Source organism: Notolabrus celidotus, chromosome 10 (genome assembly GCF_009762535.1).
Source record: "Notolabrus celidotus isolate fNotCel1 chromosome 10, fNotCel1.pri, whole genome shotgun sequence".
In the NCBI taxonomy this organism is placed as follows: Eukaryota; Metazoa; Chordata; class Actinopteri; order Labriformes; family Labridae; genus Notolabrus; species Notolabrus celidotus.
In genome coordinates, this window is record NC_048281.1 from 13,786,310 (window position 1) to 13,858,398 (window position 72,089).

General features: G+C 39.7%; 4 protein-coding genes and 1 long non-coding RNA gene across 5 annotated transcripts; 2 read left to right on the top strand and 3 right to left on the bottom strand.

Moving 5' to 3' along the window:
- Positions 1-9,633: 9,633 nt before the first annotated feature.
- LOC117820293 (glutamate-rich protein 6) lies at positions 9,634-19,398 on the bottom strand. Its single transcript, XM_034694017.1, is given in 11 exon segments — positions 9,634-9,873; positions 10,080-10,313; positions 13,526-13,676; positions 13,803-13,855; positions 13,857-13,876; positions 13,983-14,143; positions 14,255-14,332; positions 14,595-14,703; positions 16,657-16,802; positions 19,198-19,272; positions 19,274-19,398. Coding segments are annotated over 11 exon segments (1,392 nt in total).
- Positions 16,745-24,780, top strand: ednrbb (endothelin receptor type Bb). The gene is made up of 9 exons (XM_034693301.1): positions 16,745-16,807; positions 19,294-20,031; positions 20,166-20,632; positions 20,789-20,901; positions 21,089-21,293; positions 21,507-21,647; positions 21,744-21,877; positions 22,904-23,012; positions 23,865-24,780. The coding sequence occupies exons 3-9, from the start codon at positions 20,216-20,218 to the stop codon at positions 24,033-24,035; spliced, it is 1,290 nt and encodes a 429-aa protein (XP_034549192.1). The 5' UTR covers positions 16,745-16,807; positions 19,294-20,031; positions 20,166-20,215; the 3' UTR covers positions 24,036-24,780.
- A 720-nt stretch (positions 24,781-25,500) lies between these two features.
- Positions 25,501-35,969, top strand: LOC117819826. The gene is made up of 3 exons (XR_004632639.1): positions 25,501-25,561; positions 35,436-35,492; positions 35,861-35,969. It is a non-coding gene; the product is annotated as an uncharacterized LOC117819826 (long non-coding RNA).
- cnmd (chondromodulin) lies at positions 32,860-36,226 on the bottom strand. Its single transcript, XM_034693302.1, has 7 exons — positions 36,155-36,226; positions 35,837-35,980; positions 35,151-35,291; positions 34,882-34,995; positions 34,606-34,759; positions 33,968-34,164; positions 32,860-33,476 (listed from the first exon to the last, which is right to left on the bottom strand). Exons 1-7 carry the CDS (start codon positions 36,224-36,226, stop codon positions 33,222-33,224), a joined length of 1,077 nt encoding a protein of 358 aa, XP_034549193.1. The 3' UTR covers positions 32,860-33,221.
- A 1,040-nt stretch (positions 36,227-37,266) lies between these two features.
- Positions 37,267-41,154, bottom strand: si:ch211-199f5.1 (protocadherin-8). The gene is made up of 3 exons (XM_034694144.1): positions 38,391-41,154; positions 38,087-38,285; positions 37,267-37,940 (listed from the first exon to the last, which is right to left on the bottom strand). The coding sequence occupies exons 1-3, from the start codon at positions 40,845-40,847 to the stop codon at positions 37,627-37,629; spliced, it is 2,970 nt and encodes a 989-aa protein (XP_034550035.1). The 5' UTR covers positions 40,848-41,154; the 3' UTR covers positions 37,267-37,626.
- Between the last annotated feature and the right edge of the window lie 30,935 nt (positions 41,155-72,089).

Here is a 72,089-nt window from a genome sequence, read left to right on the forward strand (position 1 = left end):
GAGATTGGGTCTACTCTTCACAAGTCTTGTATTTCTGCTTTTGGCTACAAATGAATATTGATATCACAGTCACTGTCAATTTTCCCCCTTACACTTGGCCGTAAACAGTGCTCGCTGGAGGTGAAACCGATGCAGATGTGCTCCTGGGAGTGAGTGTAAATGTTGGGGTTCAAGCTCAGTGTCAGGCAGTAAGGCAGTGCTTTATGATAATGCTTTCTGACTGTCCGACAGAGACGTTTCTTTATATCAGTAGCTTCCTCCCCATGGAGTCAGATTCACCTTTCAAAGGGAAGCAGCTTGAGAACAAAAAGGCCCTCTGAGGTTTTACGGAAGAGAGCTACATTTCTACCTGCTGCTCTTTCAGTTCATAATTAAAGTGGCAGCGCTTCAACAGGAGGTAAAGACATTGAAATAGATTTATAATAACAACCTGATTAAAATGTTACCATAGTAATATGCTATTAAATTAGATATTGAGAATAATTTAGTAGCTGATTGTACAAAATAGAGCTATTGTTGTGATAACAGTGCTCTACTCCCTTGGTGGTGCCTCATTGTAAGGCTTCAGAGGTTTGTTCTCAAAGACACCACACCAGACCAATTAGCTGATTGTGCAGCACAAACAAGAGAATCAAGCCTTCCTGATGGATTTATTATCTCTACTTACAGATGCAACATAAAAATACACAATTTGTCAGTGCATGGCTCGATTTAGTACCTTTGAAGTCCAGGTAGTATTTTTTATTCAGTAGTGTTGCATCAGGCATTGGCTGTACAATGCAATCCTGTAGTCAATCAGCTGTCATCCAACACTGATTTCACTTTAATTAATGTATTTAAACACATCTGCATATGAGCACAACTGGTAATCCTCCATCAATCCAACAACTTCACTCTAGCTTGTCTTGCTCCAAGTTTCTAGTTGGGCTGTAAACAACAGAATGCAAGGACATGGAAGTCTTGGCCTATCTAACTGTTGTCTACACCTGAAGCCCTGAAAAGTTGGCGATCACTCCCAGAGGCTATGTCATCATCATCATCAACATCAGAGAACAGCCAATGGGATCCCAGATTGGATATTTTTAAAGGTGAGGACAAAACATCAGCCCTTTATATGTCTTTAAATCATTGATAAATGTCACCTTGGATGATAGCAAAATTGCTCATGTCCAATTGGAACAATCACAACCATGCCTTTTAAAATGTTTTATTATTTTTTCCACACGTTGATGTAATTTTTTGATAAAATAGGTCTAAGAAGAATGTTCTACAGTTCAAAAATCAGAAAATTAAAAGATGTCACTTCAACAAGAGGAACACAATGGCAGCATTTACTCCTTAAGAAGAAAATACATTCGTCCCATGTACAGAGGCTTTAGTCCACGTCGCAGCGGTTGCAGGTTCGACTCCCAGCCTGCACCACTTGCTGTGTCCCCCCCTCCGCTCTCTGCTCCCCGCGTTTCCTGTCTCTCCTCAGCTGTCCTGTCTATTAAATATATTTAAAGTATAGATAAATAAAACATCCTCCTATGTGGTTGAAGCATCGTCTGAAAGTCAGACATGTTGCCGGGCAGACGCTTGTTTTTCCTGCCCTGTAATACAGTTTTAGATGTAAGGGCATGCAAAGATAAGTAAATGTGTAATCTCCCGGAGTTGCTCCTATCTGTCTGTGTTGGACGGTAAGTGTGTGTGTGTGTGTAGCCTGCTTTAGGCGTCTGACGATCTGAGCCCTTTTTCAAATTTCAAACCTTTCAACCTGCGGTGTATCATGGAAAATGAAGCATCAGAGATTCAATGGCATAGAAATTTAATTTGAAAAACCATTTAATGGTGGAAGGCAATAATGGACCGAGAGCAGTTCTGACCTTTGATCTTTTTTTGCCTTGCTGGGCCTCCATCAGTCACGCTTTCTGCGGCGATAACTGCTGCAGCCTTCAGCGAAATCTGTGATAACTTCCATGACTTCTCACAGCAGAAAAGCTGACACAAAGAAAGAAAGGGGGAGAGACGAGTCCTTGTAGAAATGCTGCCAAACTCTAACTTCTGACTTTTGGCTAATTTGCATTTAACATTTTCAGTATTTATTATTGATATCATTCGTTGTTGCTACAAGTTGCTTTTCAAGTTGCTCAATGAGTCATATTTTGACTTGAGTATCTTAATCAAATCGCACTATACATTGTCCCTCATGAGTCGCTGGCTTTTGGTCATGACCCAAAATATTGCACACATTGAAAATTTAAGAGGGAAGTCTGAAACGCAACTCAGTCATTAAAACTTGACCACTTGGAGAAATAAATCTCTCTACCAAATTTCTCTGAAAAAGCAGCCTGTAGTTGTTGAGATATTTCACTTTGAATCACAAATTTCAACCCATCATGGAACTATAAAGGGAGGTCAGAGGACCACCAGTGTTACTAGGCTTCATCCTCTGGAGACCATGAATGTCTGTATGAAAATTTCATGGCAGTCGTCCAAGAGTTGTTGACGCATTTCACTCAAAACCAAAGTGGTCGACTAACAAACTCTGCTGTCCCCTGAGCTGCTAATGTGCCAAAACACTAAATCAAAGATTAAAAGAATGACCTACATAAAATTCCTACCTGAAAATGTCGCCCCCTTAAATTTAGATAGTCTTTATTGTAAAACAATTAAATGCAATAAAATAAGTGACATTTCATTTCCCACATTAAGTATTCAGCAGTGGTTAAATGTCATTGGAGGTGTTAGCTAGCTTATAATTCAACGTAAATGGCTAATTCCCTTTTAACTCCAGGCTGTGCACATTAAAGTGAATGTAACTCTCCCTCTCAGCAAACAGCAAAACAATGAGCGAAATCCCACGTGATTTCACTTCACACTGTCTTAATTCAACATGAGCGTGTCACCGTATCAGCAGCAGTGTTACACTCACTCCCTCACCTCTTCCGGGTCATCGCTGTTGGCTATCTGATCATTGGTCACTGGGGGTTTCTTCAGCTGCTGGCAGTGCTCAAAGCAAATGTTCCACACATCATGCAGCCACTGCTTTGATGAGCCTGATCCACACGGGGCTGGGATCTTAAATTGTCGTTGGAGTATATGCTTAAAAAAACTTTATTTCTATAAAAAGACAAATATATAGCAGGAAAAAAAATCCAATTAATGAGGTATTCAAAGAGTTTTTTTTTTATCTTGCAGCAGCAGCAGCAGCAGCAGCGGCAGCAGCAGCAGCAAAGACAGGCAAGTTTTGAAAAGAGACAACACACACTAATTGCAAATTCTATAAGTAGATACACATTATTTATAGAAAATAGGAGCAGGAGCAGCTTAAAAGTGGCATTTGCTTCCATACCTTGTCCAGATTAGTTAAAGACTCTTCAGTTTCTCCTTGGGCTGCGGCTGTTCTGGGAGTTTCCTTGCTGTGTGAATCCAACACTTCATTATCTGGGGATATCTCCAACTCAGACTTCATGTTTTTAGGAACGCTCCAAGGAGAAAAAACAAAGACTCTTCATAATTTATTAAATTCTTTGAGGTCTTTAACTCGTGCTTCATGAATAAATCAAACCCCATGTCCCTGGATACCGTGTCATATCATCTCTCACAAGATAAAACCCACTCTGTGACAAGGATAGACAAGGCTATGAAAAGTTAAATTCACTTCTTTCCCGATTGTCAAATTATCTCTAAAACACACACAAAAAACTCCTATATGCTAATCTCAAATGTTCAACATTTGTCTGAGGTCTCTTTACAAAGTGCATTTTCAAATGTTAGTTTAATGTCATAAAAACAAATGCAGTCTACTTCAGAGAGTTCCACCCCTACTCCAAATGTCACAGCAAGGCTTTTATTTTGTCAAGGACATCATGACTGCAGTTGAGTGACAGGGATTTTACATCTACCACTCTGCTTTGAGAGCATCTTGTTACCAACCATCTTCTGGGTATTTACCCAACCTTAACACACTCATCTGCTCATATTTCAACCTCAAATGCTCTTGAGAAGCTTCTAATGTTTCATGGTTTGGGTATTAATAGTCTACGAATGCAAAATAAATGAATTATTAACAATTAACTCAGATATTCCCACCCATTCACCAACCAAGGTCAGACGTTCATTATTAGCATGAAATCTGAAAGAACTGTACCTTGGCTGCTCCCTCTCTCATGTTTCTCATCAGCATATGTGCCATCTTGGATTGAGGTTATGACTTTAGCACCACATTTGCATATTGTCACATATTTACATGAGATTGCACTGAAACCAGTCACTTGTTAAGAGTGCAGTGAGCCCAAATGTGAAGTACAATCAAACTGGAAAGCCCTGCAGTAAGTACGACCTGTTATGATTCAGGACAATGTTCACTTTTGAAGATAGGACTCTATTCAATTCATGCGAGAGCTTGAATTCTCGATCGTTTAAAAATCTGTCATTTATCTTTACATGTAAAGAGATAGTTTGTTTGTTTTTGTTTTTTTTAAAGTGGGGTTGTATGGGGCACTTTTTTTAATAGCAGTAATAGACAGTAACAAAGTAAATGTACCTAAGTAATTTTTTTGAGTATCTTTACTTTACTTGAGTATTACTTTTGGGGGGAACTTATTACTTTTACTCCACTACATTTAAAACACAAATATCAAACTTTTGACTTCACTACATTTCTATCAATGCTCTATTTACTCACTACTTTTGCTTTGAAGTCAGCTCATGAATTTTCTTTTCTGTTCTGAAATCAGATCCTAAAGACCGTAAACTTTTCGTGTACTTGTGTTTGGTTTGTCTAAATGGTGTAGCCGTATCTCGGTTGAGCGTATCAAATGCAGATCAAACGTTATTCAGATCAGTCCGTTCATTTAGTCGTGGTGATGATTGCTATGACTGAGAAGGATGATGATTCTCTACCTGAGCACCACGGCCATATTTTAAGCCCATGTTTGAGGTTTTTGAAATAAAGAATGATTCATATCGTTGTAAATCTCCATGCTGAGATCACACAAACTTCATCACAGCCTACAAAAAATCAACATCTAACCTGAGAAAGCATGTTGAGGTCTGTAGATAACAAACTTATTTTATTCCACATGAACATTTTAAACCAACTTGTCTGTGCTTGCAGTTTCTTAGTTGTCGTTTTTATTTCAAGGTATAATTTTTAGATATGAAATCATTTTTTCCAGATAAACAGAACGTAGCAGAATGTACACCCATGCATTCTTGACTGAACTCATGCTTTGTGAAAATGTGTTTTGAGATATTTTTAAAAGTACTTTGAATACTTAAGAACTTTTAAAAGCAGGTACTCCAGGACTTTAACTCAATTCATAATTTGATGGAACAACTTTCATTTGTATTGGACTGATGTTTGACCAGGAGGATCTATACTTTAACTTAAGTAATGAAGCCGTGTGGTTTGTCCACCACTGATAGTAAGTATTACCTACGGGGTAGAACTGGCATGGATGGATGGCTAGGCAATCAACCACTGCAGACAGGATCAATTTCTCCATGTAATTTAGCTGATTTTAAGAGAGTCAAACCAAAGCACTAATGTTGGTGTTAGTGTACGCTATATTTAGACAATTTTCAACGCTACTTCCTGGACATCCCCCATACAACTCCATAAAAAAAAGATATATTTAAATAATAGACAGCCCTATAGAAAGTTAATACTTTTTATTATTTAAAAAATGAGACTTGCAATGTTTTAGTTTTCTGTCTTGTACCTCCATTAGTTGCTACTTTTTCTAGGCTGCATAAACATTACACAGAAGTAACAGCATGAACAAAGAAGAAACCAGACAGGGTGTTGAAGCAGCAGAGGAACTTAAAGCAGGTTAGAATAAGTTAATACTGTTTCCCTGTAATGCATGCAATGAAAGTTTCTATAATTTTTACTTGTATACTGAAGATACGCTAATAGAAAGAAGAGTATTTGGAAGTTATGGAAAACTGTGGAGCTGTACTTACTGTTTGTAATATTAAGACTAGCCATTATTTTTGGCATCTGCTTCCTAACATCTGTTTGCCCACAAGCCCAGAATTTGGTTTTGGACGTCAGCTGATGTGCCTGGCAAGTCAAAAGAGTTTAGATCTCCATATTTTTTATATCCTGGATTCATTATGAGACTGAGGTGAGTGAAGACAACTCAGATTCAAATCATAAAAACAAAAATAAATCAACCAGACGGCAAAAAAATTGTCTAATAAGCGCAGCAAGCACAGTAGAATAACAAAAATATTGGCAGATACTCAGTACAAAGATTGTTCAGATTCTGCCTCCTTATTTTGACGATGTCCTCTCCTCAGAACTTTTAACCATCGCCATTTTATTCTTGGCAGAACACTGGTCTCATTTTATAATACGTTTTGTGTTTCTGTGTTTTAAATGGTCGGTTTTTCCTTCATGGCATGCTTTGCATGTTAAAAAATCATATTGATTTAACCAACTTTGCAAACTTTGTGTTTGGGGAAATGCTGTATTTAATTATGCTTTTGCCATAAAGCAAATCTGACTTCAAGAGAAAGTACAAGAAAAATAGGGAATGAAAAAATCCATATCTCTGCAGCGTGTTTCTTGAGCTCAATAATTAAGAGCTCTCAGAATCGCTAATTAACAGTCCTCCAGTGGGCCTTATATAGAAACTAGATAATAGAAATCAATCATAACACAAGCCTGCAATTGGCTATAACACCAGAGTAGTAATAGGAGATAAAAATAATGTTGGCATCAGCTACAAGTAAATGGAAAATGCTTTGATGTGAAGATCAGGCCGATCTTTGTGCTTGTTTTCAGTGCACACACACTGTAGGTACCTTTTAACACAGCATGAATATGGTGATAGAAAACACTGTGATGTACTCAGTGATGTATCTGTTTACTTTAACAAGAGAAGAAGCTATCGTGGTTTATTAATCACAAATACCCCGGGGTTTCATTTTGACATGGCGTGTATCACAAAAACATAAGCAGTGCAGCCTTTGTCATACGTTATCACTCTCTTCCTGTCAGCCTTTACGTCTTCTTGTTCATCTTCTAAAAAATAGCAGTGATTTGAAACTTGCTGAAAGTTACGACGGGAATATGAAAAGGAGCTTCCATAAATGTAGAGGGATAGCAGCCATTAAACTGTGCTTTACACTTCAGAATATATACATACAAAATCTTTACACTAGAAGGCGTTGTTCTATAATGCATGCTATGGTGTACTGCCAAATATGTTCTGTTCTGTTTACATCCTAAATACATTAGAGATAATAAACTGCACCTGAACATCCAATAAAAACAATATCTGATCTCAAGCCATGTCACTCAAGGGACCTAAAGACAGGTTTGCTTTCTTCCAGTGAAAACATCACTAATGCGTTTCATGATTGCATTATGTTTGGTATTGGGGCAGATGTCTGACTGAGACTTACTTATGTTACAATATAGAAACATTACATGCAGGACCTAGAGTGGCAAACATGAATGAGTGGTGGGATATGATGGATGATAAAGAGAGAAATGAGGGGGCACTATATAAATATCTCTGTGCATATTGGTTTTGTGTTGCTCCAGGCCTGTTTGTGGTCTTGTAAAGTAGAAGACATATGTAACAACCTGTGTTTTTCCAATGAATAAAAACCTCTGGAAAACCAAGTCAAGTAAGGGACAATGTAGATAATAACAATCCCTTCAGGACGAGAAAAGACCCCTCTGCTTCATGTCAGGGTCCTGCTCACCCTGTCAGGATCCTTTTGCATAATCATCCGTTCACCATACATTTTCCCACCTACTGTATATCTTAGTTACAGTCAAGTTAAATATTAGGCTGCTTACTAATCATAAATCACATTAAACTGAAGGTAATGTTAGACAAGGTTCTGCAGGACCTCTGCTACTTCTCTGAGCTTTGCATTTGACACACCTTTGAATGTAGATGAGGTCAATCTCACAACTTTAAAACATTGTTAGTATTATCACAGTGGCAGAGATGGTTGGGCCCAGTTGTCATTTCCCAACTCTCAAGACCAACCGGAAATGGAAACAACATTTTTTTACCATTATGTTTTCCAATTTTGAATGTTAATGGAAACTAATGTTTTTGCCACAGTGTTAACAAGCTGTGGTGAAATCATAGACTGTATAAATAATGGACGTAGTATCCGTGACGTCACCCATCTGTTCCTGAGCCTTTCTATGTGTTCCCGTCCGTGAGTCAAGTCAGTCATGTCCTTATTTGGGCAGAAAATTGTAATCTTAATATCTTCTGAACTGTTGCGTTAGAAAAAAATTCACCCCCCGTACAGTGTGTGCAGATAGAGAAATTAGCTACGTAGGGCCAAGCCATTTTTTGAACCAGGCTGTAAACATGTTTATTTCTTCTGCAAAGATCGTCTTTTTTGAATTGGTGTCTATGTGATTTCCGGTGTTTCTGCAGCCAGCAATTCTCGATGAATTGCAGTTTATAAAACTTCTGCATGGGCTTCATAGTATGAGACCGGAGGTTGCCGCTAAGGTGAATGTACCAGACTTCTTTCTAACAAATGATTTGATGTGTCCTCTTTGATCTGACTGTCCCTGGCTTTGCTTTTGCTATAGAGAAAAAAATACTGTTATGATATTAAGACCAAGCGGCAACCTCCGGTCTCAAAATATGAAGCCCATGCGGAAGTGTTATAGACTGCAATACATCGAGAATCCGCTTGAGGCTGGCTGCAAAAACACCAGAAACCACATAGATATGAATGGGAAAAAGACTATCTTTACAGCATTAATAAACATTTTTACAGCCTGGTTCAAAAAACGGCTTGGCTCTACAAAGCTAATTTCTCTATCTGCACACACTGAACGGAGGGTGAATATTTTTCTAACATGACGGTTCAGAAGATATTAAGATTTCGAGTTTTTGCCCAAATAAGGACATGACTGACTTGACTCCCAGTCGGGAACACATAGCTGTTGGCTAGGAGGCTCAAACTCCGCCTCTATACGCCACATTATGCCTGGTTGAGTTCCGCATTTCCAATATGGCTGCTGCCGTCGATCAGCTCCAAAACAACGCTCAGGAACAGATGGGTGACGTCACGGATACTACGTCCATATTTTATACAGTCTATGATTAAGACCAATCAGAATTAAGTATTGACGTAACACAGCTGAATCTCGTCTCCTGACACGTTTTAGGTCCTGCTGTTGAGAGAGATGTTTACTTGGATTTCACAAGATTTTAGTTATCACTCAAAACTCTGGTACTAAAGTTTCCTTTCACAAAAACAACATATTTGGCAATGAATCAATCACAGCAGATATTTTGAGAGGTGTCAAGATGTCCTGAAAAATACATGTATTCCCTGTGATCTTTTAAGTACACTCTACACAGCTGAAACTCTGACAACCTTGGCTTCTTCCGTGAAATTATTTATTTTCTTTCTAAATTTGATGCCAGCGGGGCATTAAAAGTATAAACTGATATTAATGTTTACTGGAATGTCTGCACAGCCAAAACAATTGACCCAACCCCCCATAAATTTCCTGTAAAGCTCAAGCCTTTTACAGTCTGATACTAACAGTGAATGACTATAAGCAGCAAATACTGAAGAGGCTTTAAATAATATAAGGCTGTAAACTGTAACACAGCTATAAATGATACCAGCTTCTGCCAATTCTCAATTTCTCTTTAAATTTAGATGGGTTTTTATCTTTTCTGGTGACTTCTACTTTTCCATTTGTCTGCTAAGCCCAGCAATGAAACTGTAATGTGGTTTAATGTGGCTCAGATTTGCAGGGTGGTGGGACATGCAGGTCTGCATCTGGCTGAGCAGAGAGTAAATCTTTGAGCTCTTCATTTGGATATATCTCTTCAGAGCGTCTTGGCCTGGCTTGTCATGGCTCTCTGGATAAATGAGCTGCATTAAAAGAAAAAAACATCTTCCTTAAAAAAAAAAAAATCCATTCTTTTTGAGCACGTATTGCAAATCATTAATCACTGTTGTAATTTTCTGCACACAGTTTGATATTGAGGTAACTATTTTGTATGCATTAAAGAGAGAAACTAAGTAAGTAGTTAGTAAATCACTGCATGCACATCCACAGTGCATTTATCATTACAAACCTTCAGCTTTGATCCAACTGTGAAGTGTAGTGTGTTTTGCTGATATGCAAAGGTGATGTACCTGCAGCCTTCAGAGTGTATGCACACACTGATGTGAAGGCCCAGGGCAAAGATTACAGGCTTGAATGGAAGGTCATGCACATGTAGGTCAAAATACAAGCACTTCCAACGCCTCCTTAAAGTTCCTGTATCACTGAAGCAGAGACATCCAACAGGCTTCAGATTTAACCAATAGTCACACCACAGATATTAACTACACACACTTACACTACTGACCTTAAGCTTGAGAGCAGCAGGTCAATCAAAAAGAAGCGCAAAGTAAAGATATAAATCTGTGAATGACTGTTAGAAAAAATATAGATTTGATTAAAAAATGTGAATAATGATTATCCACTTGACAGAGTGAATTTATGAACAAATTGAGATTTTGAGAAATACTTCATCACCCCTTAGAGAACATTTCTATGAGTGCATTGATGACATTATAAAAATCTGTCAGTTTCATGCATTATGCAGCTAGCAGCAGTGTTAATTTTGGCAGCTATTTTAGATTTAGTCTTAGTCTTTACATGAAAATGCTAGTGAGTTTTAGTCACATTTTAGTCTTTTTGGCTCTTTGTAGTTTTAGTCGACGAAAACTCTAAACATTTAAGTCTAGTTTCAGTCACATTTCAGTCTTTGATTGAGAAACATTGTTGATGGGACCACTATGCCTATATTTTGATTCTCTGGATTCAAATAAAAATGCAATGAACACAAAATACAGGGCTGAATGTACCTGCAGTGACAGGCGCACTGGACAGACGGTCAGTTCACGGCACTCTGAAATCAATCAATCAATCAATCAAGCTTTATTTATATAGCACCTTTCATACAAATAAAATGCAACCCAAAGTGCTTTACAGCGATTGAAAACAAGAAAGAAGCAGAAATGAAACAATGCCAAGACATATTAGGGGAAGATAATAATAATGATAATAATAAAACTAATAAGAATACAAATTAAAAACAAGAACAACATAAAAGAAAAGAAAAGAAAATAGAGACCAATGCACACCAAAATAAAATATGTGTAATTAAAATAAGTTAAAGCATCAAAATTAAGAATAAAATTAGTTAAAATAAATAGATTTAAAAGGTAAGGATAAGAGTTGAAAAATAAAACTAAGGCTAAAAATATCAATAAAACTGAGTAGATAAATAAAATTAAATAAATGAATGAATAAATACATAAAAATAGAAAAAGATAACAGTTAAAATTACTAAAATAATAAAGCAACATTTAAATCAATATTACAGTAAAAGGTAGGTAATAAAATTCTTAAACCCTACATAAAAGCCAGACTGAATAAATATGTTTTTAGTTTACGTTTAAAAGTCTCAATATCTCTATCAGCTCCTCTCAGATCCTCCGGCAGGCTGTTCCATAGTTTGGGAGCGTAGTGGCTGAAAGCAGCGTCACCAAATGTTTTAGTTCTGCTCTTAGGAACAGCTAAAAGAGAGGAGCCGGAGGATCTGAGAGACCTACCTGGTTTATATACTAAAAGCATCTCTGAGATGTAGTCTGGTGCAAGGCCATGCAGCGCCTTAAAAACTAGTAAAATAATTTTAAAATCAATACGAAAAGCAACAGGCAGCCAATGTAAAGATTTTAAAATAGGCGTAATGTGTGCTCTCCTTCTGGTCCTCGTTAAAACTCTAGCTGCTGCATTTTGTATTAACTGCAGTGAAATGCATCCTCATCTTTGATCACAAGGAGTTGATCAAAATGAACTAAACATGTCTGATGTTTCACCAAACTGGAATAAACCAAGCTGCAGATGCAGGGCTTTTTATGGATATAGCAGCAAAAACGGAAAACGTTAAATATTAAAGAGGCCGGTTGTGTCTTTGTCACTAACGCATTTCAGGGGGTAAAAATCATCAATGAAACTGGGGCGAGGAGAGCTGGTTCACACAGCACACCTGCTGCCATAGACATAATAAAGAGTAGACACTGCATCGACCACTACTACCTATGGGCACTGATGAGCCGGGGGGCAGCCATCTTGGTCCAGTCACCCGCTCCAATCAGTGTAATCTGTTTGGCAGGCGCAATTATGTGTCAGCGCATTTAATCAATCATAACTCGTTGAATACTAAACTGATTTTCATGAGTTTTTTGTTTTTTTCTGCAAACGTCATACATGTAGGTATGATACAGGACACATGGTTCGGCGTATTTTAATATTCATAGTGGGCTTAACAGTAATACAATATTCTGACATGTGATATATGTGATGTATTTTGCCGCACAGTGCTCTGGCATCTGCTTCAGTTTACGTTTACAGGTAGGATCATGGGTAGGCTGGCCGGACCAAGATGGCAGCCGTTTTTCTTGCGCCCCAGCAGCCAATGCGGCATCTACTCTTTATATGTCTATGCCTGCTGCAGGTATAGACCAAGCTAACACTGAGCCCCTCAAATAATAACTCAGCCTGTCACAGGAACGCATCGCTAGTATTTTCAAAGATTAGACGCGCAGTGAGGGAAAATATGGCGGTCTGTCAGTAACGTTTTTTGTCTAGTTAACAAAAACAAAACATACGTTCTCCAGAGTTTTTATTATCAGTGATGCACTTTAGCTCGTCAAAGTCTTGTTTTCGTCATTAAAAAATTGGTCGTTGACGAACATATATCGTCATAATTTTTGTTAACGAAATTAACACTGGCCAGCAGCAGCTAAAGACTAGAAACTCAAAACAGCAAGCTTGTGTGAAGTTGGCTAAATACACCTAGAAATGCCTTCACAGCACACCAATAGGTAAGGGATAATCTAAAGTGAGTGGATGGTTTTGTGAAATAGAATCCTGACAAGGTGGACAAGACCCCAATGCCAAGCTCGCAAATTAAACGGTTAGCAACAAAAGATATAAATAAGTTGATACAAAGGGTTGATTTAATGATTTATTATACAGCTAAAACGATAGTTACTCATATTCAAAGGTTGGTAGTGCTTCCATTGGTCTAAAGAACATTAAAGTTAACATTTACATTTACGTTAAAGTCTCTGTCTGAGACTTTGTCTAGCTTTCTGAGACCTCCGCTGTTTTTATGGCAGCCACTGCTGGTTAACAGAAAGTCTTGCATGTAACAATTTTTTGTGGTGATAACACAAACAAAATAAAAATACTGTCATGTGACCTTCAAGATGAAGCTAAAGTGACTATCTTCAATTGTACCATACAAATACTAAGCTAAGCTAACCAACTGCAAGCCATAACTTTAAAGGAGCTGAGCAGATGCTAGAGTGGTAATTATGTTCTCATCCAACTCTCTTGAACAAATTGAATAAAAAATGCTTCCCAAAATGTGAAGCTATTCCTTCAAGTAAAATTTAGCACTCCAGAAGATTTTGGTTTAAATTATTATAATTAACAGATGTTTGGGAGCAAGGATTATCATATCATTTCACTGGGATGGTAGCATGTGCACTGGCCTTTATTTGTGGAAAAGCCTTTGAAGTTGGGCGCTATGTCCTTGTCCTCAAGGATTATGTAAGTGAAGTCAGCCGCTTCTGCAGAGGATAATATAATGGCTGCTTTCCCAGAGGGATAACTTTGTCTATTAAGGATCATTAACACTGTACAAACCGTTTATCAAAGGGAACAAATGCGCACCCTCTCATTAAGTCCTATGACCTAGTCCTTGATCCTCCACTTTGTGCACGGCTTAAAAGGATTCAAAACATTACCCATTCCATCAGGACACAAGGTGAGAAAACATTCCCCACTTTTTGTAGAACTTCTTAATTGCTTCTTTTTGCAGTGAAATGTCGTTATTTACAACATTTCTGATGAACGGAGTGATGATAGAACACTGATTTAGGAGAGACTACCGCAACAGGAATGTCTTTATGAAAACTCAGCTTCAAACGTACCTTTGGCTCACCATCTGTCTCTTCCTGTAGTGTAAACATGTCAGGAGTGTTTTTGATGTCTATCTCAGGGATGTGGGTCTTATCACTGATGTAAGGAATCTCTTTTGACAGCCTTTAGAGCGTTTTATGTTTGATCTCAATACGCCTTGAACAGGCAGAGGAGAAAATCCATTTATTGATATTTTGTCAATAAGAAAGATAAAAGACTGCACTTGTTATATCTTCAGCATTTTTACTTATCTGTCTAGACTAGTGCCCAAGGTTTAATCATATTTTTAAGTCCCCATCCAAGATGTCTATTTTAGGTTTTCTCTTGAGTTGTAAATGTCTCAACCTTTATTCGACATTGAACAAGTTATTATCTGCAGACATTGAAAAAGTACACTTGAAAGGTACGTAAAGAACACATTTTTAAGGCCCCTCACCTTTCCTGCTCCAGCAAACATAAAGAAAATAGACACATTTTATAGAACACAATGTCGGACAATATTTTCAACAGATTCAGTACAGTTACATGAGCTGTAAGTCCACAGCAGCCTTGAACAAAAACACGTATAAAATGAATGCAGACAGGTCAGGACCTGCACGTTACTCACCCTTTTCTTGCTTCCTCCGTCGCAGTTTCCCTCTCTTCCTCACTCGTGACGGGTGCATGAGAGTTCACATCAATCTTTCCATCTAACTCCTTCTGCGTCAGGTTTTCAGCTCTCCCAGTTGTTTAGTTTGCCCACAGCAAGATCTGAATCAAAGAAAAATTCCCCCACGACACATTTCTTTATTTCCCCTTTTTTACTAACACTGCTTCCCTCATTAAAAATTGACGTTATTTTGTCTGATCATTATGTATTCTAACACATTCATTTTCAGTGTATGACAGAGCTGCTGGCAATAGTCATACAAAGCAAGATTCACAACACATTTTGATTCAACCTGTAACCTACAGTGCAGGGATAGAAAAATCTGATTCACTATCACCTCTCCACCTCTGATATTATAGCCTCCCCACACTGATATTACTTTTGGAAAATGAAAAAGGCCATCACTGTCGTTTCCAGGTACTATGAGTAATATAGAGATACAGCACTAGGTCTCGGATGCATTTCTAACATTAGGAGTTTGTTTTGGCTCGGGTTGGTATGCTATGAGACAAGGTGGACCTGCACACAGTATATTGTGTTTTATCTTCTCAATCTCAGTCCTCTGGTGTGAAAATAACAGCCCTGCAAAGGTTATTGGATGTAAGATGTATAACGTTAACATAGAACTAACATGCAGAGCTCACAGTACTCTTGCAAAATTAGTTTACAATTTGTTCATACAAGATTTTAAAGTTTTAGAGATTTTTTTAGATTCAGGTACAGTGATACTACACATATTTTACTTTAATGAAAGTAGCAGAAGCATGATTTCTAATTTACTACAGTACAAGAAACCTTCATAATCATTTTAAAATATGTGCAGAAATTACTTTCAGTGGATCATGATAATTGAAACACTGATTTTAAGGACCTATTTGATTTTTCAGCTAGTACAGGTGGAGCTAATACCATTTTAGCTTCACCTGTACTAGCTAATCTTGCAAGGTAAGCCTTAGTCTTTACTTCTTCTCTTGATTATACATAGTTATTTGAATCTAAAACACAGTCACTTCTACTTATATCCCATACATGTGCAATACTTGATCTCCTAATACTTCATACCCATGTGCAATATTGTAATTTAATCCTAGCATAATTTATTATTATTATTACTATTATTATTATTATTATTATTATTATTATTATTATTATTATTATTATTATTATTATTATTATGCTTATTATTATTATGCTTATGCTTATTATTATTATTATTATTATTATTATTATTATTATTATATTAATCTGCTAAAATATGCACTCTGGCTAAGGCAAATCTAATTTATTGATGTCTTTATCTTGAATCTTGAATCTTGAGTCTTGAATCTTTAGTTTAGTTTAGTTTAGTTTAGTTTGGTTTAGTTTAGTCTAGTTTAGTTTAGTTTAGTTTAGTTTAGTTTAGTTTGGAAAACTTTAATGTCCTCCAAGAGGCAATTTGTGGTACAGCACAGCTTTAAAAAACGCAACAACATGAAAGGTACATCAGACACACACAAAAAAAATGATCCAAGCAACCCATAGTAGCTGTTTCACAGTAGTAGTCTGTGCTAGCCCAATGTGAACAACAATCACAGTTTAAATACAAATGATAAAATAACATTGGTGTACTTGTAGACAACCTTTTGTGTACTTACTTACTTACTGCTATAAATACCTTTGAAACAATAGAATTTGCCTCTGGGTTTTGGTGAAGGACACAAAAATAACATACAATGAAATACATTAGTAAAGTATAGCTCAACATTGTACTGTACAGAACTTGCATTATTTGAACATTTGTACCTTGTTAGTTTCTATCACCAGACATGTTGCTGTATTAACAAAATTTCCTCCACACAACTAAGTTTTAATCACACTTCCTGCCATACTTCCAATCCGGCAACAACCAGGGATCTTTAATTTCCCTTTGATCTGCAACAGAAAGAAATAATTGGAAATCTGACAGATGTCTAAGCCATGAGAGGCAAGTGAGGGCAGGAAAAAGTGACCCCTTAGCACCTAAACTGATGACATAGCTTACCTTGACAGCTGATAGAGAGCCTCTGCTCCTCCTCCTCCCAATCTGTCTGGGTGTGAGTGCTTACCAAAGTAATGAGTCTTCTATCCAGCATGTGTAATGTTGGCACCATGAACTTTGGTGAGTCTAGACTGCTCAGAAGAACAGAGACAAGGTATTAAAGAAATGTATTATCTGACAAAACTTTAAATATATGCTAACTAGTTTTTGGCTTCTTGAGGCAGAGGAACTCATAAAGCTAGCGTTTCATTTGGCTTTTTTTAGCTGATGTGTTCACAAACAGTCAACTCTACATCTTCAGATATAAACAAATGGCAGTTATTAGAAGCCATTTGAAACATCCTTTCTGGTTAACTAGCTAATGTAAGTTCCACAACCTCTAAGCCTAGTTCATCTGTTCATCAACTCTTATAACCAGTGTTTTAATAAGTATTTGTGATTTTCTTCATTAGCTTGAAAGTACAGAGAAAGTTTAGTTATATGAAGAAACTATACAGTGGTGGATAAAAGTTTTTGGACACCCCAAATATGCATTGAGAATCACTCTTAGATCTTCAATTGCAAATTCTTTTAGTACAGTCACAGTCAGGTTCATTTAATTTTTGTTCAGTTTTGAACACATTCTCTGTTATTTGTTGACTTTTTTACCGACAATGTTAAGAACTGACATGTTGAAAGTGTCAAGAATTTAGCTTTGTTAGTTTTTCTTGTAAACAAAAAACAAAAAAATGTATCATTTGTATTTGTTTATGTCTGTCTAATGCTTGAAACACAAAAAAGAGTTTTACACAAATATTTCATGACAATATTTGATATTGTGTAAAATTTTAAGGGTGTCCAAAAACCTTTTTTCCACCACTGTATATCGCTGAGATAGAAATTATGGATTGCTAGTCTGGTACTTACAAACTAAACCAGATAATTCTAAGAAGCTAGTTCAGGCTAGCTATTGTAATAAGTGAAAGAGTAAGCCAAGCTAGTAAGCTAGCTTGTTGTTGTTGTTGTTGTTGTTGTTGTTGTTGTTGTAGGATTGTACCATTCTGTTAAGGTTAAATAAAATTAACTGTGTTCCCCATCCCTAACCACCACAACAAACGTTACAATAGTTTTATAAGAAGGATTTAATTGCAGGCTAAAAAGCTTCTCAACCACTCAGAATAATTTAACCAGCAGAATGTTGCTGTAGCGTAGACAAAAACCTTGCAATCATTACGAACTTGCTTCTGGTTTTCTTAAAGCATTTCTAATAAGAATTTTAGAAGAACAAGTTACATAAATACTATTAATAAACTTAACCAGATAATTCTAAGAAGCTAGTTTGGGATAGCTATCCGAGTAAGTGAAATAGTAAGCTACGCCATTTAGCTAGCTTGTGGTTGTTGTTGTTGTTGTTGTTGTAGGATTATACCCTTCAGTTACGTTTGAATAAAAAGAACTGTTTCGCTTCCCTCACCACCACAATACAATTTTACAATAGTGTTATAACAAGGATTTTATCCCACGCTAAAAAGCTTTTCAACACTTTCAATTTAACCAGCAAAATGTCACTATAGCGTAGTAGTAACGTTACGGGTCCCAGGAATGTTACCGCAACAAAAATGAATCCTGCAAAATACAGGTAACACTCAGGAACAATGAAGACACAGGAAAATCATTTGTTATCCAGAATGAGTCTCTTATTCACAAGCTTTTGTAACACTTAGAACATAGACAAATACAAATTTCAATTTCATATTATCTCACAGATGACAGTGTATTACATTCTCTACCAACAATAACATTCTCCAGTAAATAAACCTTATAAAAACATACTTAACTAACTGTACAAGGGTTAATAGTATTTTCTTGAAACTATCAGATGTGTGGGAGCCTTCCTTCTTAATATTGACAAACCTAGTGACATGTCTGCAAGACAAAACTCTGGTATACAAAACTCAAAATGAATCCTGTAAAATACAGGTAACACTCAGGAACAATGAAGACACAGGAAACTTTTTTGTTGTCCAGAATGAGTCTGAGATGTGGGTGGAAGTGTTCCCCACAAATGGCCCCCGGCACAACCGCTCCGGCGTCAACAGTTCCACCTTGAGTTCCGCTCTGTTTCAGAGTCATTATATAAACACAAAAGTGGTCACCTATTTTGGGTGTGCCACAGTAAGTTAAAAGTTCTTATTTGATGATACAGTAAATTAAAAATGAACCACCCTTTCACTACCCAGGGTTGGGTTGTGTTGGCAGAAGACTAAGGATGTTTACCAGCTCTACCTAGGATATTCCCAAGCTAACCCATGCATCCCCAAAATGTAATGTATCTGTATTGATCATTACAGCTCCTGGTTAATAACCCGTGTACTGAAGCGTCTTGGTTTTCTTCATTGGCTTGTATGGACAAAACAGGGCACTCTGAATATACGGCGTGGTTGTGAACAGTGTCATACATCTTCATTCCCAACTTATTCAACTCACTTTTCTTGAGTGGTTGTTCTTCTTTTGGAAGTATGCTAGCACACAGATTCCCAAGGTCATTTATTGCTAGTGGAACACAGATTTGAGTGTTCAGAAGGAAAGCTGTAGAAGTTGTCAGGTAGGATATTAACAATGGCATCTTTCTGGTCGTCACATGTCTTGTGCTTCCTTCAGGCTCTCTGGGTTGTCACAAAGCTGTCGTGGGGAGAAGTCACCTTCTTTAGGACTCTCAGGAGATGCAGAGGCAGTATCTCTCTGGAAGGATTGAGACTGACTCATCTTTTAAGGAACGTGATATGTCAAGTGAAGCAAAATCTCTAGAGGACAGTCACTGAATAATGCACGATTACATTTGTATCATTTTTTGTGATTGTTCAAGTGCAGTCGCCCAGCAGTAGTTTTGAATAAAGATCGTGTACATCCAAATTGACATATAGCTGAAAGACTAGATTTCTCATGGCCCTGTTATACACAGTAATGCTGACTTCTAAGTTATATGACAGAGGTTTTATGGGTTTAAGCAAAAACCAGAATCTTTTCATCACAAATGGAATTTCTCCTGATTTTGATTGGAAATCTGTTTTTCACTGTCAGAAATAACCATGACAGTGTCCCCACTCAAGCCTATAAAATGATCTCACTCTGATATAGACAATACACTTCAACACCATCCTTTCATTGAGGATGATGCACCAAGGGTAGTAATTACAGACACTACTGACAGATCCATGACTAACGCTGTCAACAATACCTTGGTCTATAAAACCCTGATTTCTCTCTGCTGCATTCAAACAAGTACAGTCAGTGTAGCAGCAAAGTAGTTACACACTGGTCCTTTGTGTTTACATACAGCCTATTCATAGGTATTACAGGGGCACATTTCATGCAGGATTTGTATGTGTTCATCTACAGGTAAGCTGGCATTATTCCATGTTTCTTTTTTTATTCATTGCTGCTGATGAGTAAATTAAATAATCCTTCACACGTTTTTGCTCTCATTCTCAAGGCTAGGATGTTGTGCTAATTATTTCCACTCTTATTTTCAGTCTAGTGCAGTAAAAGAACCTTTCGGGGCCTTAAGAGGATATCATCAACAATGTGGACCCTGGCTCTTTTTCTTTGTTTGGGAAATATTTTCATCGGAGGCAAGGCCACTGATCAGCATTCAGAGCCATCCCCTGTAATCCCGCTTTCAGAAACGGCCTCCCCTGCTCTTTTAATACTGGAAAAACAGAAATCCAACAGCTCAATTCATCCACCCCAAGTAGCAGGACCAAAAACACAGCACCCTCCTATGTGCCCAGAGTCGGCTGGAATCAGAGGCGCCTTCAAATATGTCAATACCATGGTGTCTCTTGTTGTTTTTGTGGTTGGAATCGTGGGGAATTCGGCCTTGCTGAGAATCATATACGTAAACAAATGCATGAGGAGTGGACCAAACGTTCTCATTGCAAGCCTTGCTTTGGGCGATCTGCTTCACATTGTGATAGACATTCCAATCAATGCGTACAGGGTGAGTTACTTACCGCACGCTGTGCAGTTACAAAGAGAAAACAATGTTGCACCTTTTTCCTGCTCTTTTGATCCATTTTAAAGCTCCAATCTCACCCTGAATTGATTGTTAGTGGGGGTTTTTTGCACTGAAAATTGCTCTTTGTTGTTGTTTCAGCTCATGGCAGAAGATTGGCCATTTGGTTTGTTATTGTGCAAACTCGTCCCCTTCATACAGAAAACCTCAGTTGGAATAACAGTACTGAGCTTATGTGCTTTAAGTGTTGACAGGTAAGGAGATCAGCAGCACCGACCTCAGCCTTACAAGAAAATAGCCTTGCTAGGGAATATCTGTATTCCATCAAGTAGACAGATTTCTGTAGCAGTAGCCCTTGAAATGTTCCTCAACTAAAAAGATGTATCTTTGTTTCAGACAAAGAGTCCCCCAAGCCATAATATTTCCTGATTGATTTTGCAGATACAGAGCTGTAGTAGCCTGGAATCGAATCAAAGGCATCGGGGTCTCAATGTGGACAGCAATCGAAATAACTCTGATATGGGTTCTTTCAATTCTGCTGGCGGTGCCTGAAGTTGTTGGCTTTGATATGATAACGATGGACTATAAAGACAAGCATCTGAGAATATGTCTGCTTCATCCCGTGCAAACCACACAATTCATGCAGGTAGGGTAACAATCTCCAGTCAACGCAACAGCGTAAAACAAACAGAGTAACTTGTGAATGTCAGTTGTCCAATGCTTTGAATAATGTTTCTCCTCACAGATTCCAAACACAGTCTTGTAGTTGCCCCTGTAAACCTACATATGTACATGTGAAATACTGCTTTATGAATGCAACCACGGGCTGACTGTGGGCTCTGTCATGTTTCATCTACAGTTTTATAAATCAGCAAAGGACTGGTGGCTCTTTGGCTTCTACTTCTGCATGCCACTGGCTTGGACTGCCGTCTTTTACGCACTCATGACCAGGAAAATGCTGAGGAATACTGAGAATACACTCAGTGATCACACCAAGCAGGTTAACACTTTTAGGCATTTTGCCACTATTTTTTTTTTCTTTGCACATTCGGGTGTAACATCAACTTTTATATTGATCTTATCTTTTCTTTTTCAGAGACGAGAAGTGGCAAAAACTGTCTTCTGCCTGGTGATTGTGTTTGCACTCTGCTGGTTCCCTCTGTACTTAAGCAGGATATTGAAACTTACCATATACGATCAGAAAGATCCGAATAGGTGTCAGCTACTGAGGTAAGTAAATTAATAAGTAGGTATACTTTATTAATACCACCTTTCAAGCACCTTTCAAGAGCAGAGGTCATAAAATGCTACACAAGAAAAGATTAAAAGACAAAACAGAGACTGCAAAAAGGAAACAATTACAGATAAATCGCATAAAAGCAGATAGACAGATTGAACCAAGGCAAGTCTAAAGAAAATAGAAGTCTTCAACTGGTTTCTAAAAATGTCCACAGTGTCCACAGTTTTCATTTCCAGTGGGAGACAGATCCAAAGTTTAAGACGAACAACTTCAAATCCACTGTCTCCAATATTTTGCAGCCTGGTACAAGGAACAGCTATCAAACCCTGATCAGACGACCTCATAGTCCTGTCAAAGTTACAGAATATGGCTTCAGCAGCTCTTTGATATAAACTCGAGTTTGACCATGCAACACTCCAGACAAAATGACAAGAGTTTTATACTGGATTCTGAAACTGATCTGAAGCCAGAGCAAAGACAAGAGGATGTGTGGAACATGAGACCTTTTTGATGATTTTGTCAGCAGCTTAGCAGCAGCATTTTGGACCACTTGTAGGCAGTTCAGGGATGTATTGCTAAGACATGGAAACAGAGTTACAGTTATCCAGCTGAGATGCAACAAAAGCATGAATAATCATCTCTATCTCAGCCATGTGCACGTTTTCTTCTGTATTTCTAGAGAAGAAGGAACCACACTATTTATACACAGCTCCAGGCTCAGAGACTGGCCCTTTTGGACATTTAGATTGCGAGGTGCAGGTTTGACAGCAGACAATAACAAAACAAGACTCTCTTCAACACTGGAACAACATGATCAGGAGCAGGGTTCAGAACTTGAAATTCATCAGTATTCAGCTGGAGAAAATTATCTGCCATTATACAGTTCACAGCGCATAGTAGGGCAGACAACTGAGAGACAAGCAAACATCCTGAAGTTAGCAAAAATAATTCAGTCCTGTTTTGCATTTTTTGGTCAGTGTCTTCGTCTAACCATGATTTTTATTCTCTCCTTTCAGTGCCTTTCTTGTCATGGACTATTTTGGCATTAATATGGCGTCCCTCAACTCATGCATCAACCCTATTGCGTTGTACATCGTCAGCAAAAGATTTAAAAGATGCTTTAAGGTAAGATATATCACACTGCAGGTTTTTGTTTTGCAACATATGTGGGGCACTATTCAGTTTTTGGGGCAAAGCTGGGGGAGGGGGGGGGGTGAAATAGCTGTGATCTACATTCAGTGAGCTATCATATGTGTCATCAAGGACATATGGAGTCATGTCTGTAAAGTGGCCAGACTGAAGCGAGAAATGACCCGAGGGGGTAATAAGTGAAAATGGTCTGGAAAAACATCGTCGGGGAGAAAAGAGAGAGAAAAAAAGAAAAACAGACACTTGGCAATCTACCAGACAGTTTGTCACTGAGTCAGAGTGATGTGTGTTGAGGGAGAAGAAAACATAGCTTCAAGGCAATTTTCAAGGGAAATTTCTTTTTGAAAGCCTTTATTGTATTACGAGCTCAGAAGGACATATCTAAAACATACTTTGATTTGATTTGGCTGTCATCACACCAGAGTGCTTCGATTTGATTTGGCTTTTCGTGCACAAGAGTGCAAGAAAAACGACTCTTCTTCTGCAATACATTTGCTGTTTACTTTTCATTGACATATTTTTTCTTTTCATGTGTCCTCTCTTATTTGTAAATAAAAAGAAGACCAGAATTGTTTCGACAAATGTCTCTACAAACAAGCAGGACGGCTTTCTATTGTGCCGTCACTCAATTAGCAATTCTGCATTAAAGCGACAAGGCTTTTACTGTAGGTCATTATTCAAAAGAGATGCAAATAACATTCCACTCACATTACTCTACACATAAATAAACCACATAATGTGCCCATTTCAGACATGTTTAATGTGTGTTGTTCCCTAACCAAACTTTCCTTTGTCTGCGTGTTTGTGTGTGCATGTGTGGTCCTTCAGGCGTGTCTGTGCAGTCCATGTCTCCCTCTCCAAGCTGTTACCCATGACGAGGTGCAGTCTGTTTTGAAGTCCAAAATGCAGGATCAAGCCTCAGAGCAGAGCTGCAACATCAAAGCTCCCAAGCAGACTTCCTCACCTCCACCTGAGAAGGAGAACACCTTACTGTGTTAGCAAAACTCATGTGGAACTGTGAAAATCACTGCTAAGGTCTAAAATATTTCTTTATTAAATATATATACGGCTATCAAAGCAGCGAGAGAAGCGGGAGAACAACCTTGACATGCCTTCCTAATGATATAAAATACCTTGTGAATAACACGTCCTTTGTACTGCTGTCGTCAGCTGAACATCTGCTTTGGCATGAGCAACCTGGAGTCAGACTGTTCAGACTATTTGCCCTCGGGGGGCTTGACTCACTCCCAAACATTACATCAGATACCTCGTACCTATCCTGTATCATGCATCACAGTTCTCAAATCACTGTTTTGGGCACGATGTTAACCTGGCACCCATCAACAGGAATCTTGTCACGGCTTACCGCCTGCATGTGTATCATTTTGATTCTGTTTCTGGATTCTGGCGCCTTCAGAAACCCATGCAAACAGGAATTTAAAATTATTACGGTGGGTTTTAAGGGGGTACGGTGTATTATTAGCACATAAATGCGTGTTTTTATCTCTGTTTAGTTTCTCATTCACAGCCGCCTTAGACTTTTTAGTGTTCCTTCTTTCTTGAACCTTGAGAAACATATCAAATCAGCGCCACGAGTAGATTCTGTCGCCGACGCTGAATGACTGATTGATGGTGGCCTATTTTTAATGCATTGTTAAATGTGTAATGCATGGAGACACTTTATAAAAGACCTGAGAGTGGGGAAGAAGGAAAACGAAGATGACAGAATGAGGTCAGGAGGAGAGAGGAGATGGAGCGGGGGGTTGGGGATGGGGGGGAGGTAGAGATGAGCACCTGATAGGTCTTCCTGTCACAGGACAAGGCAAGCACAAATAGAAGCGCTGTTCTTCTCGCTAATGCTGTATCAGTCTGCAAAACTGTCTTGATGCTGCGTGCTGGAATGCCTATTAAAAGTTTATCCTGTCTAAGCAAAGAGCATAACCCTCAACTGTTTGTTCAGGAGTTTTTTTGAATAAAAGTGTGTGAATACTTGTGATGCTTGAGATGCTTCTATGGAAAAAATGTGTAATAAGGACATGACTGAATCTGTTTTTCCTGCAGAATACTGCAGAGTGCTCCAATAAAGAACTGTTTTTTTAGCACATTTCATGGTTTCCAAGCTGATTTTTTACGAGCAAGTTCATGGAAAATGTGCATTGTAACTCTTACATAATGCAAACTATATACATTTTTGACAAATCTATCATTATTTTCTTTTGATAGAATCTGGTGAAAAATACATGTTGGCTTTGTAATTGGAAAAGAAAACATGTGCAGTCACATGAAGAAGCAAGTATAGCTATGGAAAATGATGATTCATGTAGACAGTTGAACTTTATTTAAATATGACCTTAACAAAGTGTTATATAATCAAACAGAACTACTGCAATAACATGTGGCTTTATACACTCATTTGTATATCTATTCAATGATTTTTCTATGCTTGTCTTACAGTGTCTGACATGGACTGGTTGACATATTTCACCACCCTGTGCAGAAATCCTCCAACTGCAAGCTTTTAAAAGGTTTGTTTGCATCTACTGATTGATCCACCTACATTCTACATTCGTCATTTAGACAGGTTGCTGTACAACCTCCTCAATCCCCCTCTGATGTGACTCAGAACTCAAGGTTAGATCTATGACTTTGAATTGTTCTGACCCTGAAGCAGCAAAGCAACTCCAAACACAAACTGGTTTGCCATTTCTGGTACTGTGACTTAAATACTCTATCCCCTGACTCATCTGTCCTGAGCCCATTATACTAGAGGTCCTTGGCCTTGCCTTGGTATTCGTTGGCAAACTTCAGTCTTGCTCTGATGTTCCTTTGAGACAGAAAAGGCTTCCCTCTGGCATGCATCCAATACAAATATGTGCAGTCACTTTCTGATTTAGTCGACACATCCACTTCTTGGAGACTTCTTTTGGCATCATGCGGTCAGCTCTTGGGCTGAATTTGTTGTCTTGGCAGTCGATTTTTTTTTTAGATTTATTGCACTTCAATGATCTTCTTTACTGCGCCATGTTAGGGGTCCAAATATTTTAAGAATCTTTTTAAACCCTTTTCCAGAAACAACCTTCTCACTGACTGCATATTCAAGAGATTTTTATATTGCATTACTCTGCTCGAGGTTTCTGCCTGTTAAAAGGATGTTTTTCCTCGCCGCTGTAACTAGCTAAATACTGCAAGGTGCAATTCTCATGGTGGATTAAGATGAGATAAGATCGAATCCTGTCAGTAAGAGGGGAATGGATCTTATCCTGTCTTGATGTTGGGTCTTTGTTAATAATTTAACATAGAGTATGGTCTAGACCTGCTCTGTTTGCTATGTTTGTGCGTCTTGAGATATCGTTTGTTGTTATTTGGCGCTATAAAAATAAAGATTGATTGATTGATTGACCTCCAGAATATCCCCTCACAATGTTTTACTCCAAGTCCTCTGATCTGGTTAACCCAATTCTAATGCAAGTTTTACTAAATGTAGGGCTTAATTGACTTCCCTTACAAATAGTCTGCTTCATATGGATTTAAATTTTATAAATTAATTTTAATGTCAGAGTAATGAATGATTTGTTCAAGTTTTGAACTCATCTAAACCCAGTTTTGTATATAGCTTTGTATATTTTCAGTTCATGCTGATTTTGGTGACTCCTGTCAGGGGCGTGTCCAGACCTTTTTGACTGGGGTGGCCCATCTCATTGACTTACACAGGGGTGGCATTAAACATGGACAAACACACATAAATAAAAATAACATTTTTACTATTTCTATCACCGTAGATAATATATTTGTTATGCAAATTATTAAATTATAATCTGTCTGTAAAGCGACCTTGAGTGTTTTGAAAGGCGCTTCTAAATAAAATGTATTATTATTATTATTATTATTATTATTATTATTATTATTATTATTATTAAACAGATATTTTATTGCTGTGTATAATTTTTACCTTGAAAAACAAACACAACAAAAATATGCGTCCTAACACTTCATTTTTCAAAGACTTAAAATGAAGCAGCTTCTCTTAAGTCACAATTTCAAGTGTGAAGAAATAATTGAAAGCAAATTCCAGCAAACTGTTTGTGAAATAAAATTCATTTTCAACATTTCTGTACCAAAATGCTGACAATAAGTGCTTTCTTTTTAAAGAGTTAGACAGTCCACAAGAGTGTGCTTGCAATTTTACAATTTTTGTTGGACTGATTCTCCTCTCACATACCTGTCTTGTGAAATAAATGTGTTAAGTTTTTTTGTGTAATTTAAAGCACTGACAAAAAGTTTGCTACATTCAAATGCAAAGAAATTGACCAGCAGCCGACACACTTGATTTTCACATAAGTCCCACCTCTGACAAAGCAGACTGCCAATCATAGTTTAGGATTTCGGGGTGGCACTTAGGTTGGCCAATCAGATCATTCCCCCCTCGGATGAGCTTCTGATCCCCTGGACTAAGGGGTTTCATCTTACCTCTTTACCATCCTTGTCCTCTCCGGTCATCCTGCTGTCTTTTATCAGTCAGATGTTTCACTCACTGTGAATCCGTGCCACTGAGAACGTGAACAAAAGCAGTTTCAGTATGTAAAGAAAAAAATCAAATGTCTACATAATCATAATGGTTAAAAAGTACAAATCTGTCATGCTTTGGGCTTACGTTTACACACAACTGTATATGATAATGACAACCTCGATTTGTCTCATCATTCTTTCATATCAGTGTCATTGTACATAGTGTTTGTTACTAATGGCTCCTGGCACATCAAATAGAGAGCACAAGTAGATGCTGGTTCCACATCACATCCCATCAAACCAGCAGGCTGCCATCTCTATGTACCCAATCGATTATCCTCGCTCTCCCTGATGTATAAACACTAGATTGAGCAAACAGCAGTCAGCCTCGGATCAGAATCAGGTTTGTTAACATGACTAGATTAGCAAGAATCCCTCTAATTTTTTAATACATACCCACTTTGTAGATTGTATTACAGCTGGAAAAAAACATCCTATTTTTAATTTTTAAATTGTGCTTTGGAGGAATGTTTGAGCCATCTCACTCAAATGTGTTTGTTTGTGATTAGTGATGCCAAAAATATGTTTTAGGAGAACAGAGAAAGTAACGCGTGCTTCACAGCCCACACAGTTGATGTGCATGCTGGGCTACACACTTGTGCACCTCTCTGTGTACTAACATGAGGAAGCCAGTGTCTCTGAGGCTTTGACTGCTGAGTTCGTCAGTGTTGGACGTGATATCAGAGTTCAATATGCTTGTTTATGCTCGAGCCAATTTGAAGCATTTTTTATTCAGCATAGCATGTTAACTTTGAGCTAATGTATATGTATGTGTATATGTTGGATGCTCCTTCTTCTTTTTATCTCATATTCCTTTTCCATGGTGCACTGGATGTCTCTTAGATTTAATATTTTAAATGGTAACACAAGTTTGCATCCTGCAGCAGCACACTTCATTTGACGCTCCTGTCAAATACTAATTTGTGTCAAATGCTGTCAAATGCTCCGGTCCCCTTTGTTAATTCAAATGCCAACAAATGCAACAGTGCTATCTCGTCACCAGCAGTAAGAAATCACAACTGCCGGATGACACTGACACAATCATGCCCCGGTATCCAGATGAGGGTGACGTCAATGTCGGCATCAGCGAGCAAGCAGGCGGGTGTCTGAGACCTTCTTTAGTAATCTGTGTACACACAGGGCTCACATCGAGCTCCCCACGGTGCTGCCCAGGCTCCCCAGACTGTGGATTTAATTAAACACTGTGAAATTAATTAATCAGTGAGGTGGCAGGTAGAAGGGACTTCTCACTGGAACCGCTCACACAACCAAGACAAGCATTTCATGTGTGCTGACAGTTATTAATTTGCTGTATGTTTTATTATAGTGCTTCTTTATAGAGATGCTGGAAATTCTGGGAGATTAAAAGGCTTGGCGTGTGAAAAGAGCCATGCAAATTATCAAAATAACAGCTCCAGAGAATCAAAGTGTAAACCTGTGTTTGATCTGTTCTATCAATTAATTAAAAAATTCACTTCTGTATAATAATATGGTGCAAATTAGATGGAAATGAGATAAAATATTCATTTAGTTATCTGGGGAATCTGCCTGGAGGGCTTTTTAGTCTTCAGTCTGGCTCAAAATGCTGTCCATATGGCAATTATGTACAGTAGTGTTGCAGGAGGATTGGTCTGATGCCTACTGGCAGAGAGGAGCCTGCCTGTGACAAACTGCTGCTAGGATCTGATGTGAGTTGAGGGAGATAATGAGGCTGTTGTAAGCCTTAAGTATAGAGCCTGGCCCCGGGGTGGCATATCTAAAGGCTCAGGCTCCCTCATTGTTGCACGTGCAGCTGAGGATTAAAAACACATAGACTTTTTTTTCCAGATAAACTTTGTCAGTACTTCCCACAACTCTTTGGACAACTTCTGCTTTCATGTGGCAAGCCTCTTGACATTGCTTTGTGGAGGAGGAGGTTTTTTTTTTTTTTTTTTTTTTTTTACGTTTTTTGTAGATGTGAAGTCTTGATTTGATTCTGCTTTGAGCTATCTATAGCTCCTTTTAAGCACCCCACTAGAGGATGTGTATGTTCTGGGGTACATCCTAGGGTGACTGAAGCTTTGACAAACACCATATTTGAGAGAGAATTGAGGCTTTTTTTTTTTAATAAGGATGTCTTTGGTCTGGCTTTTCAGATTTTATTTCACTCACAGGGTTAAAAAAATATGATATGGGTGAGGTGTGTTGTTGTTATGTTGTTGGTTCTACCCCATCCTCTGAGAGAGCCCATGCCTGCTGTGTTATAAAGATAACTGCCCACCTCTGGTGAGGCACTCTTGACATCCACTGTCTCCATCATGCCAGCTGTCACATATATGGTGTGTGTCCCGAGGAAAACAATGGTGCAAACTCCAGCTCTGTGTCCAATTTAGACCTGCACCACACTACAGGTTTCCTATTTGAGTGCAGCAAGGACACCATGCAACCAAGTGCAATACACAGAAAAAAAATTCCCTGCAGTGTGCGCAGAGTAATTGAATCCCCCGGGGGAATTGCTATAATGCTTTATGGCAGAGAAAGGGCAATTCACTGAATGCAGGTATGCCTGTAGACCATATTTACAGCTTTAAGTTAGTGGAATAAACAAGACACACTTCCTAATACAATACCAGCAGGCATATAATTAACAGCCATTTGGGGTTTGCATACTAAACAGGAGGGTGAGAAAGAGAGAGAGAGAGTGATGCAGACACTTCAGCCAATAGTAAGGCAACTTCTGAGCGACCTGCAAATGGCAAGCAGAGTTAGACTACTGGGCAGAGCTGCAAGTGGTCACTCAACCATGGGATTAAAAAGCATTTAAGCCTTGTACCAGAGGCCCCCCCTCTCCCTATGTTATTTCTGACCATTCAGGAGAAAAGAAAAGACACATTTTCGCTCCCTGCATGGGTTGTTATTGCCGGTGCAAAACTGCAGGGTTACAGGTTTTTCACCACGCCAGCATCCATAAACGTACTGCAGTGCTTTCTAGCAGAAAAACATAATGAGCTAAACCTAAAAGGGTTTCTGTGTTCTGGTTAAGGTGCAAAATGGACTGTCACTCCTGTTTATTTCATTCATGTCTGGATGTAATGGAAAACATGCAATCAAATGTAGGACAGCGTTTGCTAGAGTGGTTCACTTCACACTTGTGTTCACACTTCTAATGCCTCTTGGGCAACAGCAGGCAAATTTATGACAGGGGAGTATTGATGTATTTATAGGGCGGGTGTAGTGAGTGCATGGGCTTGATTAGCACAAATCCATGCCACCAGATAAATCACCAGCTAAGATGTACTGGATGTATTGTGCTGTGTGGATGTTAACAGAAAAGGCTTTTGATTTGGCGGTCACCAGAGCACCGCAGCACCCCGCCTGACTGTGCTTGTTTTGATGGGCAATGATGAAAGCACAGGTGGATGCGAGAAAGCTGCTGTGGACTCCTCCACTGTGGTTTTTCCTATTAGCACAGGAGTGGAGGTTTGCAGTCTGGCCGCTGGGCGCAGTGGGTCAGTGCTCACAAAGCTCTGTTTGTTCCCCGGCCTGCAGGGCTCCCAGGGTAAGCCCAGCTCTAGAGGGGAGACAAACAAAAAGGCACCACTGTCTCACACACACACACACACACACACACACACACACACACACACACACACACACACACACACACACACACACACACACACACACACACACCAAACCTGCTCTGCAACACATTCGTCTTTTCTCTTCAATGGGGTACATTTCTCTTCTTTAGGAGAGGAATGGCAAAAGGAAACAAGTTTTTTAGAAACAGGGCCTCGGGATAACAAAACTGCTGTTGTTGTGAGCTATGTGTTTTTTTCTCAGTTTAAATGCCATTTTGAGTTGTTGCTTGTGGTGATGTGTTTTTCCCCCCACTTTTTTTTTTTTTTTGCTTTGTGTTTTCATCTCCTTTTGTCGAGCTCAGACTTAGAGCTTTTTGTCTTGTGCTGCTGTATCAACACATTCTGAGTGAAACCCGAGGAAGCCGCCGCCAGCAACAGGCACATAACACATCATATTTAAATTTCAGCAGCTAACTTTGGAGATTATATATAGCTCTGTTTGTGTGCAGATAGTGCAGGAAGGAAACAAAAAGTTCTCCAAATTAATGAATAATTTCAAGGTGTCTCTTAGGTCCATACACACTGTCTGCGTGTGATTTCTCAAGATGAAATAATGTGCAGGATTCAGTCACAGCTGCTGTCAGGTCAGACGTTCAGTGTTGTGCTGCAATCTGCAATCCAAGTATAACTCCATTATTGAGGGGACTTTAAAATGGAAGCCGTGTGACACACAGCAGGATGATTTAGTTTAATGACCATGGCAGTGACAGTGCTGTGATGGAAATTGGACTCCCCCTGCAAATTTACATCACTTGAGGGTACTCGGGGTTCTTTTAGCGGCTGCACTCCGGAGCACGAGCCATCAGGAGGTCCTGGATATGTCATGCTTGTCACCTTCCTTTAAGTGCATCTGCAGACGTGGGAGAGGGATTAATATTATATAGCCTACGGAAGCACAGAGGCCGTCTTATCAGCGCTGCAGATGTGATAAGCACCTCTACCCCCATGAAAACCAGGAAAGATCTCCAAGCAAAGAGACAAGCATCTCTTTGTGTTGTTTCCTCACTCTGCTGCAGAGTTTCAATGCGGCTTTAGTGGCAGATATGGTGCAATTTCACATCTGTTGTAATTTGATGTTACCCGGATCACCCTCTGTGAAATCGGCTTGATCGCAACATGGCTCCTTTCAATTATTTAGAAAGTTGGCATATGGCGATAGCGATAGTAATCTGATTTCTTTTGATTTCAATGTGTTGAGAAAAGCCTACAACACAAACCTTAATAACAGACGTGGTAGAAGAAAAGGCGTGTCTTTGTGATCATGTTTTTTTTTGTAGCCTAACATCAACACATCTCTATCTTTTTTAGAGGAAAAAGAAAAAAATATTTAATAAAAACGTCACTTTTATGGAAATATTTTCCATCACTGCCATGACACTCATCTCGCATTAGTCCACATCAATGCAGATGTCAGTGTGCACAAATTGCAATGCCCTCAAAGTGATTCTGAGCTGTGAATGGAAGTTATGGCAACCATTGCTGTCACTTCAGTTTTATCAGAAAAGCACCCAGTGGAACCATGGAAACAAGATGTGACACAAAAAAACATCCACATCAAAGCCAGCATATACTGTAATTAGAATTTATTGAAGCCTACTCAGTCAGAGAAGGTACATGATCTGCTGAGCCTCTGGATCCAGTCCCATACCTTCCATTAAACGTAGACAGCGCATTAAGCCACAGTATTACAGGATACAGAGATGAATGTACCCCTTTGTAGGGTCTGTTGCTGTAAACAGAACTAGGGCATTTTTATATTCCATATATAAATATGGGGAAAAAAGAGAAAGCAGCTGTTTATATGCAAATAAAACTTGTATTGAGTGTTATAATCTGGAGGATTTACTTCCTGATGTGCATTTCATGCTAACAGGCATAGCTTTCTGACTGTATTTACAGTCACAAAATAAATATCTGGACAGACGCTGAAAGTTTAGAGACCTTGAGGGTCTTTAAAAACAAAAGAAGTGTTTTCTCAGGAGTGTTGCATGTTTTTTCACACAATACCCAATATGCGTGCCACCCACCAGCGACAGGGCATAATGACTCGGCAGGCCACCTGGCACCCTCTGTAGTTATACGGCCAGGGCCAGTAGCCACGCAAGGGCTCGCAGACTCTCTGACAGTGGGTGTAGCTGCGTTGGCATTCTGAGCAGCAGATCCCCTGGTGGTCTAGCATGGTGTCAAAGGTCACAGCAGCACCTTCCTCCCTGGCCCCTCCACTGCTGCTGCTGCTGCTGCCTCTGCTGCGCTGCAAGTTTTTGAAGCAGTGTTAATTTTAAAAAAGGCAATCTTTTTCTTAATTCATGCTCATTTGCAATTCAAATGTTTTCAAAAACTTCTCTTCCTCCACAACACGTGACAACGGCTCTCTCTCTTAGGCGGCATGAATTTTTATAAGCAGTGGGAATTTTGCGCCTCAGTTCGTAAGTTCATCAAATTGAAATGGCAGCGGTTACCCCAGTGACCTGTCATTATGGTCGCTGATATGACACCTACTCAGCAGTGTTAGCAGTATAGCACTTTTCCCAACCATCGTTTTTCTGAGCTTTTAGCACGACTGCCATCTTAAGGCTGCTGCTATGAAGTCATCTGTAAAAGTGTTGACAAAACATAGAAACTTTAATTCCTAATGTTCCTTCAAGGCTAGCTGCGGGCTCAGCACACGCCTCTTGATAGTTATTCACCAGCTCGAGTGCCTTATTTATCATTTACACTGTTGTTGATGAAGTTGGTACCCACATGATAAGGGTTTTCGGGATTGTACCCCGACCCTGCGGAAGACTGCGCCCCCTCCTCTTCTACTTCCTCCTCCACCACTCTGGAGATGTCATCGTCTGCGTGACTCACAGGGTCCCTCTCCTCAGCAGCTGCCTCCGACTCCTCCATGTTAAACTGCCGCTTGGCTCGCTGTGTGTCTCTCTTTCTCCTCTCCCCATCTGTTACAGCAGGGCCACAGGAGGCAGGAGTATTGGGTCAACATCCACAAGATGCCATACATGTCCTCAGAGCTCAATCCTACATAGCTGGGGCTGTCTCGGATGTCCTGAATAATTCAATTAGCAGCCGTGATTTTCGAGCAGTCTTGCATATTTAAGCATCATTCTTTTTTGATTCAGGACCGGAGATTTTTTTTGTGGTGTAGGCTCAAAATATAGTTTGTGTTCAAGATGTTCAAGTGTTTCACCAAGTTTGCAGACAAGATTAGACATTTAAAAAGCATGTCAGTAGATAAGACGAGCAATCACAGCCAAATTTTGGATGAACTTTGGAAGAATGTACAAAATTTCAAATGCTCTGTGATAACAGGCCTGTTTTAGGACTCCTGAGAGTCATAAACAGAGAGTCAAGACACGAAAGCAAAGAAAAGAAAGAGAAACCTTTAGGATACATGGGTTGGAGCCAGTAGATGGGAAGTTCCCCACAAAGAGCCAGAATTTTGTTGCTCAGAAAGCTGGTGTCCTTCAGCGGCTGCTCAGCAGCAACCCATATAAGGAACTCCGCATCAAACCTCACTGGCATGATTTCATCTGTCTGTAGAGAGAAATAAAATAATGTCCTTGAAATACTGCAGCCAGAAAAAGAAATGACAATGTTAAAAGCAAGTAGAATATCCTTTTTCTTTTTCCAATTTGCTTTGAGAAGCCTATATATACCAGGTCAAACATCAACGCTTCTTTGTTGTCGGCTCCCATGTGAGGAAGACTGGCTTTGATTTGGGATTTTATATAGCACTTGTCTCCTCCAAAGAAGCGGATTCCGGTTATTCCCTGCAACAAAAAAAATCACAGCAACCCCATGTTTACACTCACGGCTTTGCTACTTTTGCTAAGCACACAGAAAAAGTCTCTGCTGAACTACCTCAGGAAAAAGAGAAGAAGAAAAAGAGAAGAAGAAGAAGAAGAAGAAGGACAAACTCACTCACAATTTGAAAGTCATGAATCTCCACAGCTTCCTCAGCTCCAATCCCAGTTTTAAATCGCTCCAGGTTGTTGTCAGAATCGATTTCCACGGATCCCTCCCTCACCTCGCCGTTGATGTTCATACTGTAACGAACGTTATAAACCTGGCAGGAAAGTGGGACGTTGAAATGACAGATTGGTTAAGTTATGTAAATCTCACTTGAGCAAACAATATAAAAGTGAGACACAGAAAAAAGCCTCATGTAGCTCATGCTTTTCTCTTATTGTCTTTGTTGCTTTTCTTGCAGAAATCCTGCAAGACATGAGGTGCTTTGCAGACCTTTGAAGGAATGTTTCCCCTACAGGTGAGCTCTTTGGGATGCAAATTAATTTAGCAATCTTTATTTTTAAGATGCAATAAAGCAACTTTTGAACATGAAGTCTGTGCATTGAAGGCATAATAAATGCTGTCTGTAGTTCACTTATAAATATGATATCTGCATCACTTGCACCTCACTTATTAACATAAAAATCTCTGGGGACGATCTCAAGAAAATACATCTATGCCTTAAATAAGACAGTTTTACTATCTGAGGGTTTTATTATCTACTTTGGATCCAAAAGCCTCCTTGCCTTTACTTTTATACATCTGTCATTGAAGGGGGCACAGCAAGTAATAACTACAGCATAATCCTCAGTCGACACTTACATTTTTATCACTGACTTTCCACAGGTACAGAGCAGCCATGGATGCACACAACATCAACACTGCACCCACAATAAGAGCAACGGCCCCACATCTCAGGAGGCGACTGACTGCAGCAGAGGTCGGCGTGCTGGACGTGTTTTCTTCCTTTACAAAGGTCAGGAGATGCAAAAAGTAAGAGCTCAGACACTCTTAACAGCATCCAAGAGAGCTGATTAAACTCCCAGGAAACTTTCAAAGTTTGCAGAGGCTAAAGTTTTCTTAACATGTCATGGACGTCAATTACATTTCCAATCAAAAAACTTATTAAGCCTGTCTTACCGGAGGCATGCAGTGTTCAAAACAACCAGATCCATGAGTGTTTTTTTGGATTTTTTCCATAGTCCCCCTCATGTTGTCCTCTAAAACTCCTCCGCTTCCACTGATGCCTCTCTGTGGAGAATCAGGATATCCACCGTGAGGCTTTTTTTGACATCTGAGTGTGAATGACGTGCAGTTGATATAAATTCTTTGAGCTAAATTCTTCATCTGGATGTTACCTGTAGGTTTCAGTCTGCTTAAAGTGAGAACCACCTTCCTGTGGAACCAATCTAAAACTTAATATCTGAAGCAAGTCTGTGCTGTGTCAGGTGTGACAGGAAGTGATGTAATAGTCATCTGAGAGGTTTTTAACTGGACTCTGATGGTATTGGGAGGGAGACATGAAGGTCATATATTTATGGCTTTCATTTAACTGCACACTTCTCAGAGTTATACCAGTTTTGATTCTAATCTAGGTGAATATTGCAGCTTCTCTCCTCTCCTATGCTGCATTCAGGTGCCACTAAGATTATGCTTATAATTAAACATGTTTGAAGAATCCCCTCAGGCTGTACTCGTTAGTGTAATATGCTTCATAGCAGCACTTCCATACACACTTACAAACACTCAGGCATGATCTTCACTATTATGTTTTTCTTTGCAGATTTTTGTGAAAGGTTACTCTGTCTATTCATAACTTTAAAAAGAAGACATAGTAAGAAAATAGGTGCAAAAGTGCAGTGCTGCTGTTGCTTGGAAACTAACAGAAGCACATTTGTTTGGATGATTGGTAAGCTGGGAGGCAATCAGGAAAAGTGAGGGGATTCTTTGACCTTTGAAAAACATGTAATTATAAGAGTATTTGATTAGCAATGCGTTATTTACATGCAATTTAAGGCAGCACAATGCCTACATTGTGTTCCACTCAGGAGAATGTGACATTGACTTATCAATTTATACGTGACTGTTGGAGGAATACATTTTATTTGCTGCGCTTTATAAACCTTTAAGGCAAATGAAATGTAGTTGGTTGGCTAATTGAGGTTATTCTTGTGTTTTCTGATTATTTGCTCAGGACAATAGGTTGTATTTCTTCTATTTTGAGTCTGTCAGACTGTTAAACAGCAATACAATTTAAGTTTTTGATCTGTTTATTTGTGCAACAATGTGACAAAATCTACCACAAACATGGTAATCTTCCATATTGATTGTTTTCCACAGCCCCTTCCAGGCGAAATGTCCATAGGTCATGCCCTTTAAATAGTAACACATGCTCTTGAAAAGTCATAATAAAATTCTTTACATGGAATCATTAAGAAAAATATATTATTGATGTACAAAATATTGCATATTACACATGATACAATGAACAGTCTTATATGAGCCCAAAAGACACAACATACTACAAAACACTGCAACGATCCAACATAGTAGAGTCATTAACACAAAAGTACTGTACAGTATAAAGACACAATCCTCTTTTCAAAGGATCTTTAAGAGTTTGTGTACTCAGGGATGGAAATCTCATCCGCTTCTTGTATTCGAGCCGGCGTTGGTGGACCAACCAGAATGTAATCAAACTCCTGGTGTTGAACTTTTTCATACACGCTCTGCAGCCCGTTGGTCTTGGGTAAGTGGGCTGGGTAGTAGTTTTCCCTTCTGCTGTCCCGGGGAAGTGATGCAGTTTTGGAGAAGGTTGACATATGTGGTCCACAGGCCATGCTCGTGTTGGGCCTTGTGGCTGAGGGACTCCAGCATCGATCCGAGTGTCCCAGGACTTTGCACTCACTTGTGCACGCCCACAGACCTGCAGAAAAGGGCAAAATCAGAAATTCATGCTCATTATGTTTCCAGTACTTTAGAGGAATGGCTTCTATCTATATTTTACAAGGCTGAGATTAAACATAACCTCCCTTTTTATCTTTTTATGGAATTTCGTTCTTTGACACTCACTATTCATTGGTGGTGACTCCTTTTTGTGTACATCCCCGCTTATATCCGAATCGCTGTCATTGAAGTCACTGTCCCCCTTTCCGCTGTCCTTGCCGCTGATGTGTGGATCTCTGGCGGAGATAGTCGTGAATGAATTACCCTTCCATATTGTTATCGGTCTCACTGTTTCTTTCCCGTACCCAGGAAGCGTGGAATAACCCTGAAAGGATAAAAAAGAAACCCCATCCCACCTGAACTTTGAGACAAGATGCAAAAAAAGTAGTGGAACAAACTTGGAGCATCTGTGAAAAAATAATGACTTTACCTTTAATTTCCCCTCCATGGCTCTGCTGTTGGGCTCAAAGATGCCTGCTGTCGGCCTGCCATCCTCACAGCTTGCCTCTGTTGTGTTGCTGCTGGCCAATGGAGGTTTCTCTGGAAATGGATGGGCATCAAACACTTTGCCTTTGTGGTTGGCAATCAATGAATCAATGTGACCGCTCTCCACTTTCTCCACATTTGGTGTTTCTTCTTTTTCATCATACCCCCCCTCCCTGCTCTCCTTTTTCCGGCGGCTGCAAATGGTGGTGATGAGAATGATCGCCAGCAGGAGGAGGGAGCAGCTCCCCGCCAGGACGATGATGATGGCTATGGACATGTCCCATTCAAAGAGCTCCTCGCTGCCATTTTGAGCCAAGGAAGGCATGCTGGGTAAGGCTCCTTCTATGAAGCTGAAGTGTATAATGGCTGTGGAGGTGAGCGCTGGGGATCCATTGTCATTGACCGCCACTGTGACTTTGACATTATCTGTGAGATCATACGTCAGCTGCCTGCTCACGTGCACCTTCCCTGAGTCTTTGTTGACAGAGAAGCCCAGGTGTCCCCCCTCTGTGATTCTATAGGACAGCTGTGCGTTGACGCCTTCATCAGCATCTGTGGCCTTTATCTGTGTCACCATATAACCTGCAGGTGCATCCTTGGGCAGGAAAACCTCGGCAGATCCTTTGTAAAGGGGCGGCTGGATGATGGAAGGCTGGTTGTCATTCTGATCAACTATTTTGAGTCTGATGACAGCTGTGCTCTGCAGCTGTGGTGACCCCCCATCGCTCGCCTGGACGTGTATGTCTAGCAGTTTCATCACTTCATAATTAAAGCTTCTCAGAGCATATATAGAGCCTGAAACTGAATTGAGAGACACAAAAGTGTTCACAGGAGACCCCATTATAACCCCATCCACCAGTCTGTATGTGATTTTCCCATTATTGCCCAAATCAGCATCCTTTGCTTCGACTGTGGTGATATAAGCTCCTGGGGGGTTATTTTCCACCACTGAAATTTCATACACAGATTTAGAGAAGTGAGGGGCGTTGTCATTCTCATCGCTGACTCTTATAGTGAACTGGGTGATCTTTCTCAGCGGAGGTGACCCGAAATCCTCAGCCATGACTGTCAGGTTGTACTCACTAATCCTCTCCCTGTCTAAGACTGCAGCTGTGACTATCATGTAGCTGTCCTCGTAAGCTTGCCGTAGTTTAAAGTGGTCGTGGCCGTATAACGTGCAGTGGACCTGGCTGTTCACACCCGCGTCTCTGTCCAGGGTGCTGATCAGCGCCACCAGACTGTCCTTGTCTGCAGACTCGCTGATGTGCGCAACGCCCGTAGTAATGGAGGTCATGGGGGTGATGCTGATTTCTGGGGCATTGTCATTAACGTCCGACACGTGAATTATGATTTTGCACACGGAGGGGGTCGGATTGGCGCCCAGATCGGTCGCCTGCACGTCTAGCTCGTAGGTGCGTTTGTCCTCGAAATCCACCGGGCTCCTGAGCGTCAAGCGCCCTGATTTATTATCCACTCGGAAAAGTTCTCGGATCTCATGAGGAACCTGTTTCCCAAACCCGTACACGACCTCTCCGTTTGAACCCTCATCTGCATCCACTGCGTTTAAGTCCAGAATCACAGTGCCAACCTGTGCGTCCTCGGGCAAGCTGACAGAGAAACTATTCTGGTCAAAAACGGGGCTATTGTCGTTAAAGTCAGTCACTCTGATAGTTATCTTTGTTGACCCCGATCTGACAGGGTTACCTCCGTCTGTGGCCACCAGCTCCACTGTGTATAATGACTGAGTCTCCCTGTCTAGCTCCTTCATTAGCACCAATTCCGCATATTTAACCCCATCCGCTCTCAGGAGCACATCAATGGTGAAGTGACTGTTGACAGATATTTGGTAGCTTTGGATGTAGTTTGAGCCCACGTCCGCGTCCACAGCCGGGTCTAAAGGAATACGGGACCCCACGGCTGCATTCTCCGAGATCTCCACTATAGATTCCTTGTTTGGGAACTCCGGAGAGTTGTCATTGATGTCCTTTACCTCCACCTGTACGTGGATCAATTTGTAGCGATCTTTGGAGAAATTAACCACGTCAAAAGTGATGAGGCACTGAAGAGTGTGTCTGCAAATTCTCTCCCTGTCAATTCTCTCCCCGACAGAGAGCTGTCCGTCGCTTTCTCTCACCCTAATGAATGAGTCGTTGAATTGTTTCATCATCCTGAAATTGGTCTTGGAGGAGTGAGACAGACTCAAGGACATGTCCTTGGCAAGGTTTCCGATGACTGTACCTGGCGCGTCCTCCTCATTGGTCTGGTATCGAACAGTATTTCCCTCGGACCGAGCTGGTGTCGCGAATAAAAACGGGTAAATTGACAATATAAAAATCCACCGGTGCCAATAAGTTATAAATCTGCCACCTGGCATCTTCCCTCCCTCTGTGAGCAGCCCCATTGTGCGCCGTGCAGACCGGTTTCACCTCTGGAGTGAGCTCTCCATACAAGCTCGGTGCGCGCTTCTGAACTGAACTGTGCTGGAAGTGAAAGTTACTCCTCGCTGCTCGGCTCGCGCGCAGGCAGACAGTCAGACACGCTTGTTGCCTCGCCTTCAACACAGCTCAAAATTCTGCAGTGGCGGGGTTTATACAGCTCCTCATGCTAATGAGACGAAGTGTGACCAATCCCTCGCTTTAGAATTAAAAGTACCCCCCTTATGCTGGAAAAAAAGAAGCTCTAAGCCTGTTTTGAGAGTAAGGGAAGTTGAAAAATAAAGAAGAAAAAAAATGGCATAGAGATATGCCATTGCTTGAAAATAGTTCCTGCACTCTTTATCGCTTTGTTACAGCCATTACAGTGATGGTCGTATTTAGTAAAAGCCCATTTCTTCTTCTTTTGATGTGTAGTTTATTGTCTTTCCAGCGTAGAGAAGGTGTGTGTATGTGCGCGCCCGCTCATGCGCTCACGAGGCAAGCTAAATTGTTGTGTTTTGGTAAGCCGTGTTTGGTTTTGTACAGAGTGCAGCTCATTTAGAACAGCTTCATTATCTGGAAACACATTCAGCGTGAAATCATCCAGCCTGTCTGAGGGAGGAGTGATGGCTGATCGATTAATTGATATAGCCTTTTTTTCCTGTTTATCTCTAGGTACTAAATAAAAGATTATGTATTTCTAAGCAAAGACAGGGAAAATAGAGGGATAATTACAATGCAAAAAAAGAGTTTGTTCATTTTTTCAGTCTTCTAGCACTTGCCTCCCTACTTGTTTCTGGGAAACATAGGCTAATTATTTGTGTTTATCTCCTGGGGTTTAACTGCAACCCCCCACTCTGAAAACAGACAACATGCAATGTTATGAATTTCATATCACATTAGATTCCACTAACGATTGGTGATAAGCATCAGCCACTTACTTTTGCATCTATGTGTTTACAGTGTTACAAGAACTGCCATATAGAGCAAACACTATGGATACAGCTTTCTCCACATACTGTCAGCTTCTTTATGCAAAGGTTACAGGTTTATGCACTTTTTTTGTTTGGGGCTGTTTGAGGCTGAGCTCATTAGTTCCAGCTTAGGGAAGATCTCAAAGCCATAGCATGAAATCATGCTCAACATTCCAGTGAAATCTAATTATAGGTCTCTTTAATCATGTGATGGCCAGTGTCACAACACAACAATATCCAAAAGGTATTCTTAATGGTATTAGTAATTTAACGGAAATAATAGGCTACTAAAACTTGGCCGCTCATTCAGCCCCCAGTCAGGTAAACTCATTTTCTATTCAATTAAATACTCTCTCAATGTTATAGGTCCCGCCCCCAAAAAACTAGCACAGTGGCAAGCAGTTATGAACCACTACAGTGCGGGTGTTGTATGTTCTTGAACTCAGCACTATTGGATACAGTAAATACCAATTTATATCTCCAACATCTTCCCTCATAGCCTTTTGTTTTGAAAGATAACATGTAAATATGTGGAATTAATTACCCCCTTGCTATATTGCTTTAGAGGAACTTTATCTTAATAGTGTGCTTTTCTGTTTTAACGTGACACTGCCCAATCTTCACAAAGAAATACAGTCCTTAAAGACATTTACAATGTTGGTGTTGAAAAGCTTGACCATTGCCTCAGCCTCTTTCTGCTTCTTTGTACAAGTGTTTGCCAACCAAACATCATTATCATGAAGGACCTCGCTAATGCCCTTGTGCTTATTTGTCTTGAGCAGATCATGGTAGCTGGATCCAAAAATCCTGAAGAAATTCTTCCTCAAGGGCAAGGGTGCGTTAACAGAATACCAATAGTTTCAGAAGTACTCGGTTGGCTATCATGTTTTCTGTCATTTTAGTGTCAACGTACTTCGATCAGGTTCCCATATGGCCATATGATGGACTACAACCATGATTATATGTGTCAGAAGGATTACATACTGTACAGGCTTAACATTGAAACAAAACATTCTCTGGCTCATAGACTGTATTGAATTCCTCCTCTTCTGTTGTTATTGCAGTGTTGACACCAGTATACATCATCCTTTTAAATTGCCACATTGTTTAGTTGTCAGTGTGAATTACACTGAGGTAGTAAAAGTGAATAGAAAATCTGAATCTTTGCCATAGATTTCGACCAAATATGTATGCATGTTAAGGTGTTCACTTGTACCTCTCTTCGAGCTTTCATTAGACTGCATTCTCTCTTTTTTCCCGCTGCTATGGAGACAACAGCGTCTTTGAGAAACTTAGAATGTACCCAGCATCTAGGTCTCTTCTTTGAGGCTTCTCCTCACTATCTATCTCTGACTATTTACTTCCAACTTCTCCATACTGTACATCTTCAGAGGTCATGGAGGTTTGAGATGAAAACACTCTGTGTACTTTGCACGGAAGAGTTTATTAGTCAGCCTTAAGAGTCTACAGTGTGCTGCTGAAGCACTAACAATGGTCTGGAACAATACCGCTAACAATAGCTATAATGATCCCCAAAGCCCACAGAGACACATTGAAAGAGAAAAGCTGCAGTAAACAATAAAGATATGATGGCATTTTTATGGTTAACTTTCCAACTAACACAAAAACAACTGTGACAGATTTGTTTATAAAGGCATTAGTCACCATATTTGGGAATAAACAGCGTTTATTGATGTTTTGGAGGAAGAATAATTATTAGAATTGCTCGAACTGAGGACAAAGGATGATTTTTCTAATTCCCTAATTACATTCACAACAAGGCTGCCAAGATTCTTGAAGCACATTGTGAATGTAATTTGTAAAATGATCCACTAATATACAAATGGACTTCAAGCCATGATCCAAACACGTTTCCTGAAATTGAATTGTGTTTTTCTTTCAGGCTAATAATGCAATGAAATTCTGGTGTCTCCTTATTCTGTCTTTTATATTAATCGCAATGTTATGCAACGCTACACTTTTAATGTGCAGCATAGAATAAAATCAGCTAAAGTAAAAAAATAAAAACATTTTACCCTGTCACTGGGTTTCTTGCAGTTTTTCTGCAAAGGCTCCCACTTACACCCGAGTCCATTTGCATGTTGATGTTTGTTTTTTTTTTTTGTTTTTTTCTGTCATTAAAGGCTAAATTTGGAAGCTGCCCCACAGGGGACGAAGTAGAGAAAAATGGCTGAATTAACTGGACACTCGGGGAATTATGTGAGAACAAACAGTTAAATCTGCACTATTGACTAAATAACAATATAAACTGTTCAACAACCATAACCCAACTTAGGCCATCACCTTTGTCACCAGTTCCAATATTTTTTTTCTAGAATTTCAACCCTGAATTCAGGTATGATCACCCACGGTTTATTTAATCACTGCTCTTAACTCTTTGATTTCAAAGTGGCAGCACAATGAAAGCAAAATACAAAAAACAGAAACAGTGAACAACTAGCCAGTGAATGTGACGGAGGCTTTAGCAGCTTAATAGTAAGGTCTTTTTGTCTGGAGGTTGTGGAGACCAAAGATGTGATAAAAAGAAAGACAGTATTGGATTTGCATCAGATGGACACTAACACAACTCCAAGCTAATTGAAATAATAGACTGTATAAAACATGGAAAAATTACCTCAGTGACGTCACATGTTGGTTTTAGAAGAGGTGTTATGAAGCCCAAAGATGGTGGACACCATTTTGAAACCGTTGATTCCATCTAACTTTTGGCTGATCTAGAAACCTGAAAAACGGTGGAGTCAAGGACATATCCTGGACACCTTACATGCAGCTACAACATGCCCACATACTATATCTTGCCTAATATGCATACATATTAGCCTCAATATAACACAAATGGATAAGTTATGTAAAAATTTCAACCCCTCTGCAGTTGTTAGGATAAAATGAATGAGGTCTAGACACTGAGAGAATTTTTGTACCAGGCTGTTGAACAACATTTAAAATTTTCTGCAGGAGTGGCCATTTTATATCAATTTCTACTTGGTTACCTTGTCTTGTGGTGCCAAAGTCAAGTGGACACTTAAGAAACTACAATTTTAGCACTCTTGATTTTTTTTTTTTTTTTTGCAACTCATTTTAAACATTGCTTCAGATGTTGTTGTTTTTTTATTTCAGCCATATTTGCTTTTTTGGGGGTTATATTTAGGCCAGTTGGTTGGTTTAAGACTTAAGTCACAATAACTACAATTAAAAAAAGTTCCTATCACGGTTGCCATTATCCTCATTAGACTAATGAAAAAGAAAGACAATAACATATATTTTACAACTGCTGGTGTCAGAGTTTTATTGCTGAAGTCACACAATAGCAGTATAATGCACTTTTAATGTAGCAGAGGAATAAGTGAAAAACATTGAGGATGGTTCATTAAACAGTTTGATAAACAGTTGTTTCTTCTTTCCGCTCAATTTAGAGCCACATGTTACTGAGGCTGAATTTCACTTTAATGAGAACAGAGGTGATCATGGATGCAGTGTGGGCGATTCTCTTCGGATTACATTAAACCAGGTCAAATGGCTGTGCTGATAGATGGATTATCGCACTACAATACAGTATTAATTTGAACTGGGGCGCGGAGGAGTTTATGTGAATTTATAATAAGTAACGTTTGTTTATGGCTGGGAAGGGTTATTCAGCAGATGGTTGTTTTTTTCATTGTGGTTTTCAGATTCCTCTGTTTGTTGTAGCTTCATTTGTATATTACTTTTAATTGTAGTATGTGGAGATCGTGAACATATAATAGATTCTCCGCTTGTTATGACCTTCCGGGAATTCTTGCTGCATGAATATCCTAGTTTCAGATAAGCAGTGCTCTACATTTTAAAAGGATAATAACATAGAGAGAAGAATATGATACTTAAAAAAAAATCTTATACACAAGCTCAAGGTCACTTCCACAGAAGGACTTTATTCTGCGTCCCAGACTCTGTATTCAAGCAACGTTTTATATTAATATTTGATTTTTATATCTTTGTAGCAATTTATATAGCTGTTTTTCATCCACGATGAAAGCAACTAACTGTCAGATTCATTAGTGATAAAAATGTCTGTATGATCCTGATGGAGAACCATGATAGCATTTTCATGATTAATGCTATATAACTGTATTGGTTGTAACTGTTTCTATGGAGGTTTTGGGCAAATTATTCACAGCCTCAAACAGATTTACCAAGTGAGTGAAGGAGGGGAGTGGAAAACAGAAAATGTATGAGAAGAAGAAACTGTTGCAGGGAGAGATATTTCAAATTTACTGTTGGCCCACAGACACAATTCCATATTTAATGGGATTGTAAATGCATTCAGTTTCAAGGGATGCCTTTGCATTTTTAGTTCTCTAATCACTCTGGTCCATAATGTGCCTGAAGAAATGCCATGATAGTCTGCATTTGTGGAAGGCACTTAGACTCACATTCTTTTACAAAGATTAGAAATCAGAGGCAAATTGTACTGTGGTGGAGCTCAGCTACACAGTATATTGCTCTGATGGGAGATCGCACGCCTTAAAGAACTCAATATTCCATGTCTTTGAGGGGCCAGACACTCTCTCTCTCTCTCTCTCTCTCTCTCTCTCTCTCTCTCTCCCTTTTTTTTCTCTCTCTCTCTCTCTCTCTCTCTCTATTCCCCCTCTCTCTCCTCCTCTTTCACTCTCTTCCTCCGACTCTTTGTGTTTCATGTCATGTTTTTCAGCCCATGTTCAACCTGACATTCAAATATGACATTTGAGTTATATTTCAGCTTAAGAAGTTCATCTGACACATTAGCAAATGCTATTAGTGCATATTCATAGCTATGCAAAATGTGTCATTAATTATCATGTTACGGATCAATCAAGTGTTTTCTCAGGGGGAGTTGTAAAATGAATATATTAACATAGTTGCCTACTTGTTGAGTAAGATGAGGGGGTTGACACCATTCTCTAAATTGTACAATGACGTGACTCAACCACCAGCAGCTGGTGAGTTTGACTTAGAACAAAGACTTGAGATAAAAGGAAGCAGATTGCCAGAGTTACCAAAGGTTACAATATTAGCCATCTAAAGCTAAGGATTTATTAACCAACTTACCAACCAACAAGCCAGGCAGACACAGAGCCAAATAACCAACCACTTAACTGTGGGCAGCTGTGGCTAAGTGGGTAGAGTCAGTCATATATCAACAGGAAGGTTGGCGATTCGATCAAGAGCAAGAAACTGAACCCCAAAATGCCCCCACTGTTGTTCAGCGGTGTGTGAATGTGTACGAATGAGATTAGCTAATATTGATGGTTCCTACTACACATGGCAGCCTTTACTGTCAGTGATTAAATGGGAATAAATGGATGAATGGGGCAAGTAGTGTAAAAGCGCTTTGAGTGATCAGAAAGACTAGAATGATGGGAAGTTCGTCTCTTTTCAGAGAGCCGGCTATTTTGACTCGGCTCCCACAGGAGAGCCGACTCCTTTCGACTACCTTAACTTTGAAAAAAACTAACGGTTTGTGTGTTGAAAACACTTTTACGTACACTGTTTTTATGAGAAGCCTTATAATTGACCAATTTTGTGCATTAATTCTGTTACAAAACCATTCTTACTTTTGTTTAGTATTTTAATCAAACTTTTTTATTGTACAATTTAACAAAAAACTACAAATATATCCACAGAACCAGAACCAGAACCAAACTCAAGCAACAGAACCAGAACCAGAACCAAACTCAAGCAAACAGAACCAAACTCAAGCAAACAGAACCAGAACCAAACTCAAGCAAACATTATTAATGTCCTAAGGTTGGCATTGAGAAAAATCAGATTCCTCAGCTTGGATGGGCTGATCTGATTTCTCCTCTCAGTGAGTATTTGCCCGGTCTTCAAGGAGACTCTCTCTGAAGGAACAGATGAAGCCAGGATACACAGCCTCCCCTCCATCAACTGTATCCTATATCCTCACATGTGATTGGCCGCATGGCCGCCATGCTGTCCAATCAAAACAAAGTTCTGCTGTGAGCAGAGCTGGGGCTGAGCACTGTGAGAGCTAAGTAGCAAAAGGAAAAAACTGGGAGCCGGCTCTCTCTCGATGCGCGCCGGCTCTTCTGATTCACTATAAATCATCGGCTCTCAGAGCCGCAGCTTTTGATCATGACACATCACTAAGGGTTAGGGTTATGATAAGGGTTAGGGTTGGGGTTAGGGTTAAGGTTACCAGAACCAAACTCAAGCAAACACAACCAGAACCAACTCAAGCAAACAGGACCAGAACCAAACTCAAGCAAACAGAACCAGAACCAAACTCAATCAAACAGAACCAGAACCAAACTCAAGCAAACAGAACCAGAACCCACTCAATCAAACAGAACCAGAACCAACTCAAGCAAACAGAACCAGAACCAACTCAAGCAAACAGAACCAGAACCAAACTCAAGCAAACAGTACCAGAACCAGAACCCAAGCAAACAGAACCAGAACCAGAACCAGAACCAAACTCAAGCAAACAGAACCAGAACCAAGTCAAGCAAACAGAACCATAACCAAACTCAAGCAAACAGAAACAGAACCGACTCAAGCAAATAGAACCAGAACCAGAACCAAACTCAAGCAAACAGAACCAAGACTAAACTCAAGCAAACAGAACCAGAACCAGAACTAAGTCAACCAAATATAACCAGAACCAAATCAAGCAAACAGAACCCGAACCAAACTCGAGCAAACAACACCAGAACCAGAACCAGAACCAGAACAGAGTCAAACAAACAGAACCAGAACCAGAACCAACTCAAGCAAACAGAACCAGAACAAGAACCAAACTCAATTAAACAGAACCAGAACCACACTGGAGCAAACAGAACCGGAACCAAACTCAAGCAAACAACACCAGAACCAGAACCAAGTCAAGCAAACAGAACCAGAACCACGTCAAGCAAACAGAACCACGTCAAGCAAACAGAACCAGAACCAAACTCAAGCAGACAGAACCAGAACCAAACTCAACTCAAACTGGAGCAAACATTACAACAATGTTACAATTTCATTTAGCAGACGCTTTTTATTAATGGCCTCAGTGCAGGTTGGCATTGAGAAAAATCAGATTCCTCAGCTTGGATGGGCTGATCCGATTTCTCCTCTCAGTGAGTATTTGCCCGGTCTTCGAGAAGACTCTCTCAGAAGGAACAGATGAAGCCAGGATACACAGCCTCCCCTCCATCACCTGTATCCTATATCCTCACATGTGATTGGCCGCATGGCCGCCATGCTGACCAATCAAAACAAAGTTCTGCTGTGAGCAGAGCTGGGGCTGAGCACTGTGAGATCAAGCAGCGGAAGGAAAAAACTGGGAGCCGTCTCTCTCTCGATGCACGCCGGCTCTTCTGATTCACTATAAATCATCGACTCTCAGAGCTGCAGCTTTTGATCATGACACATCACTATGGAAAAGTGCTGTATAAGTACGAGTCCATTTACCATTTACCCTAAACCCACCAACCCTCAACCCCTTAACCAGCCAAACAAAACAAAACAAAACAAACCAGACAAAATCATACAAACCAGACAAAGCCAACAATCAAACTAAACAAACCAATTATATAAAACCATAGAAAAATCAAACCAAACCACAAACCAACCACACCAAAACATTCAGACAAACCCAAACCAAAATAACCAAACCAGACAGACCAACTGGCAACCAAACCCTCTTACCCCTAACCAACCAACCAACCTAACTAAACAAACCAATCAATGGATGAAACCAGCCCAAACAATCAAACCAACTTACCAAATAAACCATTAAACAAACAAACAAGCCAACAAACAAACAAACAAACAAACAAACAGACAAACAGACAAACAAACCAAAACAACCGAAAGAAGCCATTTAAGAGAATGTTCATTTGTAAGCTTTTGAAGATGTACCATGTTGAAATTGTTGCGTAATGATTCTCTGTTTTTGTTATTGCTTGAATGGATGGAAACATTTCAGCAGCTTACAAATCTGGTTTGTAGATGAAACAAATTTTTGTTTTTTAATGGAGACATCACAAGAACTCAAAATTGTTGAACAGTGTTAAAAGAAAAAACAAATACAGACATCTAAAGATGTAAAATGAAATCTGGTGATTATAATATGTGTAGGCTTGCAGTGACAGCACACTACTTAGCATCAGTGGCGTTTAAAAATAAAAGATATATATGTACATATTATGTACAGTAACGCATCAATAGAGCTGTTCATTATCGCACAGAAAAGGAACAATTTCTTATTCTGCTATTTTTAGCACATTAGACAAGCGAAATAATTCTATGCATGTTAAAATGGTTTCATTCTGATTAAATGCTTGAAGCATGTACACACACATCTTAATCAGGTCACTGTAGTTAGCATCCATGCTAACAGTGAGGTCAGAATCACTAATCAGAATGATTTGAATTGAGTAGAAGAAAAATTGCACATGTAACTAGCTAATGTGTCCATTTGAACCATGAAGGAGCCATTCTTTACTTTACTTGTCCTATTTTCAACCCTGCCTGTGAAGAAATCCCTTCCTCAAAGTTCACAGTCCTCATTCTCAGGAGAACGCATTGAAGCTTTATTTTATAGTGCCAAAATGCTGCGTAGAGATTGGTAAGCAAAGTGTATTCCCCAAAATGTCAAAGAGTTCCTTTAAAGTTGAGTGATCAAGGTGTTTCAGAGCTAAAGTGACTATTTCCACACTTGGATAAAGGCAGCTGTTATTTCTAAAGTTGCAGCTGAGGGGATTTCTTTCACCTCTGATAATGTGGTCTAACAGGGTCACAGTCCCCCTCCCATTTAGCCATGTCTTTTGTATTCCAGTGGTATCTACATATGTTGACCCCGGTCCACATAATTGCCCCATTGTACTGCCACAAGTGACACACTTCACAGAGGGTTAACCTTCACATGAAAGAGGTGTTTACACACATACTCTGCGGTTAGGGTATTTGACTCAACACTTATTTTCAACACAAGTCTTTGAAGTCAATTCTTGTCTCCAAGGGGATAGATTAGGACATTAAAAATCAGTGGTATGTGAGAGAAAAAAGCCAGGCTGAGTTTTGTGGACCAGATATAAGAGGCACTATGGATCGTCTAAGCTTATTATGGGCTGTTGAAATGCATTCTTCAAAAACGTGCTTTTAAATACAGGCTGTGAAATCTCAGATGGCCACAGCTCCCACAGGCAATATCAGATCTTTTTGTTCTGAAGATGCTCTCTGCTGATTAATTCAAACATCAAAATAAAACTCTGGTGTTTTTCATATGCGAGAGCAAAGCCTCCAACGTCACAAGGGGCTTTCAAACCCCATCGGAAGTCTTACTCGCAGAAAGAAGCCAGTGTTATGTTTTATTGATTCTTCTCCTGGAGTTCGCAGACAATCAGGCGGATGAGTTTCTCATTTCTCTCGTAATGTTTGGACTGAGAGCTGCATCCCAGTGTTCAAGGTGTCTCTCCAGACGTGTCCCACGGCAGATATAAACAAAGTTATTAGATGAGCAAGACGAGATTCAGAGGGAAATTCAGTGCTGGGAGCTCTGGAGGAGTCCTCTGACACTACGTTCTGGCAATTCAGACTGTCATGCTTCATTGTTCTTTGGGGGAAGAAGCGTGTTGTTTGACTTTGAATGTTACCACAGAGCTTATACACTCACCAGTGAAGAGTCTTGTTTTGCATTATTGTGCATGTAAATGAGAATTTATGTTTTGAAAAGAGGCGGCGCACTAACAGTTTTGCATATTGAAGGCAGATCAACTTAAATCTGTACAGTAAGTGCAAAGCATTGTAGAAATATAGGTCATCTTTCTCAGGCGGTGAGATATCCTTTCTTTGTGTTCTAAGAGGAGGAGGTGTTGTGGATGTGAGTGTGTGTGTGTGTGCTCAAATAGGGGGTTGGGGGTCATATCTGTTTTACAGCGAGACCATCATGTCTCATACAATGCAGATGGAGGAGGCAGTGACTCCAACGTTTAGTGCTTTCTTGCCACGAGCGTTAATATGGCTGTTTCTGCTCATGCTGTTTTTGCTGCGAGCAACGCAGCGTTAGAGGCATGTGCTTCACAGGCCTGGATGAGGTATAATTATGTAAATTGCATTCAAAGGAATCAGCAATAGCTCATGTGGAATGGATGTGTCAACAAGGTGTCCATATTCAGCGGGAGAATTTGCTAATTAAACATGACACCGTTTCTCTCTCGACACATGGGCAAAGTGAGACACAGTGGTGTATATTGTGTTTGTGGGTGAAAAATAATCTTGGAGAAAAAAATAGGCTTTCAAGTGTAAAAAATTTGCCCTCCGGTTCACTGCAGGACCATTAAACTTTGTACATGTTGTTGACATGTGTGTAATGGAAGTGCCTAAACTTCACACAGACTGTCCACACAACAGCCTCCCTCATGCCCTGTTACACAAAAAGGGATGATTTATTATACTTTGTCTGGCCCTCTAAATGCTCAAATTCTATTTGACAGAAAGCATAGATAAACTACTGTGCCTGAATGTCTGCAAAGCACCTTACCTGAAAGGCAAAGATTAATTCAATCCATCAGGAAACATAAACACATTTTCCCCTTTTTGTGTGATATCTGTGCAGACGATTCTTTATCTATTGTGAACTTATCAACAAGACAGAGGGGTATAACCGAGCCGAATTCTCCTTGGCTTTGGTAGAAGTCGAAGCACATGATGTGGGTGAGGAACTGAGACAATTAATGAAGGAGAGACAAAATGCTTAGAGAGCTCCTGAATGACACTTGAGCGCTGGAAATGGGCGCAAAAAAAAAAAAAGAGTTTTGAAGTTTTTCCTTTACTCCCTCCTCCTCTTGCGTTCGCCCGAGATGAATTGGCTTTTCAGATTTAAGAAAGTGCACGGCTGAAATACAAAGAGAGGCTCATCTATCAGCCCCCTGAATAGTGGGAGAAAATCCTGTGCTTGTGTGGAGGGAAAGAGGGAAGGAGAAGGGGGAGGAGGTATGGGGGGTTGTTGTTGGTCTCTGATTAGACCCTGGGCCAGTTCTACTTGCTGCACAAACATCAACCCTCTCCTCTCCTTCTTCTTCTTTGAATCCTTTGAACCACTTGAGACAATTTCTTCACAGTAAGCCCCTCCTTTTGCCAGCATGTGTGTCAATGAGCGCTCATTGCTGCTTGCTTGTTTATTATGTTAAACTCTAACTCCACTAAAGCAAGCTTTGGGCATCAGTAAAGTGACAAAAAAAAAACAACATCCAGTGTGCGCTTCAATCATTCAGATTCAAGCTGTCCACACTCCAGTGTGTGAGCAAGTGAAGCTGCAGACGAGGAAGGGGGAAGAAAAACATTAGAAACGGCTCTATAGTATGTGGGTATATGTCACTCAGTCTGGAAAAACAGAATAGAAGGAGAAAAAGTGATAAAATTTAAAACGCCTGCCATCCTCTTAACACTCACACAAAAAGAGCATAACCAATTACACACAGCTCTGCATTATAGAAAGCTTTTATAATGTTTCCGGGGCGTCAAGATCTTAATTTTTGATGCCGCTTTATGTGCATCCAGAGTTAGAAAAAAGAATTGGCCTTTCCCAGTTTTCTGAAGTGATAAGAGGTAAACACAGAAAACCAATAACTGTCAGCTCAACATTAAATCAAACTGACAAGTCTCTTAAAAGGTACGGCCATGAAAAATTAACTGCAGGATTTTTTGAAGAGACTTAAAATGTGGAGTTTTTTTCATCTATCTCAGCTGCTCTGATCCACATTTTTCACACGTTTGAGCTTAAATACAAACAGTTTGGATGACAAAACTTCAAAGTACATTAAAAAGTATTTTTTACCACTGAGAAATTAGGACAATTATTTTCTTTTTGTTCCTTCACTGTGTTCTTTTTTCCAGAAGCAAGTCAAACTAGATAAGCTTGAATGCACTGACTCAGAAGTGGTCACCTTGATTTCCTGTTATGTAGCCACTCAACATCCCATCTCAGCATGGCTGATTCTGTGACCTCTAAGGGGGAGACTTTAAGGATTTTCTGGGCTCAGTCAGTCTCAGCTGTGTCCTGGGTTCAGGAAAACCAAGGGAGAATCAAACCAAAACCCCGACAGAGTACGAGTGACATTAAAACCTTAATAGTTATTGGTAAGATATTAAGGGATTACAGCATCATGGAATACTGAGACCAACCGGGAAACTATCTGTCAAATATGCTCCCTCAGATTACCATGTTACATGCTGATGTGTCTAGAAGCACTTCAGTATGTACCATAAATCTCATCAAAATGTGCGTATATGGCAGTTCTGGGGATACAGACTCAAAATTAGAGAGGGGGGAACTTCATTGCCCTGACACATGTAGGTCTTGAGTCACTTGGCTTTGCACGGTGTACAGAGAGAGCAATCACACAGAGATTGAGCAAAGGTACGGCCAAACTTAAACATGTCAGGCAATTTTTTAGATGTGTGAAGCAACAGAGTGCTTCGGCAGCGCTGGCGGCTCATGGCCTTGGGCCTTGGGCTGTCTGTATCTGAAATTCACAGTTGAGAGCACACACCCGGAGATGGAGCCGTTGAAATCCTTGATGCCCCGCACAATGAGGCCATTTCAGAGCACATCACGGTAGTCTCTTGCTGGTGTTGAATGGAGGGGAAAAGCACTTTGACAGGCCAATGAAGAATTTATTTGAAGTGTCTTTTGGTGTTGAGAAGATTTGCGTGCTCTTCAAAAAAAGCTACAAGGGAAAACAACAGAGGGCACACTGATATGAGTTGCAGCCATTCTTCCAGCCTTGCTAGAGTGTTTTATCAACACATACACCAACTTGTATCGAACATGATCAGTCCTTTATCCTCAAAATCTCTGGGGATTTTTGTTTTTTTCATGTCTGGATTGTCAGTTTGATTTAACACTTCACTTCTGACAGTATGTCCAGATTTACTAAGCAAGCTGCACAGATTCCATGGTACCTAGCTGTGCACAGCAGTTTGTATGAAAACATGCAACCGAGAGAGAGAGAGAGAGAGAGACGCAGAACATGAGGGAGAATCATAGAAAGTGATTTAGGCTGACAAGAGAGTCCTCTGCATGATTTTGCAATGATGGGCTGTGACAGTGTTCAGAGTCTTCAGGTAGGAAATGTGGAGAAATTTGCTTTTGGTATTTTTTGCAGAGTCTACTTTTCGCTGAATATTATCTGTGAGGATAACTCGCCACCAAATGCTACAAATTGGCACAACACAACACTATACGATAAGATGCATATTGATATGATACGATATGATATGATACGAAAAGATATGAGACAAGTTGATAAAATATGATACAATACAATATGATTAGGGCTGTCGAAATTGACGCAATAATAACGAGTTAATTCAAATTCTCCTTAACGCCACTAATTTATTTGACGTGCGATTAATGCACACACATTCGGTGTATGACCCTCGCCCCGTAGTTTGGGAAATCAGGAATCGATACAGCAGGAACATAACATTGTGGACGACAAGAAGAAATGAATACGGTGTTTTGAAAGGCAAGTTCAGCTTTAAAGCATTGCCAGATTGTTCTCTGGACAAGACCAAAGTTATCTGCATTTACTGTCGATGTGACTTCAGTTACCACCGGAGTACGTTGAGTCTCAAATACCACTTGCTGGTCAAGCATACAGGGGCAGCAGAGAGCCCCCCTCCCCCTCGCCAGAGGCAGACCACACTGGAAAGTTTGCAACGTAGACGCATGGACAATGCTATTAGCACCAAACTGTCAACAACGATAGCTAAATGAGTGGCTACAGCTTGCAAGCCAATTAACATTGTGGAGGACGATGGTCAGCATATTTTTTGAGCATGCAGTACCTTTCATGTTGTGTGGCGATTGTTCTGGACAGTATTTGTCATTGTTTTGGATTGCTGCAATAATAATAAACATGCATTTGCATAAAGCAAGCATATTTGTCCACTCCCATGTTGATAAGAGTATTAAAAACTTGAAAATTGTCCCTTTCAGGTACATTTAGAACAGATAAAAAATGTGTGATCAATTTGAGATTAATCAGCAGTTAACTATGGACATCATACGAAACAATAGGATCCAAGTCGATAAAATATGATTCGATACAATATGATACCTTACATTATGACAGGAAACCCCACTACATGATACGATACGGTATATAATATGTGTATATGAGATGAGTCGACACAATACAATACGATACAATATGTAACAGAACAACATGACACGAAATGACACCACATGATTTGATACGATACAACACGATCTCTTACGATTTAATACAAGTCGTCACAATACGATAAGGCACAAAACGACACCCCACAAAACGACACAACATGATATGATACGATACAAAATGATATGATGCAATATGTTACACACAATTGTATAACAACCAGTGCTCTCATTCTTGCACAGTAGAAAAACATCATAGCTGGACTTCTCCTTTTAACCCTGAGTGATGTGGCCATTCAGACCATTTTTTGTTTCATTTGTCGAGGTTTTGAAAAATCTTGAGTGCTTTTACAATTCTGGATTACTCATACGCCTGTTTCCAAAGAGTAAAAACTATCTGCCTGACTGAATAGTTCCTACAAAATATGTTGTTTTTAATTTCAAGTCCGTCAGTAATAAAGGACGTAAGTTGTAAAAGCCTGGATGAGGTTGAAGCAAACCTCTTTTTATATAGAAAGAACAATTTCTGAAGGACACTTTACACGATTCATAAAAAAATAAACCTTTTTACTTTGACTATAGATAAATCATTATTTAATGGAGCCTTGAGTTTACAGCGACCCTAGGAGCGTATCACACAGTTATTTAATAGAACACATGCAAGAAGACATACACAAGGAAATTCAGAGATCATCTTCATCAATTTCAGTACACTTGAAATATTTGAAGAACATTTTAGGATTACAGTCCAAAAAAACAACAACCACTGAACAAGCACGTCACAAAACAACCATGTAGAACAACACAACCATATACCACAAAACGAGACATTATGACAACACAGCCATGTACGGTTAGGTTGTCATTGAACAATCTGTAAAACATTTGTGATCCCAAAATTAAGACGACCATAATTTTATTTTTCATTTGAAAACCGAAAGGAGATAACCGTTGTACTGTTTGAATCAAATAAACCAAAATCTAATCACAATAGGTACATTTTTTCATCTTAAATACTCCTTTTCTCAATTTCCATTGTGATTGAATATTGAAAAAGTCTCACAATTTCGTCGTACCGTTTCAAACCAGAAGGTTAAAAAATGCCATGTTGACTATTTGTTTACCTGATGAAGAACAGGAAATCAAAACACTAATTTTTGATTTTGCGTGTTCCTTTTTTCATTCCTCATTTAGGACAGACAGCAGAAGGGTCGTGTGGTGGCAAGCAGAAGTGACATGTCAATAGCATAAAGCAGAGACAATCGCAAAATGATGCAGGCACATACCAGAGTAACTTAAGCAGATGAATAAATAATTAAGAAGCCTTCACAAGCTACATAAAGATTTGTTATTGTTCCTACTATTTTGACATGAAGGAACTTAACGTGTGTGATGTATTGTTTAGTTGCACAGCATTATGTATCAGCCTGTTGTCCTTCCAAAATGCCATTACCTAAAGTGACCAGCCGATCTCTCCATGTCGCAACAAATTACTGTTATTACAATAATACACCAAAACCATGACCTTTTCAAAACTCAATCCAAAATGGAAAATCACAACAAAAAACTGGCAAATTGTGATTGTAGCTTAGTTTATTCGATTCAAACAGTAAAACTATTATCCCCTTTCTGGTTTCAGATTGAAAAACAAAATTACTGTTATTATTTTTGGGATGACAAATGAATTACAGATTGTCCAATGATATAATGTACCAAAAACCAACCCAATATCACACAACAGCAGAATACCACTGCACAGCTAAATGAAATACACAATCAAATACTCAAACACAACCAAGTATGACAACACATCTAAAAATGTGACACAATTTTAATGACCAGACAACCAAGTAGGCAAATTCAACAAAAAAATGACGGCGCTCTCAAATACGATTACAAGTCTAATTAAACAACTCAACCGAATGCCAACACAACTAAAGAGCACAAAAGCTAAATGCCGAAACCAGTGGTGGACAAAGTGCACAGCTTCATTACTTAAGTCAAAGTATAGATACTCCAGGTCAAATATTACTCCAATACAAGTGAAAGTTGCTCTGTCAAATTATTACTGGATTTAAAGTACTGAAGTACTTGCTTTTAAAATACTTATGTATTCAAAGTACTTTTTAAAATATCTCTAAATGTATTTTCACAAAGCATGAGTGCAGTCAAGAATACATAGGAGTACATTCTGTTACATTATGTTTATTTAGAAACAATTACTTGAAATCTCTACAAACTATACCATGGAATAAAAACAGACACTAAGTTACTCCAAGCACAGACATCTTAGTTTGAAATGTTCATCTGGAATGAAACAAATGTTACGTAGCTCGACACGCTTTCTGAGGTTGGACAGTGAATGTTTGTATGTTTGTGCAGAGTGGGAAACAGGGAGAACATTTCACACTATACGTATCATTCTTCATTTCAAAAACCTCTAACACGGGCTGAAGATATGACCATGGGTGCTCAGGTGGAGAATTATAGCCATCATTACAACCTCTACATGAACTGCCTCATCTGAGTGAAAATTTGCTCTGTGTTTGTTCCACGTTCAACCGTGGAGATCAGATTTCAGAAAAGAGAAGGAAATTCATGAGCTGACTTCAAAGAAAAAGTAGTGAGTAACTAGAGCACTGATAGAAATGTAGTGGAGTAAAAAGTACAATAATTGTCTGCTGAATGTAGTGGAGTAAAAGTAATAAGTCCCCCCAAAAATAATACTCAATTAAAGTACAGATACTCAAAAAATGTACTTAAGTACTTTACTCAAGTAAATTTACTTTGTTACTGTCCACCACTGGCCAAAACACATCTTATTCCCAACACAACAACAAAAAGACTTGCGCAACCAATGACCCTGACACAACCAATTACCACAAAAAATGTAACCAAATACCACAAACAAACCTGACAACCAGACTAGATACCAAAATCTGACCAGATACCCAGAGGAAAATTTACTGCTCAAGGCTTTCTCTTCTAAGTCTCCGGAGACAAAATTGAGATTCTCACTTCAGCCTCATTCAAGTTTCAAATTGTTCTCATTCGTTTCTCCTAAAATTCACAAGGAGAAATAGTTGAGACATGAGTCTTATTTGAGACTTAAATGAGAGATCTCATTAATGGCTATTTTTCTTCTCTTTTTTAAAGTTGACATATCATGCAAAATCGACCTTTTAATGGTTTTCTACCTGAAATATATGTCCCTGGCATGTCTACAAACCCCCCGAAAATGAAAAAAATCCATTCTGCCCCTGTTTTGATTTCTCCACCTTTCTGTAAATGTGTTTGAAACGAGCCGTGTTTTTGTTACGTCACAACAATATCCGGTCTGTAACGGAGTCAGAGCTCGGAGCTTGTTCAACCCATAGACTGTATAAAATAATACTCAACTCCTCTGTTTTTCATTACCTGCACACATGTGTGCTAACAAAGAGCTTAAGAGGGAGGCATGCTAGTTGTAGGCTGTCTTAATAAACACAAAGGTCGGTTTTACTCCCCACGTCTGCAGATTTGAAGATCTAGTGGATGATTTTTATTTATCATGGAAAAGTGCTAGCGCTAGTTAGCTACATAGCTACATGTCGTAGCTGTAGCTGTGTACCAAGACACACGTCAACATAAAATATGACAAATAAAACAACAAGAAACACAGAATCTGTGACCAATCCTTCAGAAAGATCCTGCTGCCTTTCTGGCAGAGGTCGGTTTTACTCCCCACGTCTGCAGATTTGAAGATCTAGTGGATGATTTTTATTTATCATGGATAAGTGCTAGCGCTAGTTAGCATAGCCACATAGCTACTTGTTCGTAACTGTGTACCAAGACACACGCCGACACACTGATAAATAAAACAACAAGAAACATTAAATCTGTGACCAATCGTTCAGAAAGGTCCTGCTGCAGGCGCCTCTCCGTCAGGATCAGATTCTGGATCAGATTCAGAGGGTTGAAGTAACGTGATCTCTGAGCAGCCGTGTATATTCAGCCAACATGTAAACATTAGATCAACGTGCCGGAGAGCCGAGGCCACATCCACTTTCTGAGGGGGCGTGGTCAGAGAGAAAACAGACTGTTCTGAGGAGGGCTGAAGAAGAGGGCTTTTCAGGCATGCCAAAATCTGATTTCAAAGTGTTTTTTGAGCATAAACCTTAAAGACATGTTTTGGGGACCTCTTAGACCAATATATATTGATGAAAAAAGCGTGATATGTCACCTTTAAAATATATTTTTGGTCTTTTTACCTTTATTTGACAGGACAGCTGAAGAGAGACAGGAAATGTGGGGAGTGGTGAGTGGGGGAAGACATGCAGGAAATGGTCGACTGGCCGGGAATTGAACCAGCGACCCCTGCGACGATGACTGTAGCCTCTGTGTGTGGGGCGCTTAGACCGATTCCCAAAGGAATCCACCCCTTTAATTGTAATAATCTGGCTAAATCTGGTCAGCCCTTTTGCGGCCCATATCTTAAATAAATCATCTGTCATACCTGGTATGAAATCTCTATCTTTTGCAGTTTCTCTCAAATGCACTAAATCTTTGTGAAGTTGTTTTGTTCCAAACAGACTTGTAAAGGAATGACCATATTGTGAAGTCAAAGAAGAGATAATTTGACATCTAAATAGCTGATCTTGCAAGTGGTTCAAATGTTTTAATGAGAATTGTAAGTTTGTGGACAATTACACTGAAATCTTAATTTTGCAGGGCACTATAAATGTTCATGAAAAGATGAGCACAGGCTCTTTCTTTGCTCCATCTGACCTCAACTTGAGACACAAAAACTGAGTCTGACAAAAACAAATGGATGAGGTTAGATTGAGACAATTGAGAGAGCTCCCTGATTTCTCCACCTGAGCTCAAAAGGAGTCACAACACTTGAGAAATACCTGAGAATCATTTCAGATTTTGACCAGATCTCCTTTTGAACTGAAAGGGAGACTAAGCTGAGACTTTTTGAAACTTTTTTCTGGAGGCAAGAATGAGAAACAGGAGACATAAGCTATAGTCTCATTTTGCTTTCAATCAGATCTTATTTTTGTCTAGGAGACATAAATGAAACACTTTTGAGATCTCCTCTCTAAATTTCTTTTCCTATGGGTATGCCAGCACAACCAGATTTTAACAGCACAACAAAATATGACATCACAACCAGACAACACAACTAAAATGAGTTCACGGCTAAACATCAAAGCTAATCGGATGTGACGACTCAACCAAATGCCACAACACAATCAAATATTACAATACAACTGTGCAACTATTCACCAAAAAAAGAAAGATAATCTCAATTCATCAGACCACCAATGAGACATTAATTAGCTAGCTAGCTAACTAGCTGAATGGAAAACATTCATTCCAATAAGACAATGAGCTGATCGAGTGGATTGTGAGCTTCTCTTCTGGGTAAAGACCTCTTCTTATTCTTGTTGAACACCCCTCCTCTCTTAAATGAAAAATGATTAGCCAGATTAAGAAGTGATTGGCAGTTGGTTGAGGTAGCAAGAAACCATTGGCTTACATGCTAACAAAATACATTTCACCAGCTAAAAATGTTATATAAATATGTTATATTTTAGCATGATGATGATGATTTCAACCAAACAGCATAAGTGTTATACTTTCATAGTTACCCCTATAACAAGAAACATTATTTCCTCCTGATGATCCAAACAAACTGTTGACCTCAACTGTTTGTGATCACTCAGATTTCCTATCCTTCCTAGCCTAGGTGATGCAACTGGCTTTTCCCTGCATCTTTAAGGCTCAGTGTTAGAGATGTTGGGTGCTTATTAAAACAAAGTCCTTTAGTTTCCATCCCTTTGGTATACGCCATGCCATCCCACATAAGCTATTAGCATTTTTCTGTCATTTGCAGACAAAAGGGACAAGGAGTCCCGCCACATCATAAAAAGTCAATAGAGAGTGATAAATTGAAATTGTGTTCTGGCTTTATCAGTGGAATTAGTTTTTGATAGAGAGAAACTGAGTGCAGGATTTGCAAAGCTAAAAAATTAAATATTTATGTTACCTTGCACCTTCAAAATCTGGAGTCTGCAGACACAATATACTCACTCCTTCACAGCAACAACAAACTTGCATGAGTCCCGGCATTGTTCATCACTTTATAATGCCCCCCAGAAACACTGCTGTTTCTGTCTCTGCAGCACATTTGAGTATGTTGTGTTGTCAGTTCTTTGTCTAAGTACATGGATGTGCTGTCTGTATTTGCAGAGTGTTTTCTAAATCCTGTGCATGTGTTATCAAGCTGATGAAGATGATGATGAGTTTTAATTTGCTTGCGCTCAATGTTAGCCTGTGTTGGGTACTCGGATCCACTGTGCATGTAGCTTCCTAAACACTGGTAAGAACTACTTTGGAGGCTGTCAGGGATGTACAGCATAGATTTGAAAGCTGAATGGTCTGTACTTCAGTAATGGGAATATTTGTGAAATGTTTCTGTGGATGCTGCAACTCTAAAGCATGCAAGCCAGTTGTTTGATTTTTATGTAGTGATTTGTGAAGACTGGAGCTTTGCCTTGATGAAAAAACATGCAGACCTGTGGCTTCCTGTGTGGGGTGAAGATCTGTGAAACAGGCCGTGTGTACAAGCCAGCAGGCATGAGAAATAATTCACTTTTATGCTGTACTCTAGTCTAACTGTCACTGCCTTTTATTTCCACTCAAGCGCAGATTATTAGCTCCTAGATTGTTTTTTAGCACCGTGGGCTTAAATATTTGACGACAGGGTTCTTCTGCTGGGTCTCCTGATGGCAGACTGTGGGCGAGCTGGGGAGGGTTCCCTTCTAGGTGTGGTGCCTGGCATTTACAGAAGAGAGGTGTTTGGTGGTAAATTTAGGTCAAGTTGGAGGAGTATTATCATGGTTGAAAACCTCCTGTCAGCTCATGTCTTCTCTTTCTTCCCCTATATCTCGTAAAAGCTGCCACTTTACCCTTTAAATTCATCAATCAAACTGCGGTTAACATGATTTAACACTCCTCTTCTGTGGTGGATTCACTTGTCTTTAACTTTAAGTCTGACATTTTGCAGCATTAGCCTTGTGTACAGGTTTATATTCCCAGTTCGGACCTAATCTTTGTCTCCACACCATCTCACACATACGGACACAGACACACACAGGTTAATTAGGCACAGGTGTGAGCCTCACTGACCTGCTGGATTGCTCGTGGCTGTTTCTGTAGCTCAGTGTGTGCCCTGCTGGCTGTACAGCTTTAACCAGAGACACCAGCCCCCAGCTAAGATTGAGGCATCCAATGGAATCACTCTGAATTTCTCCAGAAATACAAACCATATCTTCCACCACAGCACCTGAGAATTAATGGTGCTGTAAAATACATTCATTTTATACTTAAATTATTTATTGCAGGCTGCTTTAGACGTATCAGTGGTCATAGAAATCTTTGCTGTGCGTGTGTGTTGCAGCAAAACTAAAAGTACGTGAGTTACAAATTCTATCATGCATGTATTCCATTTCTAGTCTAAAACACTGGATAATTGAAACAGACTCTGAATGCATTATGTATGGAAGTCGATAGCCTTTTTTCATCTGTGCTTTACATGTCGCTGCAATTGATTGTCATGTCATGGCCATTCAACCCACTGGGCACTGCTGCTTTGTTAACACAAGCAGTACAAGGAGGAATCGACAAGTCACTCTGAGGAGTGTGTACTCAAAGCTCCAGACTGTGCAGTAGACAGTTTAAATATTAAACTACAATTCCGGCTGTACTCAAAACATTAAACCAGATCTCCCTCTGTTCGCTTCTGTGTGTGTTCTTGAATATATTCATACAGGCCGGCTGTCTGTGCTGATAGCAGGTGCATTAAAAATCTAAAGTTTATAAATGATAGATTGAAGAGAAGGGAGCTGTTCAGATTTTCCTTTTAGGGTGAACAGAATCGGCTCTCGCTCCGGTTATTGTTCCTCTCCCTTGAACTAATATCTTCAGGGCTCAGCTTATACGGACAAGGACAAAACAGTCTGGGATAGTCTATTCTTCGGCTTGAATTAAATATTTATTCTGTTTTGTGAGAAGGGTCATTTCAATTTTGCTCCTGCAGGCTCCTCCAGTCGTTCGGTTGCATAACTCACAATGGAGACGCTAACAATACTTCATTTCCTGCTCTTGGAGCGCCAAAATGTACTCCGCCGTTACCTGGGTTTCAACATGAAAGTTGATCGAATTCTCACAGACCGCCTGACCTCTTGCTCTCTGTCCATACTCTCCTCTTCACTCCATGTTATAGTAACTCCTGTAACTCCTACCCCAAAGGAACACAGGAGGCCTTGCATTGCAAATTCAGCTTCTGTATGGCAAGGAAATAGATAGTGTGGTGGAGAAAATAATGTGATGCTTTTCGTTGCACATTTCAACAGCTCTGGAGCAGCAACAGCTCGCATTTCAAATGTAAACATGTCCAACGTTTAAAGCAGATTTCAGAAAACAAATCATGAATATACCTACATTTCCAGATTTGTTAAACAAGTGTGTTTTTGGCTGAAGACTCAACATACTAATTAGCCCCTAGGAGATCCATCTAGCAGTTTGTGATTTTTTTCCTGATTTTTAATCAGTCTAATTTCTCTCTCCAGCATGCAGACACGTTCAGCGCCACACACACAAAGCCTCTGTTTGCATAATGTGCTCACTGTCTGCTCCGCTGAGACTAAGCACTGTTTGTGCATCCCTGTGTATCTACTGCTGTGTGTGTATGTGTGTGTCTGTGTGCAAGCATGAGATTGTTCAAGTTCATTTGTATGTGTTTTGGGAATGAGGGCTCAACCCCCTACCCCTCCTCCCACCCTCACCCCCCCTCACCCCCCCTCCCCTCTCCTTTTACTCTGCTGCCCTGGCTGTGGCTCGGTCCATGATTGCTCTGACAATTCAACAGGAAAAAAAGAAAACACCTTCTGCCAGACTGTTTTCCCTGTTCTTTTATGGAAATGAGATTTTTCATCTCACTTCATCTTCAGTACTTAAATACCTCTTTGCTGAGAATAGTGCTGTCTAGCCTGTTAACGCATTTCCTCCCATATAAGTGCTCTGTTGTTCTGTAAAGCTTAGTTAAATTTTAGCTTCTGTGCCTTCACAAAGACATTACATTTTCTAAAAATTGTGTGAAATGTAAACTGTCCTATCAGCCGCATGTTTATTTTACTCTGCGCAAAAGTGATTGTATGCTCTCTTCATGGCATGGAGCTGAATCTCCTGTTTGCACATTTCCGAAAAAAGGCAGCTATTGTTGTCACCCTCATTCACTGCATGCAACATTTTCAGCCATATTATGATTTAAAGTAAATATTTTCTACACAATGTGATTAAATGCCCTCTGATTTACAGTGCACCATTTACTGCATAAATACAAAAAAGAAACTTGAACTCTGATTGGATATGAAAATTTGCCAAATACAAATGAATCAAAGGGTAAAATCAACAAAATTCTTGATGTCTAACATGCTGCTTCTTGCCAAATGTATTGATGGCATTGGTTCAAACCCTCAGGGTGTTGCCTCTGTGATGTCCCCCATTTGGTTTGTTGACTGCGTATTCAAGTTTAGCATTCTGGCAGCCGCCATGCTGGTGTCTATAGAGTGGAAGGAATTTATATTCAGACAAGAGGGTGGCACCAAGGAGCAGCTAAGGGTGAGCAAACACCTAAATATCTCTGTAGCTATACTGTCTTTGCTGATGGCTAATTCATTAGCTTGCCGATGAGTGAGCTGAGCATATTGTATCAACAGTATATTATTTGTGGTATTAAGATCCGTTTGTTTGTTGGATTTAAGATGTGATTGTGAATTTACAGAGGGCTAAGAGATAAGGTGGATCCAGTGCAGCGCCTCAACGTTGACAATCAAAAATGTTGGTAAAGTTGAGTAGATTGCAGACTTTGCTTGTCCAATGCAAATGCGCCACACTAAAAACTGATGTTGGGGTTAATTTACAAATGAGTAAATTGTACAACTCCCATGTGAATAGAGCTTTATAAACAATATGTAAGGGATAATGTAAGGTTAGCAGGTAGTTATGAGGAATAGAATCCTGACAGGGTGTGAACAAGACCCCTGATGCAAAGCCTGCCATTAGCATGCTAATCAAAACTATTGTTTTAGCCACAACAAGCAGAAGAAAAAAGTGCAGGACCTCTTTTCTGCAGATTGATTTGACATGATGTGTGATCAGTTTGTCTCTGGCATTGCTCATCTTAGTCAAAGTTAACAACCACTATCAAGGGGTTGTCAAGGGGTTTTGTCCAATCAGAATCAAGCATCTTATACAACCGGAAGATTAGTAAGAGAGCCAGGTAATAAAACATAATAACAGATCTTCAAAGACCATTAGAACCAAACCAACCAACCAGCTAGCAGCTCCCTTCAGTCAATTAGTCAAGCGTCAACTTACTGTGTTCAAAAGTTAGACCAGTGTGGAAGTAGCATAAAACTGCAGTACCTTGAGTGTCCACTAGAAACTGGCCCCAGAAGCCCAGGAATCCCCATTCACACCCATGTTACAATGCACATTTTGCAGAGGAATCTAACACGTTGACAGCCTGGTAAAGAAAATCATTTTGGTCTATATGGCTTATGTCTCTATTCTTAGACTCGGGTTACAATTTAAATTCCTCTGTTATGACTATATTTAGATGAAGAATTATGCATATATATATTTTTTTTAGGGTCAGGCCTACTGTTTTGGTTAAAAATCCTTCTTCAGAAACCAACATGTGGTGTCACTGAGACCATGTCTATGTTCTATGCGGTCTTTGCACTGAACACAATTAAGACACTAATTACAGAACTTTAAAACTTAACATAACACAGATCGGTGTGTACTATAAAAATTAAACTCCTGTACAGCTGTCATGAATGGAGGCAAAAACATGTATTTTATTTGATATGCACAGGATTAATTCTACTGTACATTTTGGTAATTTATATGGAAGTCTATGTTGATTTAATCACTTTTGGAGCAAGCATCAAGAGCCTTATTTGGCAATTCCAAGTTGGCCTCTTATTCCACTTGCACACTTTCATGACTCTGCAGGATGCAGAAACATCAAACGAGCATCACTATCCAGCCTTCCATATCAACAAGATTTTGGAGTTGATGGTGGTGCTACCAACTCACGGCCTCCATTTATTGATGTTTTGTGGAGTTTCATGCATTTACATGAAGGGTTCAAACTGAGGTCCTGCTTCCAACAGAGCCATTAATTGAGCTACTTAGACATTAAAGCCTGTTTGCAATAAGAAAAAAATCATTAAAAAAGTAATTAGCTAAAACAAAAGGAAAGCCTTAAAAGTATGATAAGTATTCATGCATGCAAATGTCATTGACTCACAATATGAAATTAATTTAACACAAAAAAAAAATCAATTCCGATAATCTGCCCTTTACAGCAAACACAGCAGATGCAGGAAACATCGCTGCAGAGCTGCAAAGAGAATTTCTTAATCTCTGATAATTAATAACCAGGCCCCCATAAAAACACTCATTTGGTTTTGCTCTAGAGAACGTGGAATCTCTTCAAAAATACACCAAATACTAGTCTTTATCAGGCCTTGTTCTGTGAAAGCACAGAGCCCAGATTCATTTATACCACAGCTTACAGTATTCTATTCATAGAGCCCTTTTAGAAATAGCAAGCATTCATAATGGAGCCGGGATCTGATTAACCTCCACGCTTGCCGGCACAATGGCAGGCTACCCTGAGACTCAGCCCCGTAATGGAGTCCGCTATCACCAAGCACACTCTAAACATTCTTCGCACCGCGGGACTCGACGACCAGATTGGAATCCCTTAACTCCCCTCTGCACTCGTTGCACAGTAGGGAAACAAAACATCCCCTAAGCTGATGCCCCTCCACATTAATCTATCTCTTTGCTCCACTCATGCACTTTTGCACACACACACTATACACCATAGGCATCCTCTTCAGTGCCTTAATGCAATTTTGCATTCCTAATTGTAAAACCTTATGTGCAAAGACAGAAGAAAAAGGGAGTGCCGCCTCTATTCTGCGTCTTAAACTATTTCTATTAGAAGAAGCTTTTGTGCGTGAAATAGTACTCTTACATTTGCGCATGCAACATTAATGTTAGAATGTATGGCACTCTATATCATGGTTTAAGTGTGTTAAGAATATGAGGAAAGTTTATTCAAGACAAAAATCTTAATAAGTCACATAAGCAGCAGGGCATGATTATCTTCAGCAAATGTTGCTCCAAAAGAAGTCAATATGTTGGGGACTATTTTAAGCTGAGGATTAAATCACCTCCAGTGTAAGTTGTGGCAGCAGGATGGTTGTAGTGAATGAAAATAGACAGCAGCGTACTGAAATCACAGGGTTTGTGCCCCCCTATGGGTAAATATTGTGCAATTAGATGTGCTAGCCCTGCAACAGGCAGCTGATGAAGTGTCATGCTTACTTATTGCTGTGATTTGTAGATGATATTTGTGCTGTCACTGTATCATGTATCATATTATTTTGTTCTCACTGTGAACAAAATAACAGCAAATTCCCCATTTTGCCAAATGATGTAAAATGCACCACATAATCAAACCTAATAGATAATGATATGTTTGGAATAGCCCCTACAGTACTGGATGTGAATGGATTATCTCATAGGGTTTACTTAAATTGTCATGACTCTTCAGTCCTCTCGTATCTTCCTTATCTTCACACTCTTGGACTATATGAAGCACTACAGGGCTGTAGAGTTTCCAGTGTGTATCTCCCACCTCAATGTTGCCATCTCCTGGCCTAACAGGATTAAGCAAGCTGCTCATACAGGCCTCACTGTTGCAAATGGAATGTGTGAGCCAAATATGTCAGAGCGAGTGATTACACCCCTCCGTGGCCAGTTGGCCCAACAGTCCGCCCCCAGTGGCCGGCCCTGTGGGGGCTGTCAGGGCCGGGCAGACTGGAGCTTGGTAAGGAGCCAGTCCCACGTTTAACAGCCAGCTCCTGCCCGGCCCAAGTGTCGCCAGCACCTGCCAATGGGAAGCAGTTCTCAGCCATCAGATAATGTCTGAGAGGAAATTGCTTCAAGGAGGCGACATTCGAGGATGGCAATATGGAGATGTGAAATATATTCAAGGAGCAGGAGGAGAGGGACCTGGTCCTTGAAAAGGCTCAAATTAGCATCCACACACACACTCGCACACACATGGAGGCACATATAAATATACTAACACACATTTTTACATGTGCACACGAGCAAGGAGCCTACACTTAATCTTCCCTGCCTTGAATGATATTACAGTCTAAGAGGGAATCAAATTTATTCACAGCCTGGACTAGCGACTAAATTCTTATTTAGCTCACCTGATATAGAAACAGCTTACAGGCTATGTGGATAGGGATTGTTAGAGTGCACATCCTCACCGCAAAAACACACTAAAACAAGGGGATTTCCAGCGCTGTATTATCTGCAGTGACCAGTTCAGCGGTGATGTGGAAAATGAAAATCAAAGTGAAAGTTGGATAGGGATACGTCAAGCCAAATATGAGCCTGCAATCATCACACGCACAATATCACTGGAGGTTAATGTGCAGGCCTGCTGATCTTTTGGAGCCCGCATCCATGTAGCTTAAGGCAGTGGAATTCAATATGGAGCATGAAATGTGATGTAGTCGTGATAATTGGCCTGAAACCCATGGTGGATCCTTTACCAACAGAGTGTAAAGCTTTACACCAAGGCCACACTTAACACTGAGAATAAAGAGGCTGTTTTTAAGTATTTTGAGGTTGCTACAGGTCTGCTAATATTAGATCCTCCATCAGGCTACATTTTCATCAAACAGGTGGTCTGATTAAAGATATATGTGAGGAAGAAAGTTAATTATTTGTTTCTGTGAGAGAAATATTTGTAGAAAAAAAAGCATGCTGTTGGAATTTGCATGTAAGTGATGCCAACATAGCAGAGAACCAACCTGTAGATGGCACTCTCATCCCTGGTTTTAATCCAAACCTTCAGGGTCGACTCCCTGTTTTGGAATATCTGGCTTCAATTCCAAACCCTGTTTTGCTTTGTATGTCATTGAGATTCTTTAGCAGCTATTTTCTCAACAGTACCAAGAGAGTATTTTTCCTTTCTCACTCATCCCTTAAATCATAATGACAAATATATTTGTGTGCACTGGTAGCATACCTGTTTGTTCATATGGCCAAAGCTTATTCATAAAATGCTTATGCATAATGAAGTGCGGCTAGCAACTGTTGTTCCAATGGTTTTCAGGCAGCGAGCATTAGTTACACAGTGGGGAATGGTTGGAGTTGAGTAGGGGGGGAGAGGAACCTCAGCCAAACATGGTTTGTCTCTGAATACTAATGCCTCTTTTGATCTGCCTCGGCTTTTAGGAGATTTAAACAACAAAATCTGTCTCTCCAAATTTCTTAATAGACTCAGCCTTTTGTGGCCAACATGAAAAAAATCCTAGAAACATGTTTACACGGCATCCATATTAATGTTCCAGATTTGTTTAAAACATGTAGGGTCTACTGAGATCTTATTATAGAGAAGCACTGTTTTATTCATGCTGGGCCCTAATAGACTAATTAATTTATCATAAAAAATAAGGCATTTCATGATTTTCTTATGTGATGCATGTATTTACATAATGGATCTTTGTTTTACAAATATATCTCTTAAGTTGCCCCACACATGTCCTAAAGTTTGTTTATGCATAAGAGACTGCATCCCATCTGAGATGATCTCAAAGCGTTAGATACAGATCTGAAGATGGAAACTAACCGGAAGAAAAACAATTAGACCTAATAACATCAAGGCTACAAGCACCTTTGCGATTCACATGGCCCTAAAAGCTATTTAGGTGCATATTGTGACAGAATGTTAAGTGTGATTAGGGACAGTATGTTAAACATTTGGCCAGTTGTAATCAGTTGGAGAGCTGTGAGGATGAGCTGTGGTTGGGGGGTTATCTGCTCCTGTAGCGCCGCAGGAGGTGCCAAAAGCAACAAGGACCACTAGCCAGTCTGAGTATTTGGCACCTCCACAGCTGCTGTGCTGCTCAGATGCTTCCACCCTCTTGTCTCACCAAAGGGCCAATACCAAGCAAAGGATAATCTTGTTTTATCTGCCTTTCAGACAGCCCAAATGGCCCAGATTAAACCCACCACATGACCCCCTCGGCCGGGGCACTGACATGTATACCCCCAGTTTACTGGAGCACCTAAGGTTAAAGTGAGATGAGGAAACTGATAAGGGTGAACAACCTGGATCAGCTTCAGGCCTCAGAGAAAAAACTCCCTGCCTATCTTAATTTAATAAACTCTGAACCACGAATACAAGTCTATCTCTCTTCAAGGTTGAATTGTTACCAAAAAAAAACCCATTTAGCCATTTAGCAGCTGGGCTTAGAATTACTGTTATAAGAAACATCCATCATAAAAAAAAAAAAAAGACTTATTCCTTCTTATTAAACATCATTAGTGATGTAATAAGGAGAACAGATAATTATTATTGTTGAAGACTTGAGGTTAATTTGCATACTGGTTGACAAAAAAATTGCATAAATATGTGGAAATCTGTCAGCTACATCTTTTTTTTGCCCTCAGAGTGACTGACAGAGTGCCCCCGTACTCCCCCCACACAGTGTGTGACACTTTAAATTAGGTCACAGAGCAAACATGAACTCAATAAATTGTTCCATCTATTAAAACTGCACTGGCAGAATCAAGTGCTTTTGAATGGGGTCAACAGGATCGTGATACCGTACTCTTTTTTCCAAACAAACTTTAAACAAAAACAAAGATATGGAGTCACAAGGAGCAAATTGATTAAGTCATGAAGAGAAGTAATAGAATAAAGCACCTGTAAGGAATGACAAAAGGTATACATCCAGGATGTGTGGGTAGCTCAGTCAGTGTGACTGAGTAGAACATTCCACTCAACAGTGTAGGTGTGGTAATATGGTCAATTTTGAGTGCTTTTAATATTTGTAGAAGTTAGTTTGAAGCAGTGAAAGGCTGATGCTAACATAAGTTAAGGATCGGAGATCAAAAACCTTGCATTAATGCAGATGGTCTGACCT

What these genes read in the sequence shown, in the direction of transcription:
- ednrbb (XM_034693301.1), top strand. Translation starts at nt 20,216, where the DNA reads ATGTGGACCCTGGCTCTTTTTCTTTGTTTGGGAAATATTTTCATCGGA. An exon ending in TCAGTGATCACACCAAGCAG is followed by an intron (nt 21,648 to 21,743) that starts GTTAACACTTTT and finishes TTTCTTTTTCAG; the next exon opens with AGACGAGAAGTGGCAAAAAC. An exon ending in GATTTAAAAGATGCTTTAAG is followed by an intron (nt 23,013 to 23,864) that starts GTAAGATATATC and finishes GTGGTCCTTCAG; the next exon opens with GCGTGTCTGTGCAGTCCATG.
- si:ch211-199f5.1 (XM_034694144.1), bottom strand. Translation starts at nt 40,847, where the DNA reads ATGGGGCTGCTCACAGAGGGAGGGAAGATGCCAGGTGGCAGATTTATA. An exon ending in CCATGGAGGGGAAATTAAAG is followed by an intron (nt 38,286 to 38,390) that starts GTAAAGTCATTA and finishes TTATCCTTTCAG; the next exon opens with GGTTATTCCACGCTTCCTGG. An exon ending in GGAGTCACCACCAATGAATA is followed by an intron (nt 37,941 to 38,086) that starts GTGAGTGTCAAA and finishes CCTTTTCTGCAG; the next exon opens with GTCTGTGGGCGTGCACAAGT.
- cnmd (XM_034693302.1), bottom strand. Translation starts at nt 36,226, where the DNA reads ATGAGGGGGACTATGGAAAAAATCCAAAAAAACACTCATGGATCTGGT. An exon ending in TTGAACACTGCATGCCTCCG is followed by an intron (nt 35,981 to 36,154) that starts GTAAGACAGGCT and finishes ACCTTTGTAAAG; the next exon opens with GAAGAAAACACGTCCAGCAC. An exon ending in CCAACCCATGTATCCTAAAG is followed by an intron (nt 34,165 to 34,605) that starts GTTTCTCTTTCT and finishes CTGCTGTAACAG; the next exon opens with ATGGGGAGAGGAGAAAGAGA.